The 63,610-nt window shown below is 39.4% G+C and overlaps 6 protein-coding genes, 3 long non-coding RNA genes and 1 other non-coding gene across 10 annotated transcripts; 2 read left to right on the top strand and 8 right to left on the bottom strand.

Annotated features, from left to right (window-relative positions):
- Positions 1 to 4,345: 4,345 nt before the first annotated feature.
- Positions 4,346 to 5,491, bottom strand: LOC121795161. Its single transcript, XR_006049408.1, has 2 exons — positions 5,171 to 5,491; positions 4,346 to 5,090 (listed from the first exon to the last, which is right to left on the bottom strand). It is a non-coding gene; the product is annotated as an uncharacterized LOC121795161 (long non-coding RNA).
- A 7,278-nt stretch (positions 5,492 to 12,769) lies between these two features.
- On the bottom strand, positions 12,770 to 15,281 carry LOC121795160. Its single transcript, XR_006049407.1, has 4 exons — positions 14,960 to 15,281; positions 14,799 to 14,878; positions 13,438 to 13,502; positions 12,770 to 12,941 (listed from the first exon to the last, which is right to left on the bottom strand). It is a non-coding gene; the product is annotated as an uncharacterized LOC121795160 (long non-coding RNA).
- Positions 15,282 to 22,559: 7,278 nt separating this feature from the next.
- LOC121795159 lies at positions 22,560 to 25,072 on the bottom strand. Its single transcript, XR_006049406.1, has 4 exons — positions 24,751 to 25,072; positions 24,590 to 24,669; positions 23,228 to 23,292; positions 22,560 to 22,731 (listed from the first exon to the last, which is right to left on the bottom strand). It is a non-coding gene; the product is annotated as an uncharacterized LOC121795159 (long non-coding RNA).
- A 1,019-nt stretch (positions 25,073 to 26,091) lies between these two features.
- On the top strand, positions 26,092 to 28,449 carry LOC121795113 (protein JINGUBANG-like). Its single transcript, XM_042193559.1, has 2 exons — positions 26,092 to 26,706; positions 27,595 to 28,449. Exons 1-2 carry the CDS (start codon positions 26,140 to 26,142, stop codon positions 28,321 to 28,323), a joined length of 1,296 nt encoding a protein of 431 aa, XP_042049493.1. The 5' UTR covers positions 26,092 to 26,139; the 3' UTR covers positions 28,324 to 28,449.
- Positions 28,450 to 37,179: 8,730 nt separating this feature from the next.
- Positions 37,180 to 38,660, top strand: LOC121795139 (aquaporin TIP2-1-like). Its single transcript, XM_042193594.1, has 3 exons — positions 37,180 to 37,400; positions 37,687 to 37,937; positions 38,108 to 38,660. Exons 1-3 carry the CDS (start codon positions 37,274 to 37,276, stop codon positions 38,474 to 38,476), a joined length of 747 nt encoding a protein of 248 aa, XP_042049528.1. The 5' UTR covers positions 37,180 to 37,273; the 3' UTR covers positions 38,477 to 38,660.
- Positions 38,661 to 38,854: 194 nt separating this feature from the next.
- Positions 38,855 to 40,238, bottom strand: LOC121795145 (photosynthetic NDH subunit of subcomplex B 3, chloroplastic-like). The gene is made up of 6 exons (XM_042193601.1): positions 39,913 to 40,238; positions 39,713 to 39,823; positions 39,571 to 39,627; positions 39,405 to 39,467; positions 39,218 to 39,280; positions 38,855 to 39,078 (listed from the first exon to the last, which is right to left on the bottom strand). The coding sequence occupies exons 1-6, from the start codon at positions 40,129 to 40,131 to the stop codon at positions 38,995 to 38,997; spliced, it is 597 nt and encodes a 198-aa protein (XP_042049535.1). The 5' UTR covers positions 40,132 to 40,238; the 3' UTR covers positions 38,855 to 38,994.
- A 766-nt stretch (positions 40,239 to 41,004) lies between these two features.
- On the bottom strand, positions 41,005 to 41,078 carry TRNAN-GUU. Its single transcript has one exon. It is a non-coding gene; the product is annotated as a tRNA-Asn (tRNA).
- Positions 41,079 to 41,255: 177 nt separating this feature from the next.
- Positions 41,256 to 46,966, bottom strand: LOC121795090 (tRNAse Z TRZ4, mitochondrial-like). The gene is made up of 12 exons (XM_042193531.1): positions 46,492 to 46,966; positions 45,160 to 45,249; positions 44,991 to 45,035; positions 44,851 to 44,905; positions 44,672 to 44,715; positions 44,124 to 44,552; positions 43,767 to 44,035; positions 43,532 to 43,676; positions 43,396 to 43,443; positions 42,922 to 43,286; positions 42,221 to 42,827; positions 41,256 to 41,625 (listed from the first exon to the last, which is right to left on the bottom strand). The coding sequence occupies exons 1-12, from the start codon at positions 46,939 to 46,941 to the stop codon at positions 41,332 to 41,334; spliced, it is 2,841 nt and encodes a 946-aa protein (XP_042049465.1). The 5' UTR covers positions 46,942 to 46,966; the 3' UTR covers positions 41,256 to 41,331.
- Positions 46,967 to 47,685: 719 nt separating this feature from the next.
- LOC121795100 lies at positions 47,686 to 51,534 on the bottom strand. The gene is made up of 14 exons (XM_042193547.1): positions 51,360 to 51,534; positions 50,619 to 50,979; positions 50,449 to 50,537; positions 50,189 to 50,347; positions 49,779 to 50,115; positions 49,490 to 49,608; positions 49,340 to 49,412; positions 49,049 to 49,272; positions 48,881 to 48,937; positions 48,665 to 48,806; positions 48,489 to 48,593; positions 48,246 to 48,416; positions 48,104 to 48,163; positions 47,686 to 48,027 (listed from the first exon to the last, which is right to left on the bottom strand). Exons 1-14 carry the CDS (start codon positions 51,401 to 51,403, stop codon positions 47,920 to 47,922), a joined length of 2,049 nt encoding a protein of 682 aa, XP_042049481.1. The 5' UTR covers positions 51,404 to 51,534; the 3' UTR covers positions 47,686 to 47,919.
- Positions 51,535 to 52,429: 895 nt separating this feature from the next.
- LOC121795118 lies at positions 52,430 to 55,496 on the bottom strand. Its single transcript, XM_042193565.1, has 9 exons — positions 55,324 to 55,496; positions 55,001 to 55,077; positions 54,094 to 54,322; positions 53,835 to 53,989; positions 53,715 to 53,760; positions 53,536 to 53,627; positions 52,942 to 53,038; positions 52,782 to 52,838; positions 52,430 to 52,715 (listed from the first exon to the last, which is right to left on the bottom strand). Exons 1-9 carry the CDS (start codon positions 55,459 to 55,461, stop codon positions 52,563 to 52,565), a joined length of 1,044 nt encoding a protein of 347 aa, XP_042049499.1. The 5' UTR covers positions 55,462 to 55,496; the 3' UTR covers positions 52,430 to 52,562.
- Between the last annotated feature and the right edge of the window lie 8,114 nt (positions 55,497 to 63,610).

The following is a 63,610-nucleotide window of genomic DNA, read 5'->3' as shown; positions in this document are numbered from 1 at the left end:
AGGAAGTCACGTTGAGCCCGGACTTGAGCTACGAAGAGAGACCCCAAACGATATTAGACCGAAAGGTCCAAAATGTGAGAAATAAACCAGTTGCTTACGTGAAAGTACATTGGAGAAACCATGGGCATGAAGAAGCCACGTGTGAGCTCGAGGACAAGATGATGGAGTTATACCCAGAACTCTTCCCATGAGAGTACCAAATTTCGGGACGAAATTCTTTTAAGGGTGGTAGGGTGTGATTCCCCACTTTTCGAACCTTAATTTTCGAACCCTAAGACGATTACATTTACTTTCTTTTATTGTCGAATTAATTGATGAATTGCTACATGTTTGAATTGGTGACCTAATTTGATTTGACCGAGTCAATTTCGTTGATTTTTATGACGTGGCTTAAATTAATTGATGGGGAATAATATATATTGCGGTGAATTATATTCCAAGGAGAGTGAGATTTTACTTAGGAACATAAATAATTACCTTGCTCTTTTTATTATGGAAATTTCGACCACTACCAATTATTGGAGAGGAATTTTATTTCTTGGATTTAATTATTTGCTTTGGGATAATTATCCAAATTAAATCCTAAAGCCTAATTACCTTATTTCCTTCTTGATAAAAATCGGCCCCTACTATTTTCCTTAGGGAGATTTCGAAATCTCCTAATTTGTGGGAGAAGGAAATTATTCATTATTTATTTTGAACCCTTAATTATTTCTTTCCATGATTTAATTGGAATATCCTAGCAAATCTTGCCTTATCTTATTTTATTAAAGATTTGAAATTATTCCTTATTGAGGGGGAATAATACACGCCTATTTCCTACATTTGTGGGAGGATTTTTATTTATTTTTCTGCTCCGTATTATTTTATTCTGCTCCGTGAAGATACCCAAATTAAATTAGAGGCTAATTAAATAGCCCTAAATTTTGAAAATCCTCCTTATTTCTTCCCCCAAATTCACGCCAACTCCTCCCCCACATCTCTCCAATCTTTATTTTAAATATTCTCCAATTATTCTCTAATTAATTGGGACATATTCTTATTCTCAACTCTATAAATAGAGACAAACACCATTCCCTAACCCTAGCCACCCACACCACACGCCCACTCTCACTTTTTCATCTCCTCTCCCACTTGTTCTTCCACTCTACTCAAGATCCTTTTGAATTTCCAAGAGATTATTGAAGAATCGAGACTTTTATTCGTTCCTACCGATTGTTTCATCCAAGAAAGGTAAAAATCAGACCCTATTCCTCATTACTGTCCATCTAAACATTCTTTGACTCCCTCATGCATGTAGAGAGCGTAGGGAATTCAAATCCAAGGGTTAATCGGTGGGAATTTGCTTTTATATGTGTGATTGCGTTTTGAATGAAATTGTTTGATGATTTAATGAATCTATGGTGAATGATATGTGATGTTACGAAAGCATGCGTATAAGGACTCTTTTGAGCATGTTTGTGTGTTAAAACCATGAAAAGGTTGATTTTGAATAAATAGGGATAAACCCTAATTCGAATCTTTTTAAAGGCCTGAAAAACTGTGAGTTCGGACAGTATATTCCGACATGTATTTAACCGACCAAATGAACTCCGATTTGATCGATTTTTTTTCCTGAGTGAACTTCATGGTATCTTCTATGTTGTGTGTGAATTTCAACTCATTTGGTTAAAATATGAAATTTTGGTGAATTTTTAAAGTTGACTGTGCAATTCTGTCATAAAATGCTTTCTCGACCAGTAGGTTACGTTGTTGATTTGACTGACCAAAATGGGGTATTTTGACATGAAATTTAAACTGGAAGTTATTTGATGAGTCTACAGTATCTTGGTAAAGTTTTAGCCCCAACGGAAGTCGGGTGAATTTATAAAGAATTTTATAAAATAGTTGCGCAGTGCTGCCAAATTTCTACCTTTACAAAAACACTTATATTATTAAGTTATGAATGACATACATGAATTATATATGTGATGGAGTGATGTGATATGCAAAGAGGGATGCTATGATGTGAATTCCATATGTTGATGGGGAAAAAGGGAAAGTTAGGGACATGCATAAATTTTAAGTCCATGTTGGTGACTGATTAGGAATACCTTATCTAAAGGTGAAAATTCGTGCGCTAAGCGTGATATCAAAGGGAAAGCGATACTTGAAATCTAAATGGTCGAGGTGGGCTCTCTTTTAAATAAGGACTATGTCCTAATGTTTTATCGATGGAAATAACTATGATTATCATGCCTTGATTTGTTTTTACGTGCCTATCTGATGTGGCTTTTGCCACTATTATATAAATCGAATTTGGGTCCTCGTAGGGCTGCAAACCCTACTTGGATTAGTGTACACCTATGGTAGACTGTGTGCTAGCGTACGGGCCGGCCGGTCTAGTGACCTGGTTTGCGGCCGCATTTCTTGTCATGTATTGGCAGATATGGTTGACGTCTATGGGAAAATGACTGCGCAGTCGCTATATTTTTGAACAATGGAAAATCTTTTGGGTGCCTCGGGCCTTTCTAAAGTAAAACCCCGATGGTTACTTACGGATGGCATGTTAACATATACTTTTATTTAAAATGTTTTCGGCATGAGCCACTGAGTATTATTTATATAGTACTCAGCCCTGCATATGTTTTCCCTATGTGCAGGTTGAGCGGCGACGAGCGGTTGGTGGTGTTGAGCAGGAATTAATAATAAACTATGGTCGTTTTGAAACTCCGAGTGTCGTTGTGTCTTCACACCTGACGTCACTCTTCTCTTGGATGCTTCCGCTGTGATGTTTTCTTTACATATACTTTTTATTAAATTCTAAAACTGTTTTTGTCACGACCGCCCTTTAGGGTTAATAAATGCGGGCGATCGTGATTAAGAGAATTTAATAAAAAGACCAAAAGATTAGGGTTTTCATCACAAGTCTGACCATCCAATTAAATAACCAAGAGTTTAATATTATCCAACGAAATTTCAAGTAATCAATATCCAACAATTTAAGTCTGTAAGCCCAATAAATAATAAGTGCAATCAGTATCACAGCGGAAACGACCAAGAGAAAGAGTGACGTCATGTGTGAAGACACAACGACACTCAAGGTTCGAAACAACAATATTATCTTTAAGTTTCATTTGCTCAACACCACCACATCCTCGTCGCTGCTCAACCTGCACATAAGGAAAACACATGCAGGGCTGAGTATTTTAAGAATACCCAGTGGCTAATGCCGAAAACATTTTCAATAAAGAGAAATTTATCATGCCATTCACAAGTAACCATCGGGGTTTAGCTTTAGAAATACCCGAGGCACTTAAAATCATTTCCCATTGCAACATTCGACTGATCAGTCATTTTCCCATAGTCGTTCGCCATATCTGCCAATACATGACTTGGAATGTGGCCACAAACCAAGCCACTAGACCGGCCAGCCCGTAGCTAGCACACGATCTACCATAGGTGTACACTAGTCCAGGTAGGGTTTGCTGCCCCACGTGGACCCGAATTCGATTTATATAACAATGGCACATAGCCACATCAGATAGGCACGTAAAATACAAATCACGGCATGATAAAATCATTTTAAACCACCCTTATCTCTCCACTGTCATACGTAAGAGAGTTTAGTAAAATAAAAACCCAGTGTAGGGTAGAAAAGAAGCCCACCTCGAGTGCTTATTCCAAAACTATTTTCTTTCCTTTGCGATCACGATTCCCTTGCGAGATATCACCTTTAGAATTAAAATAACACATAAATCAACACACTTTCAAATTAATTAAATAAAATGCATGCACCATAGTTTAAATCTTTTATCTCCTTTTTCTCGATTTTTCGATCGTTCGACGGCCGCTTACGCTCCCAAATTTCCACCGTTAACTCCCCGTATATTTTTAATGATTTAGACTTAAATCCTAATATTTAATTAAGCACATGAATTCATTATCGAAAATATTTCCCTTGCAAAACTATCTATTTCGAACATAGGATAAAAATCATTAAACTTCCACATTATCCGGAAATTATTTAAATAATTCCCCATAATTAATTTATCGGCCCAAAACTTAATTCATTCCCACCTTATGTCTTTAATTTAATTAATCGATACCCCCACTAAAGAAGGCCCAAACTTTAAGTTGATCATCCAGAATAATTTATTAAGCTCGATTCAATTAAAAACAAAAGGCCCCAAAACCAATTAATTAAAAGTCCACGGCTTAACTATTTCCTCCACTTTATCTTCAATTAAAAAAAATCTAAGCCCAACCATTAAATTTATTCATCGCCCAAGGATTTAAATTAATCTGGCCCGAGTAACTCTTATTCCCAGCCCAACTATAAATTCTCGGCCCACTTAGAATATGATTAGAATGGCCCAACAACTAATGCACTTTACTCCTTAGCCCAATTAATAAACACCATTTTTTTTGTTAAGAGGCCCAATTTCAAAGAAAGAAAAACTAAATGAGCCCAACTACACTCCATCATCTACACTCTCTCTCTTCCTCTACCTATTCTCTTTCTCTCTCCACGCCTTCTTCCTTCTTCTTTCTCTCTCGGCGAATCGGAGAAGTTCCTCCACCTGCCGTCGCTGCTGTTCCGTCGTTCGATCCAGCCGGGAGGAGCGCTACTGTCGCTGCCCGCCGTCGCGCCGCCGCCGCGAGGAGCTGCTGCCGCCGTCTCTGCCGGGAGCTGCTGCCGTCGTCGTACAGCCGCCGTCGACTCGCGGCTCCAGCCGCTGCGCCGTTGGTTGCTCCCGCGCCTGCCGGCAGCCGAAACCCCCCCCGAAACAGTGCCGTTTCCATCCGAACAGCCCTCACGACATCCCAGAAACAACCCGTTCAGCCCCGCAAGTTAAGTTTCTCAGATTCGATTCCAGTTCATTAAAGTTCGCTCCTTTTATATTTTTTTCCAGTTTTCTTTTGATTACTAGTTTAAGAAGTAGATTCACCGATTTATGAAGTAAATTTACAGATTTGATGTAAAGATGCAGCAGTTTCAAAACGAATTTGGTTGGGGAGGGTGTATACCTTGAACAATCAGTGACTGGATGAAGTTTCAGAATTTGCAAGGCTTTGGAGAGGATGATTCTTGATCCTCTTGTTCGGTCCTAAAAAAATGCCATGAATTGAATGAGTTGGTTTTGGAAGTCAGAATCGTGTAAAGAGGTGGATGAGTTTGCAAGATTACCTTGAATTGCAGTTGTGAAGAAGAAGGCTTGCTGCAGAGATGGGAAGAAAGGAACGAAGAGTGAATCTGTATTATAGAGGAGTGGTAGATTTGGTGGAGAGGTTGGAGAGATTTGGGGAGAGGTGTGGGACGGTTTTTCGTGGGTTATGGGGGATAATTTCAAATCCCTTATTTTTATTTTAGCGTGATTTTAGTTAGGAATTTGATTTGTTTTTGGTATTTTATTGGCAGCTTACGGAGGAGGAATAATCTTTTACGGAGCAGGAAAATCTATGTACAATCTTTAATTAAATCTTTTATTAGAGATATTTTATTTTAGTTGGTTTATATTAATTTACAGCCCATTGTATTTTATTTTTAAAAAGTACAGTCCATAATTTATTTATCACGGACTAGATTTTTATATCAATTATTTAATTTATCGGATCCAACACGGAATTGAGTCCAATAAATATTCCTCACGGACAGGAATTGATTAAAATCGCATAATCAATTATTTCACAAATCCCCAATTATCAACAATTAATTGCCAACAATCAATTCACGGACTTCGCAGATTTAATACCATTAAAACAAGTAATTTAGGTTCACAAATTAGGTTTAGAAAAACGGGACGTTACATCCTATCAACCTTAGCAAAAAATTTCGTCCCGAAATTTGTTACCCTCAAGTAAAGAGTTCGGGATACAATTCCCTCATTTTATCCTCATTCTCCCACGTGGCTTCTTCATGCCCATGGTTCTCCCATAGTACTTTCACACAAGCAACATTTTTATTTCTCACAATTTGGATCCTTCGGTCCAGAATAGATTGGGGTCTCTCTTCATAGCTTAAGTCCGGATTCAACGCGACTTCCTCAAAACGGATCACGTGCTTCGGGTCGAACACGTATTTTCGTAACTGCGACACATGGAAAACGTTGTGAACATTTCCAAGGTTTGGTGGTAGCGCCAAACGGTATGCAACGGGGCCCACTCCTTCAAGGATTTCATAAGGCCCAATAAATCGCGGCTTCAGTTTGCCCTTGACGCCGAATCGTGTTATCCCTTTTGATGGGGATACCTTCAGGAAAACCTTGTCGCCAGCTTGAAATTGTAAATCGGTGCGCCGGACGTCCGCGTATGATTTTTGTCTATCTTGAGCTTCTTTTATCCTTTCCCGAATTTGCCGCACGATTCCCACCATCTCTTCAACTGCATCAGGTCCAAGTATTCTTCTTTCTCCAACTTCGTCCCAGTAGAGCGGTGATCTACACTTTCTTCCGTATAATGCCTCGTATGGCGCCATGTTTATCGTTGCCTGGAAGCTATTGTTGTAGGCGAACTCGATCAATGGTAGTGCTGCCTCCCAACTTCTTCCTCGGTCGAGTACCACGGCTCTCAACATATCTTCGAGAGTTTGGATCGTTCTCTCGGACTGTCCATCGGTTTGAGGGTGAAATGCTGTGCTGAAGTTCAATTTGGTTCCAAGCTCCTTCTGTAGGCTTATCCAAAATCTTGAGGTGAATTTCGGGTCACGGTCGGACGTGATAGTTACTGGGACTCCATGCAATCGAACTATCTCCCTTATGTAAATTTGAGCCAGTTTATTGGACCCATAACTTATAAGAATCGGTATGAAATGCGCACTCTTGGTAAGTCGGTCTATAATTACCCAGATGGCGGTGTTCCCTCTCAGAGTCCTTGGCAAGCCGGTCACGAAATCCATGGCGATGTGCTCCCATTTCCACTCGGGAATCTCCAGTGGTTGTAGCTTCCCATACGGTCGTTGATGTAGAATCTTCACTTGCTGGCAGACTAAACATCTCTCGACGAATGACGCTATGTCCCTCTTCATACCATTCCACCAAAAGAACTTCCTCAAATCTTGATACATTTTCGTACTTCCTGGGTGAGCGGTGTAAGGTGTCTCATGAGCTTCACTCATCACCTCGTTTTTGAGCCCCTCGTTATCCGGCATGCATAATCTTCCTTCGAAAGTAAGGGCGTTGTCACCTTCTTCACTAAAGTTTCCAGACTCGCCAGTTCGCACTTCAATACGAATTTCTTCCAATTTCGCATCCATCCGTTGCGCTTCAATAATCCTCGACCTTAGGTCCGGTTCAACAGTTAGGGTGGCGATTCGTGCATCCACTGTTTCAGGTGCCCTCACTACTTCCAAACGCATCTTGCTGAATTCGCGAATCAAGCTTTCTTCTTTGGTGATAAAAGTAGCCAGCTGGGAATGGTCCTTCCGGCTCAATGCATCTGCTACTACATTGGCTTTGCCGGGGTGATAATTGATGCCACAATCGTAGTCTTTCACCAACTCGAGCCATCTTCGTTGCCGCATGTTCAAATCCTTCTGCTCGAAGAAGTACTTCAAGCTTTTGTGATCCGTGAAGATCTCACATCGGACTCCGTAGAGATGATGTCTCCAAATCTTTAAAGCGTGCACTACCGCTGCTAGCTCCAAATCGTGGGTTGGATAGTTCAACTCGTGTGGCCTCAACTGTCGTGACGCGTAAGCAATCACCTTGTTGTTTTGCATCAATACGCATCCAAGTCCCACCTTCGATGCGTCAGTGTACACCACGTAGTTCACTCCAGGCTCTGGCACCGCTAGAATCGGTGCACTAGTTAGCTTTTCCTTCAACAGCTGGAAACTTGCTTCACACTCTGGGGTCCAGTTGACTTTTACCCCCTTCTTGAGTTGTTGGGTCATGGGTCTCGCTATCTTCGAGAATCCCTCTATGAACCTTCGGTAGTATCCTGCTAGGCCTAGGAAACTCCGAATCTCGTTTGGTGTCGAGGGTGCTTTCCATTGCTGTACCGCCTCAACCTTGGCGGGGTCCACTCGGATTCCCTCTGCGGACACAATGTGACCAAGGAAGTTCACTTCCTTGAGCCAAAATTCGCACTTGCTAAATTTAGCATACATCTTCTCACTCCTCAACGTCTCTAAAGCGATTCGCAGGTGCTCCTCGTGTTCCTTCTCATTCCTCGAGTAGACGAGTACATCATCTATGAATACCAAAATGAATTTGTCCAAGTATGGGTGAAATACTCGGTTCATCAAATCCATGAACACTGCAGGTGCATTCGTTAATCCAAACGGCATCACCACAAACTCATAGTGACCGTATCTCGTGCGAAAAGCAGTCTTCGGTATGTCTTCTCGTCGAACTCTCAACTGATGGTATCCGGACCTTAGATCCATCTTTGAGAACACACCGGCCCCTCGAAGTTGATCAAACAGGTCATCTATTCGCGGCAGTGGATACTTGTTCTTGAGAGTCATCTTGTTCAATTCTCTGTAATCGATACACATTCTCATCGATCCATCTTTCTTCTTGACAAAAAGCACAGGCGCGCCCCACGGTGAAACACTGGGTCTAATAAAACCCAAGTCCATGAGCTCTTGTAGTTGTATCTTGAGTTCTTCCAACTCTTTTGGCGCCATTCGATATGGGGCCTTAGATACTGGTGCCGACCCTGGCTCTAGGTCGATTGTGAACTCCAATTGTCTATCTGGCGGTGGACCAGGTAACGCTTCAGGAAAAACGTCGGGAAATTCTCGTACCACCGCGACATCCTCCACTTTCTCTTCCTCCTTCTCATCTCCTTGTAGGTAGACCAGATAGGCAGATCGCCCTTTTCTCAACATCTTTGTGGCTTGAAGTGCGGAGATGATAGACGTTTTTCTGTTCATCGTGATCCCGTGGCACACGATTGGATCCTTTCCAGGGGCTTGTAACGATATTTGCCTCTCCTTACATCGAATCGTAGCAAAATTTGTAGTCAACCAGTCCATTCCCAAGATTACGTCGACATCCTTCATGGCCATAACTTGTAAATCGTGCGTGACTAGCCTAAGTCCTCCCATAACAATTTCTACGTTCGAGCAAAACCGTGAAATCTCTATTACCCCTCCTACTGGTGAGGTCACCATCATCTTATGTTCAGAAGTAGTAACTGGCAAACTTAATGTGTCCACACATAGTTCTGATATGAAAGAATGCGATGCGCCCGTATCAAATAACACAACAATAGGTGTATCGAGGAGTTTGCCCATACCTGCCAAATTCCCGTTCCCGTGACTCCCTTGTTCATTCTTGGGTTGTTTATAACTCAGCGCATACGCTCTAGCCTGTGAGGGAAGTCTTGGACGGTGAGGTTGTTGTTGTCGCGGAGGTTGATCACGATTCATCCTTGGTAGTGCTGGTGGTGTCCTCGATTGCGGACGGAACCCCTGACTGTTCTGCCTTGAACCCATGCCCACGTTCTTGCTTGGACACTCCCTGGAGAGGTGGCCATTTCCACCACAGTTGAAGCACTTGGTGGCATTCAGCATTCTGCACTCTCCGTGATGGTACTTGGAGCACACATTACATTGTGGGGGTCTAGGTCGAAAGTCGCTCCTCTGGCTAGTGAAATTCTGTCTACCTCCATACTGCGGTCGGCTTTGAGCCGGCTGGTACCTCTTGTTTTCATAGTGGGTCCTGTTCCCATCCCACTTTCTCTTCTCCCGGGAATGGTGTGAGGGAGGTAGAGCCAGCGTAGCATTCTCCGTCACTCTCTCCTTGGGCATAGCTGCCTCCACGTCCAGTGCCAGGGATAATGCTTCCGCATATGTAAGTCTCCCACGGCTAGCTAATGACATTCTTATCTCATGTCTCAACCCCTCACGGAACTTATCGGCCAGTTTCTCGTCTGTGTCAACCTGATCCGGCGCATACTGGGTCATATCGCAGAGTGTTCGATCATACTCAGTCACTGTCATGCGTCCCTGGGTTAAGTTGTAAAACTCAGCCGCCTTCGCCTTTCTGTAGCTCTTTGGCACGTACTTGTTGTAGATCGCTTCCTTGAAATTCTCCCATGTCATCCTACCCACTTGATCTCTTGGCGTAGTCTTCATCTTAGTGTCCCACCAAAAGTCAGCTGACCCGGTTAACTGGTAAGTCACACAAGCCATCCGTTCAGCATCATTACACATCAGGATCGTGAAAATACGCTCCAGAGCGCGTATCCAACTTTCAGCCTTTTCCGGCTCTCCCATCCCATCGAAGACGGGTGGTTTCTGTTTCAAGAACAATTTCACGATTTCTCGGTCCACTTGAGGCGGATGCGGTGGTGAAGGTGGTGGTGGGGTTGTTTGCGCTACACTCTCTTCTACCGTCGCCGGAGGTGTAGGCACTCGGTTCGCATTCCTTACGTTGCGTCGTGGCGGCATTCTGATTCATTACCAAACAAACGGGTTATTATCATACTTACTCAAATCTATCAATAGTCATGTTGTATAGTTGGGACGATCATGTGATATTTCGCAAGTAGGGATCAAGGGACAATTGTACAACAAGACAAATGATAATTGGGTCATGGATAGAATAGGACCGTTAGATCATGACGTGACAAAATATTCGCACAATAGGATAGCAAAAGACATTTGCATAGCAGAATAATGAGGAACAATTTGCATCATGACTAGCAAAGATGATCGCACAACAGAATTGCGAAAGACGTTTGTACGATAGACTAGAGAGAAACAATTGCATCATGAATTAGCATAAGATATTCGCACAACGGAAAAACAAAAGACGTTTGCACGATAGAATAATGAGAACAATTGTTTTAGAGATTAACAAAAGATGTTTGCACAATGGGATAACAAAGGACATTTGCACAACGGAACAACAAAGGTCGATTACATAATAGGATATCAAGAACAATTGCACAATAGGATATCAAAAGATAATGGCCCAACAAGGTAGCAAAAGTAGAAATTTCCATAATAAAACGTTGCCTCCAAGAGGTCTTAGTATCAATCAAAACTAAAGAATGAAGAGCCAAAAACGTGAAATAAAATGAATAATAGTCTAGCAAAAACGATATGTTATCAAAACAAGAGAGGAACGAAACAATCTATCACATGACTATTGTTTCCTAAATCTCTCCTTCCTCCTTCTCCTCTTCAGTCGCACCACTAATCTCCATATCCGAACTTTCCTCTTTCTCGAGGCGCTCCTCCTCTTCTTCCCCGTCCTCTTCTTCATCGTCCTCTTCCTCAACGCGTACTGGTGAAGGGATCGTCGCGATTAGCTCCTCGACCTCCCTTTCTATCCTTGAAGGGGCCGAGGTACGCATCCCAAGCCTGGTCCTTTTTGGCACGCGCGAGACATGCGGCTCACTATCAGATCGAAACTTTCTTGCGTGTGCTTGCTCCGGCGAATGAATCTGCGGTGGTGAAGATCGTGGTGGTCCGTCAGCTGCCCTTATTAAGGCCGGAAACAGTACCTCTAGAAGGCCGGGTAGATCCCCTCGTGGTGTGTATTCGGGCAAATTATACCACGTAAATGATTCCGCCGCCTGAGCGACCCATATGCTCCAAGATGGCGGTAGGGTATGAATAAGCTTTGTGATCCCAGCATAGTGAGTTGCTCCACCGAACGCATAGGCGTCCATCCATAAGTCCCAAAATTTAGAGACGTAACCCATAAGATCACTATTTCCGTCCCATTCGTGTTCTCGGTACCTCTCAACGGGGAGGTTCCTATTTCTGGCATACCGATTTCGCATTTGGGCAAAGTATGATCCGGCCATCTACATAGAAGGAAACCTCAACATCAAATCAAAGAATAGGAAGGAATATGGAAGATATATGGCTCAAATGATGCTGAGAGTAATAAGGTGATGCATATGGATGTGTATACGAGATAGGGGTATGATGATTGTATCATTTCAAGAATAAACTCTTGAGCTCAAGGAAAAAGGATCGCTCATTTCGTTTGATTTTGTATATCATATCACAGTACCTCGACTTTTGTTTCCATAGGCTACTTGCCTCGTATTTCGTACTTCTACGTTTATTTTCATCACGAAGTTATCTAGTACGTATTCTATAGGTACATTTGGTTACACGCAAGTAATTCATCGCCATAGGCATTGCCTCCCATATTCTATATCTCTATGCCAATCAAAATTAACATGTATCATACGCGACGTTTCATAACTCCCAAAACCATATCAATCCCAGCATATATTGATAAAATAATAGTTGCTCAAATAATCACGGAAGTTCAATCAACCCTCACATTCTTTTCCTCATCCCAAAATATACAAATTCTCATGCTTAACAATATTCATCATATTATGCTTCACAATCAAATAAGGGCAATCTTATATCTCATTCCACATTTTTTTGAAGTATGTAAAATTTTCAAGATCACAATATCGACTTCAATCTCCAAAATCATTTTCTTTTTGCCATATTCGACATTCAATAGTCCAATCCCATAGTCAACAAAATACTTTTACCTCTTTCTTCGCGGTTGGGCGTGACGAGTTGTGGTGTTGAGCCATCGACGTTTATACCTTAGTCAATTAGTACAAGTATAGATTTGACACAAAAAGACTCTTGGGTCCAGAGCGGAAAGAAACTGAGGCTCTGATACCAAACTGTCACGACCGCCCTTTAGGGTTAATAAATGCGGGCGATCGTGATTAAGAGAATTTAATAAAAAGACCAAAAGATTAGGGTTTTCATCACAAGTCTGACCATCCAATTAAATAACCAAGAGTTTAATATTATCCAACGAAATTTCAAGTAATCAATATCCAACAATTTAAGTCTGTAAGCCCAATAAATAATAAGTGCAATCAGTATCACAGCGGAAACGACCAAGAGAAAGAGTGACGTCATGTGTGAAGACACAACGACACTCAAGGTTCGAAACAACAATATTATCTTTAAGTTTCATTTGCTCAACACCACCACATCCTCGTCGCCGCTCAACCTGCACATAAGGAAAACACATGCAGGGCTGAGTATTTTAAGAATACCCAGTGGCTAATGCCGAAAACATTTTCAATAAAGAGAAATTTATCATGCCATTCACAAGTAACCATCGGGGTTTAGCTTTAGAAATACCCGAGGCACTTAAAATCATTTCCCATTGCAACATTCGACTGATCAGTCATTTTCCCATAGTCGTTCGCCATATCTGCCAATACATGACTTGGAATGTGGCCACAAACCAAGCCACTAGACCGGCCAGCCCGTAGCTAGCACACGATCTACCATAGGTGTACACTAGTCCAGGTAGGGTTTGCGGCCCCACGTTGACCCGAATTCGATTTATATAACAATGGCACATAGCCACATCAGATAGGCACGTAAAATACAAATCACGGCATGATAAAATCATTTTAAACCACCCTTATCTCTCCACTGTCATACGTAAGAGAGTTTAGTAAAATAAAAACCCAGTGTAGGGTAGAAAAGAAGCCCACCTCGAGTGCTTATTCCAAAACTATTTTCTTTCCTTTGCGATCACGATTCCCTTGCGAGATATCACCTTTAGAATTAAAATAACACATAAATCAACACACTTTCAAATTAATTAAATAAAATGCATGCACCATAGTTTAAATCTTTTATCTCCTTTTTCTCGATTTTTCGATCGTTCGACGGCCGCTTACGCTCCCAAATTTCCACCGTTAACTCCCCGTATATTTTTAATGATTTAGACTTAAATCCTAATATTTAATTAAGCACATGAATTCATTATCGAAAATATTTCCCTTGCAAAACTATCTATTTCGAACATAGGATAAAAATCATTAAACTTCCACATTATCCGGAAATTATTTAAATAATTCCCCATAATTAATTTATCGGCCCAAAACTTAATTCATTCCCACCTTATGTCTTTAATTTAATTAATCGATACCCCCACTAAAGAAGGCCCAAACTTTAAGTTGATCATCCAGAATAATTTATTAAGCTCGATTCAATTAAAAACAAAAGGCCCCAAAACCAATTAATTAAAAGTCCACGGCTTAACTATTTCCTCCACTTTATCTTCAATTAAAAAAAATCTAAGCCCAACCATTAAATTTATTCATCGCCCAAGGATTTAAATTAATCTGGCCCGAGTAACTCTTATTCCCAGCCCAACTATAAATTCTCGGCCCACTTAGAATATGATTAGAATGGCCCAACAACTAATGCACTTTACTCCTTAGCCCAATTAATAAACACCATTTTTTTTGTTAAGAGGCCCAATTTCAAAGAAAGAAAAACTAAATGAGCCCAACTACACTCCATCATCTACACTCTCTCTCTTCCTCTACCTATTCTCTTTCTCTCTCCACGCCTTCTTCCTTCTTCTTTCTCTCTCGGCGAATCGGAGAAGTTCCTCCACCTGCCGTCGCTGCTGTTCCGTCGTTCGATCCAGCCGGGAGGAGCGCTACTGTCGCTGCCCGCCGTCGCGCCGCCGCCGCGAGGAGCTGCTGCCGCCGTCTCTGCCGGGAGCTGCTGCCGTCGTCGTACAGCCGCCGTCGACTCGCGGCTCCAGCCGCTGCGCCGTTGGTTGCTCCCGCGCCTGCCGGCAGCCGAAACCCCCCCGAAACAGTGCCGTTTCCCTCCGAACAGCCCTCACGACATCCCGGAAACAACCCGTTCAGCCCCGCAAGTTAAGTTTCTCAGATTCGATTCCAGTTCATTAAAGTTCGCTCCTTTTATATTTTTTTCCAGTTTTCTTTTGAATACTAGTTTAAGAAGTAGATTCACCGATTTATGAAGTAAATTTACAGATTTGATGTAAAGATGCAGCAGTTTCAAAACGAATTTGGTTGGGGAGGGTGTATACCTTGAACAATCAGTGACTGGATGAAGTTTCAGAATTTGCAAGGCTTTGGAGAGGATGATTCTTGATCCTCTTGTTCGGTCCTAAAAAAAATGCCATGAATTGAATGAGTTGGTTTTGGAAGTCAGAATCGTGTAAAGAGGTGGATGAGTTTGCAAGATTACCTTGAATTGCAGTTGTGAAGAAGAAGGCTTGCTGCAGAGATGGGAAGAAAGGAACGAAGAGTGAATCTGTATTATAGAGGAGTGGTAGATTTGGTGGAGAGGTTGGAGAGATTTGGGGAGAGGTGTGGGACGGTTTTTACGTGGGTTATGGGGGATAATTTCAAATCCCTTATTTTTATTTTAGCGTGATTTTAGTTAGGAATTTGATTTGTTTTTGGTATTTTATTGGCAGCTTACGGAGGAGGAATAATCTTTTACGGAGCAGGAAAATCTATGTACAATCTTTAATTAAATCTTTTATTAGAGATATTTTATTTTAGTTGGTTTATATTAATTTACAGCCCATTGTATTTTATTTTTAAAAAGTACAGTCCATAATTTATTTATCACGGACTAGATTTTTATATCAATTATTTAATTTATCGGATCCAACACGGAATTGAGTCCAATAAATATTCCTCACGGACAGGAATTGATTAAAATCGCATAATCAATTATTTCACAAATCCCCAATTATCAACAATTAATTGCCAACAATCAATTCACGGACTTCGCAGATTTAATACCATTAAAACAAGTAATTTAGGTTCACAAATTAGGTTTAGAAAAACGGGACGTTACATCCTATCAACCTTAGCAAAAAATTTCGTCCCGAAATTTGTTACCCTCAAGTAAAGAGTTCGGGATACAATTCCCTCATTTTATCCTCATTCTCCCACGTGGCTTCTTCATGCCCATGGTTCTCCCATAGTACTTTCACACAAGCAACATTTTTATTTCTCACAATTTGGATCCTTCGGTCCAGAATAGATTGGGGTCTCTCTTCATAGCTTAAGTCCGGATTCAACGCGACTTCCTCAAAACGGATCACGTGCTTCGGGTCGAACACGTATTTTCGTAACTGCGACACATGGAAAACGTTGTGAACATTTCCAAGGTTTGGTGGTAGCGCCAAACGGTATGCAACGGGGCCCACTCCTTCAAGGATTTCATAAGGCCCAATAAATCGCGGCTTCAGTTTGCCCTTGACGCCGAATCGTGTTATCCCTTTTGATGGGGATACCTTCAGGAAAACCTTGTCGCCAGCTTGAAATTGTAAATCGGTGCGCCGGACGTCCGCGTATGATTTTTGTCTATCTTGAGCTTCTTTTATCCTTTCCCGAATTTGCCGCACGATTCCCACCATCTCTTCAACTGCATCAGGTCCAAGTATTCTTCTTTCTCCAACTTCGTCCCAGTAGAGCGGTGATCTACACTTTCTTCCGTATAATGCCTCGTATGGCGCCATGTTTATCGTTGCCTGGAAGCTATTGTTGTAGGCGAACTCGATCAATGGTAGTGCTGCCTCCCAACTTCTTCCTCGGTCGAGTACCACGGCTCTCAACATATCTTCGAGAGTTTGGATCGTTCTCTCGGACTGTCCATCGGTTTGAGGGTGAAATGCTGTGCTGAAGTTCAATTTGGTTCCAAGCTCCTTCTGTAGGCTTATCCAAAATCTTGAGGTGAATTTCGGGTCACGGTCGGACGTGATAGTTACTGGGACTCCATGCAATCGAACTATCTCCCTTATGTAAATTTGAGCCAGTTTATTGGACCCATAACTTATAAGAATCGGTATGAAATGCGCACTCTTGGTAAGTCGGTCTATAATTACCCAGATGGCGGTGTTCCCTCTCAGAGTCCTTGGCAAGCCGGTCACGAAATCCATGGCGATGTGCTCCCATTTCCACTCGGGAATCTCCAGTGGTTGTAGCTTCCCATACGGTCGTTGATGTAGAATCTTCACTTGCTGGCAGACTAAACATCTCTCGACGAATGACGCTATGTCCCTCTTCATACCATTCCACCAAAAGAACTTCCTCAAATCTTGATACATTTTCGTACTTCCTGGGTGAGCGGTGTAAGGTGTCTCATGAGCTTCACTCATCACCTCGTTTTTGAGCCCCTCGTTATCCGGCATGCATAATCTTCCTTCGAAAGTAAGGGCGTTGTCACCTTCTTCACTAAAGTTCCCAGACTCGCCAGTTCGCACTTCAATACGAATTTCTTCCAATTTCGCATCCATCCGTTGCGCTTCAATAATCCTCGACCTTAGGTCCGGTTCAACAGTTAGGGTGGCGATTCGTGCATCCACTGTTTCAGGTGCCCTCACTACTTCCAAACGCATCTTGCTGAATTCGCGAATCAAGCTTTCTTCTTTGGTGATAAAAGTAGCCAGCTGGGAATGGTCCTTCCGGCTCAATGCATCTGCTACTACATTGGCTTTGCCGGGGTGATAATTGATGCCACAATCGTAGTCTTTCACCAACTCGAGCCATCTTCGTTGCCGCATGTTCAAATCCTTCTGCTCGAAGAAGTACTTCAAGCTTTTGTGATCCGTGAAGATCTCACATCGGACTCCGTAGAGATGATGTCTCCAAATCTTTAAAGCGTGCACTACCGCTGCTAGCTCCAAATCGTGGGTTGGATAGTTCAACTCGTGTGGCCTCAACTGTCGTGACGCGTAAGCAATCACCTTGTTGTTTTGCATCAATACGCATCCAAGTCCCACCTTCGATGCGTCAGTGTACACCACGTAGTTCACTCCAGGCTCTGGCACCGCTAGAATCGGTGCACTAGTTAGCTTTTCCTTCAACAGCTGGAAACTTGCTTCACACTCTGGGGTCCAGTTGACTTTTACCCCCTTCTTGAGTTGTTGGGTCATGGGTCTCGCTATCTTCGAGAATCCCTCTATGAACCTTCGGTAGTATCCTGCTAGGCCTAGGAAACTCCGAATCTCGTTTGGTGTCGAGGGTGCTTTCCATTGCTGTACCGCCTCAACCTTGGCGGGGTCCACTCGGATTCCCTCTGCGGACACAATGTGACCAAGGAAGTTCACTTCCTTGAGCCAAAATTCGCACTTGCTAAATTTAGCATACATCTTCTCACTCCTCAACGTCTCTAAAGCGATTCGCAGGTGCTCCTCGTGTTCCTTCTCATTCCTCGAGTAGACGAGTACATCATCTATGAATACCAAAATGAATTTGTCCAAGTATGGGTGAAATACTCGGTTCATCAAATCCATGAACACTGCAGGTGCATTCGTTAATCCAAACGGCATCACCACAAACTCATAGTGACCGTATCTCGTGCGAAAAGCAGTCTTCGGTATGTCTTCTCGTCGAACTCTCAACTGATGGTATCCGGACCTTAGATCCATCTTTGAGAACACACCGGCCCCTCGAAGTTGATCAAACAGGTCATCTATTCGCGGCAGTGGATACTTGTTCTTGAGAGTCATCTTGTTCAATTCTCTGTAATCGATACACATTCTCATCGATCCATCTTTCTTCTTGACAAAAAGCACAGGCGCGCCCCACGGTGAAACACTGGGTCTAATAAAACCCAAGTCCATGAGCTCTTGTAGTTGTATCTTGAGTTCTTCCAACTCTTTTGGCGCCATTCGATATGGGGCCTTAGATACTGGTGCCGACCCTGGCTCTAGGTCGATTGTGAACTCCAATTGTCTATCTGGCGGTGGACCAGGTAACGCTTCAGGAAAAACGTCGGGAAATTCTCGTACCACCGCGACATCCTCCACTTTCTCTTCCTCCTTCTCATCTCCTTGTAGGTAGACCAGATAGGCAGATCGCCCTTTTCTCAACATCTTTGTGGCTTGAAGTGCGGAGATGATAGACGTTTTTCTGTTCATCGTGATCCCGTGGCACACGATTGGATCCTTTCCAGGGGCTTGTAACGATATTTGCCTCTCCTTACATCGAATCGTAGCAAAATTTGTAGTCAACCAGTCCATTCCCAAGATTACGTCGACATCCTTCATGGCCATAACTTGTAAATCGTGCGTGACTAGCCTAAGTCCTCCCATAACAATTTCTACGTTCGAGCAAAACCGTGAAATCTCTATTACCCCTCCTACTGGTGAGGTCACCATCATCTTATGTTCAGAAGTAGTAACTGGCAAACTTAATGTGTCCACACATAGTTCTGATATGAAAGAATGCGATGCGCCCGTATCAAATAACACAACAATAGGTGTATCGAGGAGTTTGCCCATACCTGCCAAATTCCCGTTCCCGTGACTCCCTTGTTCATTCTTGGGTTGTTTATAACTCAGCGCATACGCTCTAGCATGTGAGGGAAGTCTTGGACGGTGAGGTTGTTGTTGTCGCGGAGGTTGATCACGATTCATCCTTGGTAGTGCTGGTGGTGTCCTCGATTGCGGACGGAACCCCTGACTGTTCTGCCTTGAACCCATGCCCACGTTCTTGCTTGGACACTCCCTGGAGAGGTGGCCATTTCCACCACAGTTGAAGCACTTGGTGGCATTCAGCATTCTGCACTCTCCGTGATGGTACTTGGAGCACACATTACATTGTGGGGGTCTAGGTCGAAAGTCGCTCCTCTGGCTAGTGAAATTCTGTCTACCTCCATACTGCGGTCGGCTTTGAGCCGGCTGGTACCTCTTGTTTTCATAGTGGGTCCTGTTCCCATCCCACTTTCTCTTCTCCCGGGAATGGTGTGAGGGAGGTAGAGCCAGCGTAGCATTCTCCGTCACTCTCTCCTTGGGCATAGCTGCCTCCACGTCCAGTGCCAGGGATAATGCTTCCGCATATGTAAGTCTCCCACGGCTAGCTAATGACATTCTTATCTCATGTCTCAACCCCTCACGGAACTTATCGGCCAGTTTCTCGTCTGTGTCAACCTGATCCGGCGCATACTGGGTCATATCGCAGAGTGTTCGATCATACTCAGTCACTGTCATGCGTCCCTGGGTTAAGTTGTAAAACTCAGCCGCCTTCGCCTTTCTGTAGCTCTTTGGCACGTACTTGTTGTAGATCGCTTCCTTGAAATTCTCCCATGTCATCCTACCCACTTGATCTCTTGGCGTAGTCTTCATCTTAGTGTCCCACCAAAAGTCAGCTGACCCGGTTAACTGGTAAGTCACACAAGCCATCCGTTCAGCATCATTACACATCAGGATCGTGAAAATACGCTCCAGAGCGCGTATCCAACTTTCAGCCTTTTCCGGCTCTCCCATCCCATCGAAGACGGGTGGTTTCTGTTTCAAGAACAATTTCACGATTTCTCGGTCCACTTGAGGCGGATGCGGTGGTGAAGGTGGTGGTGGGGTTGTTTGCGCTACACTCTCTTCTACCGTCGCCGGAGGTGTAGGCACTCGGTTCGCATTCCTTACGTTGCGTCGTGGCGGCATTCTGATTCATTACCAAACAAACGGGTTATTATCATACTTACTCAAATCTATCAATAGTCATGTTGTATAGTTGGGACGATCATGTGATATTTCGCAAGTAGGGATCAAGGGACAATTGTACAACAAGACAAATGATAATTGGGTCATGGATAGAATAGGACCGTTAGATCATGACGTGACAAAATATTCGCACAATAGGATAGCAAAAGACATTTGCATAGCAGAATAATGAGGAACAATTTGCATCATGACTAGCAAAGATGATCGCACAACAGAATTGCGAAAGACGTTTGTACGATAGACTAGAGAGAAACAATTGCATCATGAATTAGCATAAGATATTCGCACAACGGAAAAACAAAAGACGTTTGCACGATAGAATAATGAGAACAATTGTTTTAGAGATTAACAAAAGATGTTTGCACAATGGGATAACAAAGGACATTTGCACAACGGAACAACAAAGGTCGATTACACAATAGGATATCAAGAACAATTGCACAATAGGATATCAAAAGATAATGGCCCAACAAGGTAGCAAAAGTAGAAATTTCCATAATAAAACGTTGCCTCCAAGAGGTCTTAGTATCAATCAAAACTAAAGAATGAAGAGCCAAAAACGTGAAATAAAATGAATAATAGTCTAGCAAAAACGATATGTTATCAAAACAAGAGAGGAACGAAACAATCTATCACATGACTATTGTTTCCTAAATCTCTCCTTCCTCCTTCTCCTCTTCAGTCGCACCACTAATCTCCATATCCGAACTTTCCTCTTTCTCGAGGCGCTCCTCCTCTTCTTCCCCGTCCTCTTCTTCATCGTCCTCTTCCTCAACGCGTACTGGTGAAGGGATCGTCGCGATTAGCTCCTCGACCTCCCTTTCTATCCTTGAAGGGGCCGAGGTACGCATCCCAAGCCTGGTCCTTTTTGGCACGCGCGAGACATGCGGCTCACTATCAGATCGAAACTTTCTTGCGTGTGCTTGCTCCGGCGAATGAATCTGCGGTGGTGAAGATCGTGGTGGTCCGTCAGCTGCCCTTATTAAGGCCGGAAACAGTACCTCTAGAAGGCCGGGTAGATCCCCTCGTGGTGTGTATTCGGGCAAATTATACCACGTAAATGATTCCGCCGCCTGAGCGACCCATATGCTCCAAGATGGCGGTAGGGTATGAATAAGCTTTGTGATCCCAGCATAGTGAGTTGCTCCACCGAACGCATAGGCGTCCATCCATAAGTCCCAAAATTTAGAGACGTAACCCATAAGATCACTATTTCCGTCCCATTCGTGTTCTCGGTACCTCTCAACGGGGAGGTTCCTATTTCTGGCATACCGATTTCGCATTTGGGCAAAGTATGATCCGGTCATCTACATAGAAGGAAACCTCAACATCAAATCAAAGAATAGGAAGGAATATGGAAGATATATGGCTCAAATGATGCTGAGAGTAATAAGGTGATGCATATGGATGTGTATACGAGATAGGGGTATGATGATTGTATCATTTCAAGAATAAACTCTTGAGCTCAAGGAAAAAGGATCGCTCATTTCGTTTGATTTTGTATATCATATCACAGTACCTCGACTTTTGTTTCCATAGGCTACTTGCCTCGTATTTCGTACTTCTACGTTTATTTTCATCACGAAGTTATCTAGTACGTATTCTATAGGTACATTTGGTTACACGCAAGTAATTCATCGCCATAGGCATTGCCTCCCATATTCTATATCTCTATGCCAATCAAAATTAACATGTATCATACGCGACGTTTCATAACTCCCAAAACCATATCAATCCCAGCATATATTGATAAAATAATAGTTGCTCAAATAATCACGGAAGTTCAATCAACCCTCACATTCTTTTCCTCATCCCAAAATATACAAATTCTCATGCTTAACAATATTCATCATATTATGCTTCACAATCAAATAAGGGCAATCTTATATCTCATTCCACATTTTTTTGAAGTATGTAAAATTTTCAAGATCACAATATCGACTTCAATCTCCAAAATCATTTTCTTTTTGCCATATTCGACATTCAATAGTCCAATCCCATAGTCAACAAAATACTTTTACCTCTTTCTTCGCGGTTGGGCGTGACGAGTTGTGGTGTTGAGCCATCGACGTTTATACCTTAGTCAATTAGTACAAGTATAGATTTGACACAAAAAGACTCTTGGGTCCAGAGCGGAAAGAAACTGAGGCTCTGATACCAAACTGTCACGACCGCCCTTTAGGGTTAATAAATGCGGGCGATCGTGATTAAGAGAATTTAATAAAAAGACCAAAAGATTAGGGTTTTCATCACAAGTCTGACCATCCAATTAAATAACCAAGAGTTTAATATTATCCAACGAAATTTCAAGTAATCAATATCCAACAATTTAAGTCTGTAAGCCCAATAAATAATAAGTGCAATCAGTATCACAGCGGAAACGACCAAGAGAAAGAGTGACGTCATGTGTGAAGACACAACGACACTCAAGGTTCGAAACAACAATATTATCTTTAAGTTTCATTTGCTCAACACCACCACATCCTCGTCGCCGCTCAACCTGCACATAAGGAAAACACATGCAGGGCTGAGTATTTTAAGAATACCCAGTGGCTAATGCCGAAAACATTTTCAATAAAGAGAAATTTATCATGCCATTCACAAGTAACCATCGGGGTTTAGCTTTAGAAATACCCGAGGCACTTAAAATCATTTCCCATTGCAACATTCGACTGATCAGTCATTTTCCCATAGTCGTTCGCCATATCTGCCAATACATGACTTGGAATGTGGCCACAAACCAAGCCACTAGACCGGCCAGCCCGTAGCTAGCACACGATCTACCATAGGTGTACACTAGTCCAGGTAGGGTTTGCGGCCCCACGTGGACCCGAATTCGATTTATATAACAATGGCACATAGCCACATCAGATAGGCACGTAAAATACAAATCACGGCATGATAAAATCATTTTAAACCACCCTTATCTCTCCACTGTCATACGTAAGAGAGTTTAGTAAAATAAAAACCCAGTGTAGGGTAGAAAAGAAGCCCACCTCGAGTGCTTATTCCAAAACTATTTTCTTTCCTTTGCGATCACGATTCCCTTGCGAGATATCACCTTTAGAATTAAAATAACACATAAATCAACACACTTTCAAATTAATTAAATAAAATGCATGCACCATAGTTTAAATCTTTTATCTCCTTTTTCTCGATTTTTCGATCGTTCGACGGCCGCTTACGCTCCCAAATTTCCACCGTTAACTCCCCGTATATTTTTAATGATTTAGACTTAAATCCTAATATTTAATTAAGCACATGAATTCATTATCGAAAATATTTCCCTTGCAAAACTATCTATTTCGAACATAGGATAAAAATCATTAAACTTCCACATTATCCGGAAATTATTTAAATAATTCCCCATAATTAATTTATCGGCCCAAAACTTAATTCATTCCCACCTTATGTCTTTAATTTAATTAATCGATACCCCCACTAAAGAAGGCCCAAACTTTAAGTTGATCATCCAGAATAATTTATTAAGCTCGATTCAATTAAAAACAAAAGGCCCCAAAACCAATTAATTAAAAGTCCACGGCTTAACTATTTCCTCCACTTTATCTTCAATTAAAAAAAATCTAAGCCCAACCATTAAATTTATTCATCGCCCAAGGATTTAAATTAATCTGGCCCGAGTAACTCTTATTCCCAGCCCAACTATAAATTCTCGGCCCACTTAGAATATGATTAGAATGGCCCAACAACTAATGCACTTTACTCCTTAGCCCAATTAATAAACACCATTTTTTTTGTTAAGAGGCCCAATTTCAAAGAAAGAAAAACTAAATGAGCCCAACTACACTCCATCATCTACACTCTCTCTCTTCCTCTACCTATTCTCTTTCTCTCTCCACGCCTTCTTCCTTCTTCTTTCTCTCTCGGCGAATCGGAGAAGTTCCTCCACCTGCCGTCGCTGCTGTTCCGTCGTTCGATCCAGCCGGGAGGAGCGCTACTGTCGCTGCCCGCCGTCGCGCCGCCGCCGCGAGGAGCTGCTGCCGCCGTCTCTGCCGGGAGCTGCTGCCGTCGTCGTACAGCCGCCGTCGACTCGCGGCTCCAGCCGCTGCGCCGTTGGTTGCTCCCGCGCCTGCCGGCAGCCGAAACCCCCCCCGAAACAGTGCCGTTTCCCTCCGAACAGCCCTCACGACATCCCGGAAACAACCCGTTCAGCCCCGCAAGTTAAGTTTCTCAGATTCGATTCCAGTTCATTAAAGTTCGCTCCTTTTATATTTTTTTCCAGTTTTCTTTTGAATACTAGTTTAAGAAGTAGATTCACCGATTTATGAAGTAAATTTACAGATTTGATGTAAAGATGCAGCAGTTTCAAAACGAATTTGGTTGGGGAGGGTGTATACCTTGAACAATCAGTGACTGGATGAAGTTTCAGAATTTGCAAGGCTTTGGAGAGGATGATTCTTGATCCTCTTGTTCGGTCCTAAAAAAAATGCCATGAATTGAATGAGTTGGTTTTGGAAGTCAGAATCGTGTAAAGAGGTGGATGAGTTTGCAAGATTACCTTGAATTGCAGTTGTGAAGAAGAAGGCTTGCTGCAGAGATGGGAAGAAAGGAACGAAGAGTGAATCTGTATTATAGAGGAGTGGTAGATTTGGTGGAGAGGTTGGAGAGATTTGGGGAGAGGTGTGGGACGGTTTTTACGTGGGTTATGGGGGATAATTTCAAATCCCTTATTTTTATTTTAGCGTGATTTTAGTTAGGAATTTGATTTGTTTTTGGTATTTTATTGGCAGCTTACGGAGGAGGAATAATCTTTTACGGAGCAGGAAAATCTATGTACAATCTTTAATTAAATCTTTTATTAGAGATATTTTATTTTAGTTGGTTTATATTAATTTACAGCCCATTGTATTTTATTTTTAAAAAGTACAGTCCATAATTTATTTATCACGGACTAGATTTTTATATCAATTATTTAATTTATCGGATCCAACACGGAATTGAGTCCAATAAATATTCCTCACGGACAGGAATTGATTAAAATCGCATAATCAATTATTTCACAAATCCCCAATTATCAACAATTAATTGCCAACAATCAATTCACGGACTTCGCAGATTTAATACCATTAAAACAAGTAATTTAGGTTCACAAATTAGGTTTAGAAAAACGGGGCGTTACAGTTTTATTTGGGATATTTGCAAACTCGTTACTCTTTTTGAATAAATGTTAAACCCTTAGTCATTTACTTGTTGAACATAAATACTTTTGGTCGTTTTATTTATTAAACTTAAATTCTTGGTCAAACTCTTGTTGAAAACTCTAGTCTTCTATGTCTGTCATTTAAGTCATTTTAATCACGATCGCCCGCATTTATTAACCCTAGAGGGCGGTCGTGACAAATAGACTTTGACATCGCATAATTCACCGCCGATAACATTGATGCGTGATTTCTCAGCTTCCATATCACATGCAATTTCACAAGAAAATTTATTTTTGTATAATTGAGAACAAACCAAAGTTCACATTTTTTCCCACTAATTTTTAAAAGTTGCGGGACAGATTAGAAAATGTTCAAACTTCATGATTTTTACAGCAATATGCCCCGAATTCAAACGTTGTTGCCATGCTGACGAACACACCTCATGCGAACGTGTTGTGAACAAGCCCGGCTTATTCTATCACACGGCGGCACCAGTTGTGGGTGCCCAATCTCATCATAAAAAACAAACAAGTAACGAATAGTATTATCTGTCTATAGTCTATGTCCATATATCATTAATTCCGGTGTTTTTGTTCAATTCCATTGCCATTAATTATACACAATTGATCTTACCTATTAGTCTCCAAAAATGTAAATGTCTCAAACAATTATTCAACCACCTTATTCCCCCACCCTTCTTAACTCCCCCCTATACCCTCACCCCTCTCTCCCCCCAAATCTAATAGATGGAAACCGCTTCCTCCCTCGACGACGGCCCGCCCAATCCCTCCTTCGACCTCCGAGGCCGAACCCTAAAATTCCCGCGCAGCGCCTCCTCCAAAGAAGCGCCGCGCTCAGACCTCCCCGCCGTCTCCCTCCCTCCCCGCCTCAGCTTCGCCACCGCCGCCTCCCTCCCCCTCCACCACTCCCAGCCCTCCACCCCCCGCCTCTCCTCCAAGCTCGACCCCGACGCCGCCTCCTCCACCTGCCGCTGCGTCTCCTCCGTGCTGAAAAAGGACGGCCAGATCCTCTGCATCGCCTACGCCAACGGCCTCGTCTACACCGGTTCCCAGTCCAACGCCGTCGGCGTGTGGAAGATGCCGGAGTTCACCGAGTGCGGCCAGCTCAAGACGAGAGCGTGCATGGTCGTCGCGCTGCAGGTCTCGAACGATAGGGTCTACGCCGCCTACGCGGACTGCAAAATTAGGGTTTGGAGACGCACGTGGGAAGGGGTCGTCAAGCACGTGCGGATCGCGACCGTCCCTGCGGCCGGGAGTTTTCTACGGGGATATATCGCCGGACATGATAAGACGGTATTTACTACTTATTTTATTTATGTGTAAAATAAATAAATCGCGTGGTCGGACCATGTCAGGCCAACACACGCACACAAATTATTTTACTTCTTGAATTGGCTTTTAATTATTTCTGGTGAAGTAGCTATAACCATTACTGAATGAATCTGACAAAAATATTTAAAGATGGACTTTTTTTTTCTAGGAATTAAATTCTTTGTAAAATGTTTAGCCTTTTATTGTTCAGGTCGTCAGGAACACCATTAATACATATACCTAATATATATCGATAGCATTCAATTAAATGGAGCATATATATTTGAAGACATGTGAAAATGACACACACATACAAATTAAAGAATTATGCAAAAGAAAATAAATATTCTAGTTGTCGTTAGATCATTACTTCTTGTCCCATTTTATGTAGAATTCAAATAATGTGTAGAATATTAATAAACAAAATATACTGTTATAAACACGTTGCTTTGAATAAAATTATGCATTTGGTGGGAGTTTATTGAATAAAATGTTTTCCAAAATCCTGTCGTTAATTTCTTGAGTACTGTTTTTGATTATATCGTTTTATTGCTTAGCATTTATGCAAAAAAAAAAATCACTGTAATTAAATAGTTAGTTGGCTTCATAGATACTGTATTAATTGTTTTTGCATATCTTTATCTTCAATATTAAATTATTGTCAAATTCAATTTTTACAACTTGCACAGAAGCACTAATTACCTCTTAAATTGAAGGCATACATTTTTTGGGTGAGAAAAGTCGTATTTCAATTATGACATATGATTTATTAGCTTTATTTCATATAGTAGTAATAAATTTTCTTCAATTCCTCAATTGTGTAGCTCTAATTATTAACCGCATCTACTAAATTAATTTTGCTATCGACAGTCGAAACATCTAGCGCCAATTTCGTCGCTAGCAATCAACACCGCCGACGACATTTTGTACTCGGCGTCCCTAGACAAAACCGTCAAAGTGTGGCGAATCACCGACTTCAGGTGCATCGAGACGATCCTGGCCCACCCCGAGCCGGTCAACGCCATCGCCCTCGCGGACGACGGCGTCCTCTACACGGCCTCGGACGACGCCACTGTGAGGGTGTGGCGGCGCAACTTCTGCAGTGGGGCCCGGTCCCACTCCCTCACGGTGACGCTCCCGACCAAGCACTCCCCTGTCAAGGCCCTGACGCTCACGGCCGACGGGGGCGTGCTCTACGCCGGGTGCACGGACGGCTACGTGCACTACTGGCTCAAAGGGTGGTTCTCGGGCCAGCTCCAGTACGGCGGGGCACTCCCGGGGCACACGCATGCCGTCCTGTGCCTGGCCGGCGCAGGCGCCTATGTGGTCACCGGGTCCGCGGACTCGACAAGCCGGGTTTGGGTCCGGGAGGTCGACGGGTTCCACTCGTTCATCGCGGTGCTGAAGGGGCACCGTGGGCCCGTCAGGTGTGTGACCGCCTTCCCTGATCGTCTGGCGTCAGACGATGCAGGGGAGGAGGGATGCACTGTGTGCACGGGGAGCCTTGACGGCGTGCTTAAGGTGTGGCGGGTTAGGAATGCCGCCACACAAATTCATGATTCGGCGCCAAATGCTCGTGATTATTTTGAGTTGACTTGAGCTTGACTTTTGTTCGACTTTGTATTGAGCATATTTAATTTGAAATTAATTATGGTATATTTGTATTTTTTTTCGTATTTAGTGTGTATAAATTATAATACCATTAGCATGGCCGGTTGTGCTTCCTGTTTTCCCTCTATTCATAAAATGCATTACAATTTCAAGTGAAATGAAACACAAATCTCACACTAATAAATCGAATATCCCAACTCAACTGGACATAATTGTAACACCCCTACCCGACGTCTGCAGGCCGAATAGGTGATGTCACAATTCTGGTACCATAAAGTATGGCAATTAAAATTTTTCATTTACTGAACCAGTCAAAACCAAATATTTAAATTATTATTTAATATTTACAATTACAACGGAAATAACTTAATATAAAATTTAGTGCCAACATGCCACAACTAACAATATGAAATATCTATCTCTAATAGAGCTCAGTGACCCACCAAGGATGCAGCGCTGAGACAGACATGAACAAACTTCGACGAGTACTCTCCAATGCCAACTAACCTGTAGCCCATTCAGCACTTTAGCCAAAATTCTCTTCAAGTAATAATCATACAACTTAAAATTCTAACAATTCATATCCTTATTTTATTTACCAATTATTACCACCTCTATCATATTATTATCATTTTATTAATTTCTAACATAATTTAGGCAACATCTCCCCTATAACCATCACATGCCCAGAAACCAACAATGAGTAATATCAATCCCAGAACATATCAACAGTCATCATCTTCCATCTCATGGAATTTAACAGATTTATAATCATACATCACTTTGTAAACCAATATTGTAGAATACAAAGTAAAATGCACATCACCAATTATTATTCACACATTAACACGTATATAGATCACCAACATTTTCACATAATCAAACACACACACATATATATATATAGACAAATATTTTGAATTATCTTTAAATAATTAGTATTTTACTTATCCATTACCTGATCATATCAATATACTTGTACTAACAGTCAAATCAATCATCCACGGCGTCAAATTTCCAAACTATGTCAACAAAAGTGTATAGTAATACGATTCTTCGCATAAGCCATAAATATTGTCTGCAAGTTCTTAGGTTTTCAATATTTATATCATAAATCATCATAATCATGTAACAGAATTCATTTAATGTATAAAATATTAGCTTATCAAATTTTAACAGAAGTTTCATATAAATTCATATATTATCACACACGTATTGTCACATATATCATCACTTATATTTGATCAATTTAGCCGTTAAATCAAAATAACAAAATCTTAAACTCTTAACACAAGTATATGAACTGAATAGAATCACATAACAAAAATCCAATTACTTAGTCCAGATATCAACACATCATATCAAGTTACCATATATATTCCATATATTCACGCATTATTATACGTTTTGATCACATATGCTAGTTCGCACAATATCATGCATAGAAACACATATACCAATCATTGATATTCTCACATATCAAAACACATACTGCATTTTTATCCACATACCAACACACCTACCCATCACTTACATCATTGCATACCATAACAAGCATAGCCCCTTTCATGTGCTTAGTGACAAACTAGGATACGCGGACCAGATCAGAAACAGAATCAGATACAGACGCGGTCATGGTCCTTGAGAGGACGCCGCACATACCACCCATTAGGGTGCATATAGATAATCTCGGGAATAGACCACCCATAGGGTGCATATCAGACAGATCAGATTTCAGACAGATATCAGATGATCTTCGCTTCAGTTATCCAGAAGACGAGAGATCATAGATAATGCAGCGCTGTTGTCCTATGGCATGCCAATTGTACCCACAGAATACACTCAAGCACGGGGCATAAACAGCGTCAAGTACAATTTTCAAAATAACACATCAACACAGACAATCATATATCATCACAGATAGATCAGACATAGTCACAAGTAATCATATTTGTATACCTCTCATCAACATATATCACTTATCACATTCACCTTAACGCCCATGTCAATATTTATCTAACCATTTTTTTTACAATCACCATCATACTCTTCCTTTTCCATATTTCATTATCAACCCATTCAACAACTCATTATACCCTCATAGTCAACTTCATAATTCATCGAGTTCACAAGTTACATATTCGCATTACTATGTTTTAGATGGATAAAATTGGGCCTTAGAATGGCCATTATAAATCAAATGGGCTTGTTTAAGACCAATCATGACCTTGAACAATTATTGGCAAACACCCCTACTCTCTCAATTAAACATAGCAAAAGTGGTTGAATAAACAAAAGTACCAAGCATTTTGGGTGGGGATTGGTTAAAGATAGTTTATTCACTTATTGAGCATGTCAGTACTCAAAATTTTCCACTCTTGTGATTCTATTGTTTATGCTCAATATTGAGCTCCTTAGGTGGCGTTCGGTTGCCATGACTAATATCATGAGACTATCCATCTAGGATTAAGTTGTGGGATTATTTTAGTTGGAGGGGGGAGACTATGACTAATTATCATGAGACTATCCATCTAGGATTAAGTTAAATGGTTCAATCTTATGAACCAAACATGATACATATTTAATCATGAGATTTAATCTTGCCAACCGAACACTCATTTAATATATATACACAAGTCTATGCATGTGCAAGCTGTTTTGTCATTTGCGATCAACTTTGGCTCTCTCTCGCTAACATATATACAAGGAAACCAACCATGAAATAGCTACCATCCAACATTTTTATCCAATAATCAGTAGTTGAAGAGAAAATAAATAAATAAATCACCAACTTAATTGTTCCATAATTAGCTGTATATTTTTTCAATAAAGATCGCAATCACAATTTATTTAAACCCCAGTGAACTCTTGGTATTAGGCCATCCACCATAGGCGCCCAGCGACCGCCCAGCCGAGCGCCGGCGCTGGGCGGTTCGCTGGGCGATCTATTGCAGCCGCCCAGCGGGCGATTGGAGAGAGAAACCGCGCAGCGCTGGGCGGTCGCGTGGCGCTGGACGGTCCGTTCGGCGCTATTGCAGCGCCCGGATCGCCCAGCGCACCGCCTAGCGCGAAAAAATAAATTTTTTTTTCGAAACACTATATATACGCGCTTTGTTCGTCATTTTCATTCGCACCACTTGTTTTTATTATTGTATTTTTTTAAAAATTGTCACTCCTTTTTATTATTGTATTTTTTTTAAAATATATGTATTTTTTTTATTATTGTATTTTTTTTTAATTAATGTACTTTTTAAATTATTGTACTTTTTTAAATTTTAATAGTATTATTAAACTTTTCCCGTATATGTCTCGTAAATTAAATTTCACATATTGTGTGATTGTTAATTATTTCATTTTGTATATATTTGTTAATAGTGATGTGGATATTAGTGGCTAGGCTATGGCTGGGCTATTGCTGGGCTATTTGCTTGTTTTGATGATGTGGCAGGAGGATTTTTAGTGCTGCTGATGTGGCAGTGGCTGGGCTATGGCTGGGCTATTCCTATTGTGGATGGCCTTACTATTAATTTGGAAGTATGAAAATGTGAAACCGTACATACGTAGTAAATTAATTATGTGGTTGAAACTTTGTAGTATTAAAATAAAACCGACCTAAGTTGGACCCAATGAAAATCATTGTCACAATTTATTTTTTTACACCGACCATTTTGACATCGTGCATAGTCAGGGCCGTCCAACAATCATTATTCTTCTTTTTCTTTCGAAAAGAATCCTTTTCTTTGATAATTATGCTTTTCATTTGCCTCCTATCATTTGATCGCATCCAAAGTAGATGTCTATTTTATTTTTTTCCTCGAGGGCTGGGATTGGAAAGCGATATATCGTCTTTATATATTCATGACATTCCATGGATTACTTTCTTAAAAGAAAAAAAAAACATATATTTCACCCTTTACAGTGGAATAGAATAGTGTTTACAAAATTAGTATTGCTACATTGCGAGTGGAAAAAGTTTCCATATGCAAATATTGTAAGTGATAAAGTTGTAGTCATGATGGTACAAATTATAAATAAATTAATGTATTGAGATGATATATATAGCGAGATAGCTAGTAATTATAAACGAAAAAGAATTAAAACTGAAACTGACTATATTTTGAAATGAATTGATGCAGTATAAGATTTGAAGCGATTTTTATTGTTATACTGTTTTCATCTAAATTAATTATAGTTATTTACCTTCAATCCATTAATTTACCTGTAGTATTTTGAAGTTGTTCATTTCTAAAAGGTATATTTTTCTTAAATTTATACTTCTTCGCTTAATCTCATCTTTCTATTTTTGCTTGTCCATTAAAATTAGTCTTATACTAAAAATGAAATATTATTTCCCATATGTTACTCGCTTTTTATCTTCTTTTTCATATATTATCACGTTCGTATTAAAACTTGTGTTATCCATAGGTGAGTATTATTTTTTATGGACGAATGGAGTATTTACTTTTAAAAAAAATACTCTCTCTGTTTTTAAAAATAACAACTATTTTTATTTTGGGTCGTTCTTTAAAAATAGAAACTTTAGAATCTTTCTATTTTAGGACATGGACCCCACGATCCACTAATTCTACTTTCACTACTTTCACTTAGTTTATCAATAGTGCATTAAAATCCGTACCGTTTTAAATGTTTCTATTTTTGAATACTGATGGAGTAGATAAATAAACAATATTCTTAACGCTACGTCGTCCCCAAATCAGGTTAAAATAGGTCTAAGTACATAATCATTTTAGATAACTGTAAATTGAATTGATTCGAATCTTGAAAGATTTTGCACCAATAATTGAAATTAAGAGTTAACACACAAAACTACACAAAGAAGATGCTGGTACATATATTTACACACACAATATGAAAATCCACTCCCACCTATTGAAATGTAGGAGCCCCCACCACTTTTTCCACACAAATAAATTTAGAATCACAATATGAAAATCCACTCCCACCTATTGAAACCACTTTAAATTTAGAGGGCATATATTCCTAAATAGAGATAATTTGCTTGTTAAATCCCCACATTTCGATATTTCTATAAATTAGATACTACTACAACTATTTTCGAACGTTTTAATAACGTCTTAGTCTTTCATTTGCAATAAGTTTGTTATTATGTTTATTATTATTATTATTATTATTATTTATCTCTAATAAATTATTTTTGAACTGTAAGGCTTGACGAACATTTAAATCTCAACTCGAAATTCATTCCAAAATAAAAGAGATGAATTTAAGACAATTCAAAATATTGTGATATTAATAATTAAAATGCTTTAAAAGTTGAATCCAATTTGTAACGAAGTACTAAAATATTAGGATTAGTTAGCAATTACTATCACTTCTATATATGCGAAGAATACATTTTTACATGTATATGAGTATATGACAACACCCATTGTGTCATGATAATAAGTGGAGTATTAATTAGTTCTTGAGCACAATCATTGCTAATTAAATAAGATCGTTATTTATTATGTATGCCAATTGAAAAGTCTCTTTGTTTAGGAAATTGAACGATTATAAAGTTATCCGAAAAAAACCAAAAATACTTATAAATTCGAATTCATACATTTTCTCCGGATAATAGTAGCATTTCTTTATTCGAACCAAACACCTTAATCAAATCAAGATTCCTCTTATCTAACCATGTCTTACCTGATCTATAGTTTAAGTACATTATTAAAATAATTTAAATCCCGTAATCCACTTATATATTAATATCATAGTCCTCCATAATCCTATCCACAAAAATTTCTATTCTAATAAAAAAAAGTGGAAAAGGAAACCTAGCAAAAAGGTAAGGTATTGATTAGTTGGTCGGCGCACTGTGTGGCCCAATTACTGGAGGTTTTGGCCCCATCCCTCTTCCGGGGTAGTAATTAAATCAACATAAAAATATAAAAATGAAGATTGGAACTAACGGGTTGCAGCGCAGTTGCTAGCGTGGAGCTGTGGTCATCTTGAGATCATGATTCAAACTCTATCACCCGTTAAGAGACTTTCGGCCTTAATCTGTAAATCCGGTCGAACAGGATTAGTCGAATTCCGCCAAAGACAGATTTCGATACACATTTGGTGAAAAAATGAAGATAAACGATGAAAGACAACCTAGCTTGTAAGACTATTCTATTCTAATTAATATATTCGGAGTTTGAATCGTTATAAAGATTGATGAAGTACTAGTATTAGTCCTCCTTAGGACGAAAGAGTACTACAAAATAAAAGCTATAAACAAAAGAAAAACTACAAATAAACACAAGACGAGTAAACGACTTGCACTCAGTCTGATGTTATCTATAAAAAAAAGAAAAGTATTACACAAGCTCAAAGTCAGATGGAAAAGTACTAAACAATATTCACCAAATACACGATGAAGTACACACCAATACACCCAGGGGCGGATCTACTTGGTAAGAGGGTAGGGCTTAAGCCCTTACCCAATTTTTTTTTTTTTTTTTATTTTCTATTTATAAATTTTTAAAATTTTTAGAAAATCATGTTAAGCCCTTATTAAAGTGGTGCTATTATAGAATAAATTATCTTGAAATGATTGATAGAAAGGGCTGAAATTAATGAAAGATCAAAGAAGTAAAAATTTGCAAATCAATGGCGGATGACTCTGTGAAGAAGAAGATGAAATTTATTACTCCACCACCTAATAAGTTAAATAATAATATAGAGACTAGAGTCAAAGTGACCCCACCACCTAATAGTAATAGTGGCACTAGCACCGGCTTGCTAAGATGGATAATCGATTTTCTGAAGCTAGCACCAACTTGCTAAGATGCATATCATGTCTTGATCCAAGAAATTCTTTCTCTCGATTCAATGATGATCAAGTAATCCGTCTTGCTACATTATATCAAGAGGACTTCTCTGCAAGCGATCGTTTACGCCTTCCACATCAACTTAGTAATTTTATTGCTAATGTACGATGTGATCCTCTATTTGTTTCCTTAAGCAATTTGGGAGATGTTGCTACAGAAATGGTAAAAAGTGGTAAGCATTTGGTTTTTCCATTGGTTTATCGGATTATTGAGTTGGCACTGGTTTTACCCGTTGCTACTGCATCTGTTGAGAGAGCATTTTCTGCAATAAAGACTATCAAGACTGACTTGCGAAATCGAATAGGAGATGAGTGGATGAATGACAGTTTAGTTGTGTATATTGAGAAGGACTTGTTTTCAACGATTGATAACAAACAAATTCTGCAACGTTTTCAATCGATGAAAACACGTAGAATTCAGTTGCCACCGCTTTAGATGTAAAAACACAACTATGAAATGATCCTTTGTTCTTTTGATTAGATATGTGTTGGACTATTTTGCATTGAACATATATGATTTTACTGTTGAGGTGAATCGGTATTTTGTACTCCCTCCGTCCCAAGGAAGATGACCCATTCCTTGGGCGGCACGGAGTTTTATACAATGTTATTTTGTGTGTTAAGTGGAGAGAGTAAAGTAAGAGAGAGGGAATAAAGTAGAGAGAAAGGTGTTTCCATTTATAGTAATGGGTCATCTTGGATGAGACAAACCAAAAAGGAAAGTAGGTCATCTTTAGTGAGACGGAGGGAGTATTTTATATATATATATATACTATGAAAAAATATACAGTGGAGCCTTTACTGGCAATTTTTTCTGGATCCGCCCCTGAATACACCATATGTGTTGTTGGTTGGATTTTCTTATTGATTTCTAGACTATTGCACATTAGAGTCATTTTAAGAGAGTCTCCCATAGATGGAAGAAAAAGCTCTTCCACAGGGACCACAGCAATTAGTTCTTGGTTCACATGGACATATTATTGAGGTCGAACATTTTCCAGACACTTCCACCGCACCACGTTCTTGACAGCTAAGCCTCTATTCCGTTTTTTGATTGGATCTATTTGGAATTACATTCACCATCTCACATTCTTATCTATTTTTGTATATATCTATTTCAAAACTACTGTATGTTTATATTATAATATTTTGTGTATATCTATTTCAAAACTAGTGTATGTTTATATTATAATATTTTAAATATGAGTTTTTTTAAAATATTTGATGTAGTGTGAGTGAAAAAATTATTCAATTTTAATACTTCTCTGTCCTATATAATATGACTCATTAATATTTTGAATGTTAAAAATGACAAATCATATGGTAAAAATATTATATACTATTGAGCATTTATGTGAGCTCATGTCTATAAATGAAAATATACTCCAAAGCGACTATTTTTTGATGGGGTGATAAAATAATTGCGTGGATTACCAAATTAAAAATTATCTAAGGTTATGTCATGAATTTTTTTGGGGATTATTTTCCTATAAAGTTCTAGATGTGAAATATATGGAGGAGAATGTACATATGTGTATGTGATCCTTAAACCAAGTGATGGAGACAGACAGTTCATATTTGACTTTTTTTATAATAATTAGAAATTGTAACTATTACTATCCTAATTAAATTCAATAAAAAAAATCAATATTTAGCTGTTAAATCATTTGGTGATGGGGCATTAAACTGAATTGGATTACACAATGCAACACAATTTGACCAAGTTACAGTCACTATCAAAACCGTGACGAAATTAAAAGAAATCCATATAACACAGTTTACTTATGAACATTTTATCATTTCACAAAAAAGAAATATATTAGTACTCCTAAATAATAATGGTCACGTAGTGGATATAATTTTCCACGTAGGATGCAGGCCCAGGGCAAATACTAACTCATTATGAAACGAAACTGATTAAAAATAAATAAATATACATCTCAAATTCACACCCCCAAATTATTTAAATCAAACAATATGTGGATTTGGTAGTATATAAATGTGACATAGAAAGTGCCCCTTGTACCTCAAAAACATTCCAACATCTCCTCTCTTCACTCTCTTACACTTCTTCCTCTTCACAAGTGAATAAAGAAAATGCCGGGAATCGCTTTCGGCCGATTCGATGACTCATTCAGCGTCGCCTCAATCAAGGCATACGTCGCCGAGTTCATCTCCACCTTGCTCTTCGTCTTTGCTGGCGTTGGCTCCGCCATCGCTTACAGTAAGTACTATTACACCTACATACTTTCTCTCTACGGCAAAGAGGTTTAAGCCCCTACCAAATAATCATTATTATAATTTTATCATCAAAATATTTGATATTTTTATGTAAATCATTGCACAATTCCTATATAAAAATAAATTGCGGTCCACCCCTTGTAAAAAAATAAATTATACATTAGCCCCAATAAATTAAGCAAATTGATTAAACCCTAAATCATGCATGCATTCATGCAAAATTACTATTCCGATTTGCTGATTTTGTCTCCGTCACGTTGTTTAAACAGACAAGGTGACGGCAGACGCGGCCCTCGACCCGGCTGGGCTGGTGGCGGTGGCGGTTGCCCACGGATTCGCTCTCTTTGTAGCCGTTTCGATTGGAGCCAACATCTCCGGCGGCCACGTCAACCCCGCCGTCACCTTCGGGTTGGCCATCGGCGGCCAGATCACCATCCTCACCGGAATATTCTACTGGATCGCTCAGCTCTTGGGTGCCATTGTCGCTTCTTTCTTGCTCTCCGTCGTCACTGGCGGTTTGGTAAGTCTAATTAAATAATTCAATTATTGACCATAGTAACATCTTATGAATAATGGTGAAATTTCTCTTTTGCCCTTGGCATTGTGCCATACTTTTGGACCCCTAAAATGTTATATAATGAGCTACTAGGACGGGTCAACAATTTATAAGCTGAATTTAAAATGATGCAGGCGATCCCGACTCATGGGTTGGCTGTTGGAGTTGGAGCCGTCCAGGGAGTCGTGATGGAGATAATCATCACATTCGCGTTGGTGTACACTGTGTTCGCCACCGCAGTTGATCCCAAGAAGGGCTCACTGGGCACGATTGCACCGATTGCAATTGGGTTCATTGTGGGCGCCAACATTTTGGCTGCTGGGCCTTTCTCCGGTGGATCCATGAACCCAGCCCGGTCCTTCGGCCCAGCTGTGGCGAGCGGTGACTACGACGGGATCTGGGTGTACTGGGTTGGGCCGCTCATCGGTGGTGGCCTGGCCGGGGCGATCTACAGCAACGTGTTCATGCACCACGAGCATGCACCGCTTTCGAGTGATTTCTAAGTGTGTAAAATTTGTTGGATGATTAATGATTTCCGGTTTGTTTGAGGACTAAAAGGCAAAATCCCTTTGTAATAAAGGGAAGTGGGAATCATTTTCCTTTTCCTTTTTCCTTTTTTAACTTGTTGAATTGGTTTGAATGTCCGTTTTTATTGATGAAATTGAAATGCTAAATTGGTTTGTGGAATGATTTCTTTCTTTGGAGTTGGATTGATGGTCCCCCCCGTTTATATGATGAATGATTTTGGTACTTTTTATATGTTTTTTGTCTATCAATCATGAATACTTTAATTATTGAATTAGTACCCACTGAATCAAAATTTTGAATTGGTCACTCTTGATAACACTAATGAGCTTTTCCAAACTGAAAAAAATAATAAGTAAACCATAAATGTCTCAATATTATTATGTTATGACTTTTAATTTCACCATACTTTTTCCTTTACATCTCTGTGAAAAAAACTACAGATTTTAGAAACCCAGAAATGAAAATAAAAAATATTATAAAAAGGAAAAGATTTTCATATTTGCAAAACATCTTCAGGAAGCTCTTTTGCATAATTCCAGCTGTGAGCTTTCCATTCTGGAAGTTGTTGGATCACAACCTGCAATGAATTATCCATCACAATTATGTTATGGGGTAGTCTTTATTACTAATGATTTATATTTTTTTACTTGGTGTTTTACATCTAAGTAGAATATAATATGAAAAAATGCAAATTGAGAAAGGGTAAAATGACAAACCAGCCCTCTTGAATCTGGTTCACCAACAATCGCCTGACAAGCCAGTCTCCAATTTTTGGGCTTCTGAAATTGCGAATTATTTTTATTTTTTAGTATTTTACTTCTTAGTCATATGAAGTGCTAAAAATACGTTATAGCGCAAGTGTTCAACTTCTTAAAGCTCAACATATCAAGGAAAATGGATTACCTTTTTAAGCTTTTCCTTCTCTTTTTCTGTTCGAGGGTTCAATAATTCCCTTCCTTCAACAACCTACTAACAATTAAAAAAAAACAAAAATAAATAAGGAGGTAGCTAATTAATCTAGAATTAGATACTATTGAAAAATTAGATATATATGTGAAATAGATGTCACCTCAACCATACATGTAGCACAAGTTCCACCTCCCCCGCAGTTTAGCAGAGGCCTAGACTGCAATCGGGATATATCATATTTCAGTCTTGTATTTTATTTCATCACAAATATAAAAAATTAAATAAAATGGTTTATTTCTTACATATGGTCCATACAATTCAAGATTGTTATCAAGCATTATCTCTCTCAATTTCTGCCCTCCACAGGCCTTCCGGTAATGCACATCCGGCGTTCCATCCGGCAGCAAAACCGACTGCGAAAATTAAAATTTCAAATAATTTTTTTTTTATAAAAAATGATTTTGACTTTAATATTTTTTAAAATTAAAAGAGAATTACTGACGTGGACGAATGCGAAGTTGACAACTGGAGGCTCGTCTTCGGGCGGCACGGAGTCGGATTGGTCGGCATCGGTGGCAGTTTGGAGAGCTCTGAGTCTCTTGATTGTGGAGAAGTTGAGATGATTGGGCGGCTTGGATGATGGCAATTTTATGCTGAAATGGTGGGAGTTTGGGAAGAGTGAGGTGGTTGAGTTTTGAGGGTTGAGTTGAAGTAATATCATGTTAAGTGAGTTATGCTTCGAATAAGCTTCGATGGTGTCGAAAAAGATTGGAAAGCAGGGGAGTTTGGGAGAAGAAGATTATGCATGTTTGTTTGTAAGATAAGTTGGTCAATGTATGGTGGTGCTTGTTCATCTTATCACTTTTCAGATATGGTGTGTGGTAATTTCTTCAAAGGTTAATAAGAAAACAAAATTATCTCATTTTGGTAATGGAGAGGTAAAATTACTTCGGCTCGTAGGCACGGATTTGGTTAAGAGTCGTAGCGAAAGCGAGTCTTTACAGAATTGTCGTTATTTGTGGGCTCGGAATTAAGTGGAGGTATGAATCGATTAATGTCAAAGAGTTGATGGATAAGTTGTGACTAGGAGTGAAATGCAACTCGAACCCCGATTTGGTTGGTTTTCTTGAAACGTTGGAGCTTAAGGTGTTTGTCGAGTAAAATGTAAAACTTCTGCTACAAGAAAATTAACCACAATTATTAATTTATGGATAAAATATAAATAATACTCCCTCCGTCCACAAAAAATATTTCATTTGTAGACGACACGGGTTAAAATGAGAAATTAGTAAAGTAAAAGAGATGAGGATAAAAAGTGAGTAAAGGAATAGAGATAAGAGAAAAAAGTAGGTAAAGTATAAGAGAAGAGAAAAAGTGCGAAAAGTATTAGAGAGAAACATTCCATTTTAAGAAATGAGACTATTTTTTGTGGATATCCCAAAATAGCAAAACGAGACTATTTTTCATGGACAGAGTGAATAGTACTAACTTATAATTATTTAAGTTAATGGTAATTGGTAAATCATAAATAATTTTAATAATTAAAATCAATAAAAATTGAAAAAATATATCCAAAAAAGCCAACAAAAAAAAACGCTAGAAGGAGGGCTTGAACCTCCGACCTTGTGGTTAACAGCCACACGCTCTAACCAACTGAGCTATTCCAGCTTGTGGCTAATAATTGGTTCATTATAATTATATGGCTAAAACAGATAAGTTTATGTATGTTAAAATTTTAGCCATGACAATTTAATTTTCCAACTAATAAACTCTTCATATTCGCTTTTGTTCCAAATCAATGTATTTACATCTTCCAAAAGTGAGAAAAAGGTAGATATATCAAAGTGAAATGAAAAAATAGTGGCTTCATTAAATGAGAAAAAAATATATCAAAGGTTAGCAACAAACGCAGTATCTAAGCTTACACATCCTCAGATTCATCAACAATCATTTCATCTTTAAACAAAACTTTGAGATATGGCAGCACTCTTGGCAGCGCATGAACATCTGCTAAGTTGACGCTCATCATGTCGAACGCGATGCACGTTTTATGCATATGTGTTTCGTCGAACACCGGGATCTTGGGGTATCTCTGGCTGAAATGAGTCAGTATGATCCTATACGCGCCTGCAGAGTCCCCCATTTCAACTGCCTCCATCGTCGTGCTGTGGTTCCGAGCCACAGCCTCGTCCATCATCGCATCTTCGAAGGTCGCCTGCAAACAGGAGCCGATAAAATTGTCAACCGGAGAGTCCGAGATAATAAGAGCATTCTGAAATAAGCATACTTCGGTGCATCCAGATGCACGTTATATCAGTCTCAACTAAATTTTAATTAGACAAGTGTGCACTGTACATCCAGATGCAAGGTACACATGTCTTAACTACATTCTAATTGCACAATACATCTGGATGCACGGTGCATCTTCCTTCCTTAAACTCTGACTGGAGACTAGTATGCACTGTACATCCGGCCACACAGTGCATCTTCCTCGCTTAAATCCTGACTAGAGACTAGTGTGCACCGTAAATCCGGCCGCACGGTGCATCTGACTAACCTAAGTTCCAGTTAGCCATCCGGCCGCACGGTGCATCTGACTAACCTAAGTTCCAGTTAGCCACAAGTGTGCGCCATACATCCGGCCGCACGGTGCATCTGACTAACCTAAGTTCCAAAGTGTGCACCATGCATCCGGCCGCACGGTGCATCTGCCTTCACTAAATTCACTGTATAGACTAGCGAGCACTGTACATTCGGATGTACATAAGTATTTGCCATGTAGAAGTAATAGTAGTAGTGTCATCACTTGCCTCGTGAATGAGCACAGTGGCGCCGTGGGCAGCCCTGACAAGTTCCGTGCAGGGTCTGGTGTCGCCTGAGTAGACGACTTTCCAACCGGGAATGGTTTTACCAACGCTGTTGATCCTGCTCGCAGCTTGCAGCACGACGCCATAAGCTTGGAGGCAATGAATGACGGGGAAGCTCACCAGCGCTTCTAATCCGGCTTCTCCGAGAACCTTCTTCAGCGACTTGAGAATTTGAGCAGCAGGACTTGGTGGCTTTGTCAAGTAGCTCCGCATGGGACTGCCTCGAGCAAACAAAGAAGACTCGACGTTCATGCTTGTGTGATTCATAGGATTTCCTTCTTTCAAATCAAAAGCCTCCAATGCAGCTTCGGTTGTATGATTGCAGTCGAGAAACTGCATGTCCAGATCCTCGAGCCTCTGATAGGCGTCAAGAAACCTCTTGAGCTGCCTCGGGCCAACGACGAGGGTGGGCTCGTGTGGCGATCCCTTCACCAGATCACGTCGTAGGGCAAGGATTCTTGCAAGGCCCGTGTGGTGATCAGCATGGATGTGCGAAATCCAGATGCATTTCAGACCTCTTATAGCTTCGTCTGCACCTTGGACTCCGAATCTGCAACATATCAACAACACGAGGTAAGAGAAAGACGGTCCGGGAAGAAAAACTCGAACAACTCGAATGCAGAAAAAGGGTGCACACTGTTTACCTTCTTTTTAGCTGTCCCAAGCTTCCTTCACCACAGTCTAAGAGTATACTTCCTTTGGAGAATAAATTGATGAAAATAGAACTAACGTTTCGATACTTTGAGGGTTGCGAAGAACCGGTACCGAGAAGAACAATCTCCATGTCTTCTCTGGTTATATCTTCAAGACAACTAGGGACAGCATCTTCGAGCAACCATGGTTCTTCGGTCATACTCGCGCAATCTGACAATAAACGAGCCGCATTCTCAGAGGCGTCTCTAGCCTCTGGAATTTCTGTCAGTAGCTCTTGAATGATCTCAGAATGAGATGATAGATTCGGTATACTTGATCTGTCGAGCCCCAGATTGGCGTAGGGACGCAGATGAAACTATCATCAATGAGCATAAATGAGCTACAATTGCTTTTACTTTATAAGGCAAAAAACAACATGTACCCGATGCAAGAATAAAAGGATGTCGTAGTAGAGATTTGCATACCTTGAGAAGATTCTCAGCCGAAATCTGTTGGTTTTCCAACAAGAGACCCTGGGATAGAACCGAGATCACGATTAAAAAGCAGAGAATCGTCTAAATAAGAAACAATCGCATGATTTGAAAATATTGTAACGCATACCTCATGTGATGCCTGCGCCTCGGATGGTAAACCCATGTTCGGCAGTGTCCAGAAACCCGGAGACGGGAAAAACTGAGGGCTCAAATAGTTCAGACGAGCTGCGAGTCTAGCACTTGCTTTCAAAATCGGCACCTGTATATTTTTCCTGCAGCTCCAACAGGTCAAGCATGAATAAGTAGTCGAAGCAACGAAAATCCAGAAAGTTGGGAAAGATAAAATTTTTAGAGAAACCAACATTTGATGTCCTGCCATTATATGCTCAGCTGCTCCGAATTTCAACATCCACATTCGATAATCATCTGTCCGAGTGATGCTCAGGGGAGTCAGATGAATTACGCAATTCACAATCTTGGAACCTTCATTTACCTCATTCGCTGTATCTACATAATACGGGGCAAGGCATTGTATGGTCAGCAGATCCCGGAAATGCAACAATGTTGGGCAGTCAACCAGCAGGACAATAGGACCCGGAACAGACGGACCCATTACGTCACTTGGGCGTACCTGAATATCACACCACATGGGAAACGAGGCTGAAATACGAGTTTGGAAGCCAAAAACTAAAAACATAAAAGCTTTAAGAAATATCTACCATGATATCTTGACTATCCGACTTTACAGGATTCCCAAGTTGCAGCTCGCGGTATTTTGGGCCGGGTCTTAATCCGAGAGCAGCAGCCTTTTTAGGGTCAAATTTGCCCTTAATCTCTGGTAATTCACAAATATAAATAACAGAAAGATCACCCGGCTTCGTCGCATTTAAAGTAGGTTCAGGAGAACTTGGTTTGTGAGAATTTTTGCCTTGAGACACTTCTTCCTTATCTGGTCTCAAGAGAACTGCAGATATTCTGACCACTTCGTCATCAATTAGAACAAAGGGATTATCCAAGCTTTGCAGCACCATACTCGGTGATCCAGGCGATGGCCCAAAGCTACGCGTATGAACCATGGCAGCATTGGGGATGAACGATTTCATAGCATCAAGCAAATACTTTAAATCGGAGGGGCCCCACATATTGACCTTCAGCGCAGAGACCAATTACAGTTAATTTTCCACAATCGGGATTTAACTAAGTTTTTTACTAGCATAAGTTACACAAAATACAGATACACATCATCATAATAGTAAATAATACTTACAGACATTCCTTCGTCTCCCATGCCCGCAAGAGTCAATAAGAGACCTGTAGTGAACAAGTAAATGTTGTAGCTTCAAGTAACATATTTTAATACTATGATTCTATCACGGAAAGTAGTTGACGTAGAATCACATGTATCTGTAAAATCATTCGCCACATAAAACAAAATACGGTAGTTACCTGGAAGTCCACCAGCAGTTTCTGAGCAGACACGTGAGAGAAATATGTGATCAATCTGCAGAAAACACATAAAGAAGTATAACAATCTGCAGAATTGCTAAAAAGAGAACAAGCTACATGGATGTGTATTAAAAAGATACCTTCGACAATTTGATCTTATGCTCAGTGCAGAAGCGTTGAAGTCCCTGGAAAGAAGTATAAGGAAATTATGTCCAGAAAACAGTTCGTTATCCAAAAAAAAACAGTTCGACTAAATTTATTATCTCAGGGCAGCCAACTAAAAACCTAAACAAGATCGAGTTAGCTCACTTCTCCAGCATTAAATATAAATCTTTGCTTGTCAAAAAACAGCAAGACTGCTGGGGATGTGTCTTGTGTATCCATTCCAGTTCCAAGGATCTGCAAGATAAATGGACAAATTGAGCGATACAAAAGCATACTAATATTTATTAAAAAAAGTGAACAATTTAGACCATACTCTTAAATATAATAGCACCAAAAAAGGAAAAGGGAACACATGAATAAAAACATATGGCTGAAGTATAATTGAAAGAAATTGGACTTTCATGATGTGGCATCTCGACAGAGGTTTAAATGACGAGAACAATAAATTGTCCTTTTCTGCGACTAGCTCATCCAAGCATAACTCATTTTGCTCTCTTGTGGACCTTCAGTTTGTACAAAAGGAACTTCACATGTAAACTGGGGCACCTTCCTCCCAAGTGCAAAAACTGGGAAAACATTTTCGAATCTCTTTCATATATGTGCCTTAGAGAATCTCTCCCACATCATAGCTACCTGTTCTTTTCGAATGCAAATTTCCCACTTATAGATTGACAGAACCCTTATCTCAAAGAGTGTAACATTCGGTGCTCATTGAAATCTCCACACTGGGACTGTGGAATGACATTTATATATACATTTTTCCTAACTATCGCTTACTTAATGATTCTCATGCATGTATTTAAGCATTCCATAGCATCGAAAGAGCTAAAAGCAACAAAATCTTAGCACATACAACAAAATATCCTATTTTATCTTATTGAGTCCTCGATTTGTCCCAGTTTCCCCGATCAATTTTCATATTGCTACAGCCTCAAACCTCCACAGACGTATCCATGATGGAACACCCAAAACCAAAAGTTAGAGTCTCAACATCTCAGAAAGATTTAAAAACCACGGCCAAACTATCCCAATATACGGCTACACGCTCAAATAGGCCAACGGCAAGATACTATGTCTTTCCACTATAGGCACTGCCATTTTAACAATCCATAGCAGAAAAAAGGGCATTAGATGTCCAAGAAACATCTCGAACTCTAGTGTTGGAACGAACAACAAAATCCTAATATAGCAATCTTAAATAGCCTGGCTATGCATTAAACTTTAAACTACATTCAAGATCCTAAAGAATACCTAATTCAAATTAATCATCGTTGAAACACAAGAAACAAGTTTGAGTCCTCCAATTTTCACACTCCAATAAAGTGATTACAAAATACAAGAAAAAACATCAAGTCCATGAACAGAAAAATCAATCTGAACAAAACAATCAACATTTCATACAAACAACATACAAAAACACCACAGAAAGAAACAAAAAAATCAAAACAAACAAACAAACAAATTATTTGGCTTTACCTGCACATAAGCAATGGTATTAGCAGGATTGAGCGTCCGAACTTTGAGCTGCAGCTTTTTCGGCCTATCGCTCTCATCCCTTCCTTCAGCCCTCTTTTTATTAAACCCCGCGCTTCCCTCTCTCTCCTCCATCGCCAAGACACCGCCTTTTTCACTACCACTATCCATTTTCTTAACACTCTCTCTCAAACTAGTTTTGTTCCTGCTAAATGGGCCCGAATTTCTGTTTTCATTTTTTGAACTATGCTGTTTCTTTGAATAGGAGGAGAAGGTATGGAAAAGGGGCGGGGATTTGCGATTTCTGAGGTGGGTTTTGAGTGAAAAGGGGAAAGAGGCGGAAAAGGAGAGATTTTGAGGGAGGTGAAAAGAGGCGGCGGCGGCGGAGAGAGGGTGGCGATAGCGGTGGTTGGCGGAAGAGAGGAGGAGGCGGAGGTTTGTAGTTTGAGGCATCTTCTTATTTATTGGTTTTGTATTTAATTTTTGAAGGGTTTAAGGGGAAAAATACAAATAGACTCCAAAAATCTCGAAACCCTTTTTTTCCTAATTTCAATAGCCGTTTTGGATTGAATAACTTTTTTTTCCTTTTTCTTTTTTTTCACACCATAATGTGTTATCATTTTTTTTGGCATAAAATTATGACAAAAAGAAAAACTTTGCCTAGGAAAAAGAGCCTTTACTACTTTCATAATTACTTAAAATTGTCACTTCAGCATGCCACCCTTGCAAATAAGGTAACGACTTTGGGCACGACCAGATCCCATAGTAGTAAATTGACCTTATGAATTGAGGGTTCGTGCGGTGCTTGGGAATGGGCATTGTGTATTTTGACTCAATTCCAAGAGAAGATTAGGTTTTTTTGACGGTCTTCATGGATTGGTCACACCCTTTCACCCCTTCCTAAAACCGCCATGGGCACGATGACTGGTATACGAATCCTTCTTGGTCCTCTCGTACTAGGGTAAGGTCCTCTCAAATGTCTAACACTCCCGCCAAATATGGACCAAGATAAAAGGAAGGAAAAATCTGAACGTATCAATAGATTTATCGAAACAACGAAAAATGAAACAAAAGATGAAACTCAAAGCCTAGGAAACACACGTACACACAACTAGTCGGATCTCTCTATTATAATAGCGTTCAACATCTCTTATTACGTCTACAGATGATCGCCACGTGTAAAATGAATTTACGAGATGCTGCAACGGCTTGCACGCTCGGAGAGAGCAGAACCCGAAGAATGTGTATTCAAGTTGGTAGAATGGAAGAGAGAGGTTACAAGTAGCCCTATACACTTTTTTGGAGAAACAAAGCCTCAATGTGCCTCAAAATACTTTCACATTGGCCCTATGTGTATATATATACAACAAATGATAGCTTTTCATTTCACAAAAGCAAACAAGATATACCATGTGGTGCTGTGTGTCTCCGTCACGCTTTAGTGCTCGTCTCGTCAACTTTAACGCGCTGGACTTTCCTCTTCGTCCGCTTCAGTTGCTTCACCAAGTCAAGCCGCTCATCCGAGTAAGGAGACGGAATCTAGTCCATGGAAAGGCCATGTAAGCAACAGAAATGAGGTGCATTACAAGAGAAGAATGATTTATGTGCGATTTACCAAGCAAGGAACGTATCTCTTGATCGCAGCAAACATGGCCGCGTGCCCCACTGCAGAAACCTGATAACGAAAGCTTCCAAACTCAGAGAGAGGCGGAGTGAGCGAGACTAAAAGAACGAGAGAGAGCGATGATCATGCTTACGGGAAGTAGCATTAGTATTGTTACTGGGATAAGAGTGGCAAGATCGGAAAGAGTCTGATTCATCTTCCGCCTCTCTCTTTTAGTGGCCTTACGCCCGCATAGTTTCTTCACTGCAAATCTCAGAGCCTCTGACACATCTACGAAGAGCAGCTGAGTGCCCATCCATACATCCTACGCACGATTAAACTCAGCAATGTAGTAACACTGAACGCAAGAAGAAACAAAGGTGATCGTTCGGCTTACAACGCTTGCAGTCACGAGCTTCATCACGGACTTCCTGAGAAAATTCTGTTTATTAGGCTTCGTCATACCACAATCGACCGACGTTTCAGTTTGATCACCGGGAACCTGCCATCGATAACAATTTGATTTTAGAGACAGTTAACGACGTATACAAGTGTTCCATCAACTGATCTTACTTGTTTCGGTGGCGATGCTTGTTTGTGCCTTTCTCTGTCTGTCTGCAATGCATCCATTATCAGTGATGGATTCTTCGTGCTCTTGAAAAGGAGAGACGGTGCAGAGTCGGATCCATTTCTTTCGCCTATCTTTAACAGGTCGCTGCTCAAGAACGTGGACAGAGGCGACGTTACAAACTAAAATCTTGAAAAACTGTGAAAGGCGACACAGCCTACCTAGTTCCGTCGTAAGCAGCCCAGTAGTCCTCCAGACATGCTGTTAGCAGGCCTTGACTAAGGAGAGAAATCAACTATGAGTCTCGATAAATACAACGAGGGACGATTGAAAAATACAACGAGGGACGACTGAAAAAAAAGACTATCGTAGTGGGAATTGCAAATCACCTCTGAAGCAAGAATTCCAACAGACGAGAATCCAAGTTTTGCTGCGTTGAACTGGTGTAGTGAGCAAACCCCGAGATTACATCGTAGCATATGGTGAAAACTGTGTATAAGATCATTTCCTTTTCTGCCTGAATCGGGTGGCTCTTCGATCTCCTCCCTTCTTGGAAAAACTGGGAGTCGTAGGCAGCAAATAAGTCAAGCCACCTAATCTCATCGATGATCACCTGCCAAACAAGTATATTTGAGCCCTGATTTACAGCATGGCTTGAAACTAGTGCATGAAGAACTCACCTCCATCAATAGCTGATAGACCGACAGTGTCGAGAATTCTGGATATATAGCGAGGACACCGCACTCTAAGTAACTGCGAAAGCAAAAATTCCTCTACTTCAGTGTATTTGATCAAAAACGAGACGAACATTTAGAGATGAACTATATAACCTTATAAAATCTTTAACTTGTTCATCGGTATCCTCGATGTTGTGCCTCGACAAGAACAACCGAGATTCTCTTCCTAGATACGAAAATAGTGCTAGAGTAGCCAAAGTTTTCTCTTCAACCTATCAAGAAAGCCTTACTACTATTTAGAGCACAATTTCTATAATTTGAACATAATTTATGATAAACTTAAACAAAGATGTCATTTTATCCATCTCTTCCAACATAACAACGATTCTTGATCGAAAGCAATTCAGTTGTAAGGGTAACTTGGCTGGGAACAGGGGAATACCTTGTTAGAAAGACCGTGTCTGCCCTCGATAACACTCTCTCTTTCGAGTGCTGCAGAAAGTTTTCTATGAACCAATCCAATCCAAAATTCTATGTCTTCACTATTCTTACTCGGGAGGACTCTGCTTCCGAAATGAGACAGGAAATCCTCCTCGAATCCAGCCTCAGTTGCCAAGCTGTGCAGTTTCTCAAGAGACACGAGATCGCTTGCCATGGTCATAAGCTCTATCAGCGTTTGGTTGATTGAGTTTGACAACGAGGAGCACGAAATCCGGCCAGAACCCAACTTTCCAACAGTGGCACAGCACGTGATGGCCATGATCGTTCCTGCAATACCACTGAGTAATTCGCGTATCAGATTTTAACCTTGACTATTCACAACAGATCAGTTTTTAAGAACTCTGTTGCAACCTTCCCGCGTATTCTGCTGACCATTTCTTGAACAAAGGCATAAAGCATCCAGCAATGCGCGGCAGTTCCACCACTCGGAACCATTTTACCAATTTTGGATCCCTCGCGTCTAACTGACTCTCTATACGCCCTTGAAGTAAGTCTATACTCAGAGACAGTCTGACAAACATAAAAGAAACTGATTTTGTTAGTCATCTTTACAAAGTAAGGTGCATATATTGATTAATGGATAGGCACACGAAAACTCCTCCTCGACTTACATCTCATTCACCGGGGAATTGTTGGAGCGATTGTGAGAGAGAAACAGTTCGACTTCCATAGCTGCTTTCAGCAATGCATAAGCTGCAGCCTGGATAAGCAAGCTGTAAAATTAATCTAATCCAACTACTTCCACAGATCAAAAGGCGAATAATTTTACTAGAGACGACACCTGATAAGCAACATGTTTATGCCAGGCGTGCACATCCACTCCATTCCACGCCATTGCAAGCGGTGGACCGGTTCCAGCCACTTCAAGACTCTGCATTGCAAGGGAAAAGCTTCTAGCAGATTCATGCAACACCCGAACAAGATACTCAACGCGGTTGAACTCCACTTGTCTACACTGAGACTCGAGCACGGATAAATCATCCTCGAAACTAGAGCCACACGGGGATGCCACCGGAGATACTGCGCCGGGGGGAATCCATTTCGACAAAAATGGTTGTGAAGAACCATTCTTCACACTAATCTTTGATGCAAAATGTGAATTAAACTTGAGATTTAAACTACCCTCCAAAAAAGCAGTTTTTCTGCAGCATTCAAATGGGAAAAAAGGAATGAACTTTATACATCAACCAATCCCCCACAAGATTACTAAACAAACTGAAACACCACCCTTCCAAAAATCAAGAATCACATAAGCATAAATGTTCAATCAAAATTGTTAACCTAAAAATTACAAACTCACCCCTAAATCAACCCTCTACAATTCTTGATTTCTATTAATAGCATAGGATTAGAAAAAGAAAAATCTAATCTTGGCACAACATAGTCAACCGATCTCCATTGCCAAATCTTGACTTAGTACTAAATATATACACATAACCATTTCCAGTGTGTGTGTGTGTGTGTATGTGTGAGAGAGAGAGAGAGAGAGAGAGAGAGAGAGAGAGAGAGAGAGAGATCTTACGGATTGAAGAAGGTGGAGGATCGAAGGGAATAGGTGAATGCCATGAAAATGCAGAAAGGGGGAAGAAAGCAAAGGGGGTTGGTCAAATGTGATACTGAAATGAAGCAAGAAATGATTTTTATTTGAAAAAAAAAGTAAAATTGAAATAGATGGAAGGAAGTAGATGAAGAACAAAAGTCATAGTAATGTTCTCCCGCCAGCACGGCAGTCAAGTTAGAGTTGATCAACAACCATCGTTTTCAATTTTAACTGTTGCACTAAATTTTGCTGCTGTCTTAGCACACATTATTAATTCCTTTTACATCTTATTGATACATATCCATGCTTGTCCAAAAAAAGACAAAATCTCAAATTGTAAATAGCTATATAAGTTAAATTTGTAATTTGACAATGTAAATTTAATAATTTCTCGTAATGACATTGTTCGACGTCTTCCTCTTCAAAATATTCTGCGGATGGGGACGTTTTAGGCCGGTCTTAAGGAAAAATTAATATGTTGTTGAATTATGACAATTTTTGATAGTGATATAACAATGAAATTAGGAACTCATGAAGCCCAGTTTTGAAGAATAGAGTTTTTGCTATAAATAGATTTGAAAATAAAACTGATAATTTAAATTTTTTATTTTACTTATTAATAGGATAGCTCAGGTAGGCACCCTAAGTTTGACTTTCATCTTATTTTGATTTATTTTTAATAAATTCTTCATAGAGCGGATTTCAATCATGAATTATCGTTGATCCTCGATTTTGAAGGTTTAAAAGGATAAAAAAAATAGGATATAAATTTTTTATTTTACTTATTAATAGGATAGCTCAGGTAGGCACCCAAAGTTTGACTGTCATCTTATTTTGATTTATTCTCAATAAATTCTTCTTAAGGCGGATTTCAATCACGAACTATTGTTGATCCTCGATTTTGAAGATTTAAAAGGATAAAAAAACAGGAAAAGCTTTCCTAAATCGCAAAAATAATAAAATTAAATTGCATTGGATAATTCTTTATGGGATCAGAATTTGGACTTCATTTAAAAATTAGTCCTAACTTTTGTACCCAATAATCATGGCGATAAACAAACACAAATATCTATAAAAAAATGTGAATAGAATCTCAAGACATACCCTTTTTTCAAGGTGAAAGTAAAATAGAGATACAAAAAAATTACATAGATCATATGTTAGGGTTAGTTAATCAAGAATTAGTCATCTCATTTGTCCAAAAGATCCAAATGTAGTCGTGAATTCACATCCCGGGTTTAGGGTTCCAGGTTTAGGATTTGGTAAATGCGGATGCTGAATCACTACTAAAACGGAAGAATCCTTCATGTTGGTACTTCTCTTACATGCCACACTAGGCTGCACATCACATTAAAAAATCAGAAAATCATCAAAATTTAATTAATTTGTTTGACATTTACTTACCACTCCAATTTGCCATTCGTGACATCTGAATTCTTTAAACGTCTCTGCATCCATTTCCTGCACATATTTAAACCATATTTTGTTACTTCTCTTTTTTCTATATGCATATGCATGATCAAAGATTCAAAATTAACCAAAAGGTTATATAATCAAGACTCACAATTCTGTAAATTGGAGGTATTACTGTCTCTACTTTAGACCTCAAAATGGGCATCACTGAGAAACGAGGTACCAATTGTTGAGACCTAAATATCCATCTGCATAAAAAACACATCAAATTACATATATACCACGTCCACTATTAATCTTCTCAATTGAAATCGGCACACGTCAGTGTAATATGAGTATCACTTTACATACTCCATTGTCCACAAAACAGTTGTCATATTTTTCCATATTATTCTATCCACAAAAATTAGTCATAATTCATTTTTGATAACTTGACCCAACACTCTTCCTCTATTTCCTATTTATTCACCTTTAACTATAAATCTCCAATCGTTTTTTCACTCAATCATTACCAATTTTGCATAAAACTCTTGTTGTCCACTACTAGTTTATGAACAGAGTATTCGCTTTACAATTAAATGTGAGTGGGAATGTCTCATTGGAATGAATTAGTGAAATATGAAGTCTACTTACTAAAATTATACGTGTAATCTCAGACATTCTAAAATGATAAAATGAGATATTTAACAGCAGTTGGAGGGAGTAGTTAATAAACATATCATCCGAATTATGAAGAAGTAGTTACCCTATGTACAAGAAGATGAACAACTGCGCCCACTCTCTCACCAGCAACCTAATCCAATAAGTCTCCAAAGAATTGTCCAAACTAATAAACATCTGCAAAACCATAATATAATGCACCATAATCACAAAAAAAAAATGCTTAATTGTCACCAAAATAAGTTTAGGAACTCAAAAACATACCGCAAATTCTGCTACAGCCACAACATGCATTGCACCTTGAAACTTCCTGACAAAAGTTACAAAACTTTTCAACATAAATTCTCCAAATTAGGTCTTAAATCAAGAAAGCTTATTTCATACTTGAACATGGTGTACTTTGTGTAGACAGCATCATACATTGCCTGGACCTCCTCGTGGTCTATGAAGCTGAGCTGGTCGCGCAGGACACTTATGTTCTGCGCGACATGGCTGAATATGACGCAGAACACGACCAAGTAGTTAAACAACAAGAGCACCTAGACGAAGAAGACAACAACAACAACAAGACAGTACTCAACAACAATTTGAACTAATTTGAAGACTATCAATGTGTGACATTGCAAGACAAGGGAAGACTCACAGAGAAGTATGGTACATAGCCTCTGTAGCCAATGAGAGTCAAGTAGAAGACAGTGCCGAGGGCGACCAGGGTTCGCCTCTCGGAGAGGGAGAGACGGTGGCAGGTGATGCAGTAGCCGTGGGAGATGAGGAAGAAGGACATGAAGGCTGAGGTTTGGAATAGCACTCCCATTATATATACACCAAATGACATCCACAATGAGCACACATTTGTGTAAAAACATGTGTACCTGCCATCAGGATTTTAGTCGGTGTCAGATCCAGAACATAATTTTAAGGTGTGCGGATCCATTGGGTAAAAAAGGTTCTGTTGTACTTTACCAAGAGGTAAAATTGTAATTTCATGATGTAAAATTTTTAGAAAATATTAACGACATAGTTTGAAGTCTTCTTGTTATAAAAAGATTACGCAAATTGGGGTGCCCATGACTTTTTCCGGTGGGCCTATGGTAAAATTGGGCCCATCTAGCAGTCGGGAGTGGCCACCCCCTCATTTTAGGCGGTGACAGATCCATTACATAATTTTATGTGGACGGGTCTATTAGGTGAAAAGGATTTCTTGTTTTTTACTTTAATAAGGGGTGAGTTGTAATTTTATGGTGTAAATTTAAAAAAAAAATACCCCAAACAAACTAACCCTCTATTCTATTTCAAAAAACAATATATACATATCACGTCTTCTTCTTAAAAAAAAATCATGCAGATCGCGGGCAACGATGGCGTTTAACGGAAATTAGGCCATCCTAGTGGCCCAGAGTCTCGCGGACGGCCTAAATCGCCTCGAATAGCTACCTTATTCAATGAAGATTGCTTTCATCGTATAATCTCAAGAGGGACTAATTAATAATAATAATAATAATAATAATAATAATAATAATAATGTGAAATTAATCAATAAAAAAGCTTACCAAAAGAGGAAAGATAATCCAAGTTGCAAAGATTTAATCCAGGGAACAGAGGCTAGCATCCATTGTAATTTATTTGGCTGTTCCAGAAAATAACAACATAAATTTAATTTTAAAAAAATTGTAAACATTTTAAGAATTATAAATAAAATTAATTTAAATACTTGTTAAAAAAATAAAAAAACATGATTTTAATAAAAAAAAACATGGTTAGATGATCAAACCATAACTCTAGTAACCAAAACACGTATCTGCGATGATACACGATTATTATATTTCATCGGATGTAGCATCTACGAGACACGAAAATCTGATCGGAAAGGTACCTGAAAGCGGCGGTTAATGTAGGTGTTGAAGGTCCAAGACGCGGCGGAGAGAAGCCAGAGGGTCATGAACGTGAAGTAGAGCGGCGGCAGCGGCTTGTAGAAGGAATCTACGCCGTCGGCGGCGGCAGAGGTCTCCATCGGAACTAAATTATTGAAGAATTTTGAGGGAGAGAGGGCAGTTTTTCAGTTTGAGTTGTGTTGAGTAGTTCAGCCTATATTTGTAGCCACGACATTCTTGTGCGCACGTGTCTTTAAATTTATTTTCTCTCTGACTCATTCTATTTTAAATTATTTATGTAATTAATTCTCGAACGTGGTGTCAAATGTCGAATTTGCCTCTTTTTAATGCATTTTTATGCATATACGAAGATAAATAAGTGTGTTTATTTGTATACAATTAATTTGAAAGAATTTGAGATGGATATGTATTACTTTATCTGATCATATTTGCTAATATAAACTATGGCAAATTGCTGAGAAAACATAATTTTAATCAATATTTTTTTAATTTTGATATTCTTTGTGATTGTCTCATAATTTTAGATTTGGAAAAATTATGTAAATGTGGCAGACGGAAAATACTAGTATGTTAACAAAACATCGTCCACTTAAACGATTTCATTTAATACATATAGTCAGAAACGTTTTTAACTTTTACACATGTGTGTCACGTCAAATTAAAACACGTAGCACACCAAAAAAATTGTCATGGGATAATTGAGAAGAATATTATTGTTCTGATTAAGTTCGCGAGATTGACACGAGATTGACCAAATTTTATGTTTTCCTGCAATTATCCCTGGAAATTACCTTCATTTGTTTTGGTGCATTGCTGTTTTAATAAACAATTATCATTTTTTTTTGAACTAGTGAAAAATCACAAAAGGATTATGCATTTATTAATTTTTAAAACGTCCATTTACGAAAAAACGAATATTTCAAATGTGCGAAAGATCGAAGGACATACATGTAAACAACCGTTTTATAAAGCTATTATATTTATATTCTTTATGAAAAAAATATTTAAAAAAATGCAAAGTTCATGGGGTGGGTTTTAGGAAATGCAGTTGTTGACGCTGCACGATAATTACATTTCTCCCAACTGATCCAACAAAAACTTTCTGAAAAAAAAAGCAAATTTGTCAACCGAATTAATACAATAATACTGTCTTAATTTTTGTTTATTTTATCTTTACATGGAAAAGTTCTCAGAACAAAAAATGTTCAGTAACAACCATACGACGTTGTACTTGGTGTATCGATTATTTAGACAAATTTGTTAGAATGAGACATGAGATTTTGACATCAAGACACAAATCTGTAATATAGTAAAACCCTCAAAATGGGAAGAAGTATTCAATATGTATAACTACCACCTAATTTAGGGCAACTGAGAATGACTTTGAAAAAGTTTAAAATTGAATATTAGTTAGATGGAGTTTAGGCTTTACAAATTGTCTCAAGGAGAAAACACATATATATTAGGTGAACAAACTCATTTCCAAATTACTTAATAATCCTGTTTATCAATTCCACTGCAGCGTATTCATAATAAAAATCATTTGGTAATATTTATTAAATTATTTGTTGAAGTATATAGCGGGTTATTAATTTTGCTAATATGCTATTAGCCTATTACTGTATGTTAATTGTAGTACAAGATGTGGATTTAAATACTACAGCATATGTTTTTATATGTAAAATCTGAGAGATAACAATTTAGATGCAAGTTATAGTCGATAATTAAGTACTAGTATAATTTAGATAAGACTTAAAGATAAGTATTATAATGATTTTTATATAATATTGATATAATTCGGTCCCATAAGCTTTTTTATCGAGATATATACTCTCTCTTTACTAGTGATATATAATGAGAACTAGTATTAACACTCGTGCTATGCAGCGGACATAAATATTTCAAATTATAAATACAAAATAAATGAATATATAAAACCACAAACCATGTATTACTATATCTTTCACCCAACTATTACATTAGTGCGCACAAAAACAAAATGCATATACAAAATGCACAAATACACACAAAGTGACAAATGACAAAAAACACTACACAAATATCTAAATTTAATAGACGTTTTGTTTTATGAGAGATATATAACAAAGACACATTCAATAAAAACACGTGTAAGATGGGGAGAATCATCTGCTGTGTTATAATATAACGTAGCGGGGGTTGCTATGGTTAAACGTAACCACTATCATATGAAAAGCAATAGGATGGTAGAATTTTAAACACGAAGTACTCTAATTCTATTTCTCTCATTGTTTTTTCCCTATTTCTTTCCTTAATTAAATATCCGGTGGGCCAATGCAACTTTTTTATATGGAATAGCCTTAGTACCAATAAACTTGTAGAGCTTAATAGAAATAAAAAAAATGAAAACAAATTAGAGAAGGTATTGCTTCTTATTGAATGGTTGTAGAGTTTGATCTACATAGTAATTATATATAATAGATAAAATAAAATCAACTCAATTAAAATTATATATACTAAATTTAACTGTAGATATATTTCCATAAATATTAAAAATAAATAATAAATTTTACTATTTTATATTGTATATGATAGTTTTAATATACTAAGGGTTATAAAAAATATGTAATAAATTAATGTTAAATTTATTTATTTCATTACAAATAATTTAATTTTTAAAATACATACTCCATAGTAAACATAATTCAAAAATCAAAAGTCAAAATTAGAACCTACTAATTTAAGACATAATCGAGCAAAACACCCAAATTGAAACTTTTAAATATTAAATATATATTTAAATTTCAATATAATACCCAAGTAGTACATTAATACCCAAAATAAAGCCCAAAAATTATGGAATACATAAATTAATAAACCTGCATCCTAAAAGTAGCGTCCCTAAAAGCCTACTAAATTGATTACATAGTTTTATAAGAAGTACTAAAAGCCTACTAAATATTAAACAAAAATTTCAAACAATATACAATAAATTAATAATATTCTAAAACCCTAATGCAACATGCGACACCTCCATCTCTCTCAAGTTTCTCTCTCCCTCCCTCCTTCCTCCTCCTTAACCGGCGGCGGAAATCATCTCCCCAGCCAGAGCACCGCTCCTTCTTCCTCGCCGGCTCTCTTTCCACACAGCCTCGCCGCTCGTCCCGCCTGTCGCGCTGCCTTACCCGCCACGCCGTCGCGCATTCCTCCCTCGCGGCGCTGCTGCCTTACTTGCCATGGTCGCGGCCTTTCTCTCCTTCTCGCGGTTCCACCTCTTGGCCACCGGCTTGTGGACTCCTCCACGCCACCCAACCGCCGTCGCCGGTCACCAACCCCTCTCTCTCGTAACTCTAGGTATCGAGCTTGCCGGCGTGCGAGTCCAGCCGCCACCGCTGTCGGCTCTCCTTCTCTTTATTCTGCTTCCGTCGCCGTCGACCCTCCTGCACCACCGCCGCCGCAGTAACCCATCCAGCACAGCAGCAGCGTCGCCGCTTCCCTTCATCTCCGGCATCTCTCTCGTCGCCTCACCCGCCGGTTGTCGCCGGATTCCAAGCATAACCAAACCTGCTATACTGCAATCACAAAATTAGTCCACAAAATGCAGATTCTAGTCCATCTATTTAAAAGTGTTTCAAATCTTCTTCAATAAGTTTGGATTTGGTTTGACTATTTGAGAAGCCACTATTGCTCCATAGGAGCTGCCTTTTTTCTATTCAATGGTTGTCATTTCGCAAAATGACCAAAATGACAAACAAAATAGCTTCATAATTTCCCGCAAAAAAAGGCAAATAAGTCTTTTCATTAAACTGACATTTTAGATTATGATAGATTGATGTGCTGCGGTCCTTCGCGTGAGCACTTTGTACGTGATAGGTGACGTGGAATATTATCATAATTTTTTCTATCTTATTTGAGTATTTTATTAATATTATCATAATTCCTCTAATCCACACTTCGAATCTTACGCCTACTTTTATCAATTTTCGAACCATTTAAAAAACTTAATCTTTCTGCAAAATCTCATCATCTTTCCTATCCTTTCCACCATTTCCCGATTTCCCCCTTTTGTTTGTAAATTCTAGTATTTTTTGTAGGTTATTCTAAAACAATTTATACTTCATCACTACTGGTTTAGATTAAACTGACGGAATGCTATCTGTTATGAATCATCGTATTCGTAGATATGACTGTGAAATCTGATATTGGTATTGAAGAGAAAGAGAGGATTTGAGCGAGTTCATATTCATTAACCATGGATAATTTATATGCAAGGATCTACTGTTTTAGTTTTAGAAATAAATGGAATTATCTATTGGGATTCATGAAATTTTAGGCATAATTTGTAGAAACTCATTTGGCTAGAAACTTAAATTGCAGAAACAGAGAAGATCAGAAACCTAACGTTTAAAACTAGAACATACTACTAGTATTAAGTCTGTGCAGGGTTGAAGCAATTTGACGAGGAAGAACAAAATTACATGTGAGAGACAAGAAAATGAAAATCATTGGAAGAATGAAGGTCTGGTGCAAAGTTTCATTTGAAGAGAGAGAATTATTACTAGACGTGGTAATTGAAATGGGTAAAATAAGAGAAAATAATAGTAGCAGCAGAATATTAAGGGGAAAAAAGGCTAAATTCCACGAATGGACGTCACGGGAAATGATATCCGCCATTTGTACCCGGAAAAAAAACATTTCCAGTGATGGGAAAGACCAAGAGGCTCTCGCGTGTTTGACTTGGATACACGCGTGAGTCTCTCGCGTGTTTGCGGATACACGCTAGAGGCTCTCGCTTGTTTAATCTGCTACCCCAGAAATCGGATTGAATTTTCGACGCGAATGAGAAATTGAACCTAATTTGGCAGAGCAGAGGTCGTCGATGGGGCTGAATTGTGCTCGAACTCAATTTCTGTTGGTAAAAATCAAAGTTTAGGGACAGAGGCAAAGCCAAACACGCGAGATTAAACAAGCGAAAGCCTGTCGCGTGTATCCGCAAACACGCGAGAGGCTTACGCGTGTATCCAAGTCAAACACGTGAGAGGCTCTCGCGTCTTTCCCATCACTGGAAATGTTTTTTTTCCGGGTACAAATGGACGGATATCATCTCCCATGACGTCCATTCGTGGAATTTAGCCGGGGAAAAAAGAATGAAAATATGAAATAATTGACCGCGTCACTTGTCGCCTACGAATCGCTCACCCAACGCCCGCAGCATATCAATTCTCGATATATAATAATTCAACGTACAAAACCAGATACTTTTAAGATATTCATTAGTAGCACACAATGCAAATTTATATTTAAAAAAATAAGAAATAAAATAAAATAAACTAATATTATAAGGCCCAATATTAAACTATTTAAAAAGTTAAGATAAAAAAATATTATAAAAATAGCATAAGGCCCAACAATATTGGGCCAAAATATATTTCTTTATTGAACATGGCCCAATTGTTGGAAACCCATAAATCCATAGCCAAAATATACTACTCCGTATGCTTTAAATCTAGAAAACAACCCAAAAATTTGCATAATGTTATATACCTAAGATTTCCTTAAATATCAAAAAATTGTGAGAAGTGGCTGACGTAGTCAATTGAAGCTTGATGTAAAGTTATTAAATTCATTCTGTACGATGTCGTGTGGATCATGCAATATGATATGTGTGTGAATCTACAACCAATAATGCAGCAGACACACTTTAAATGAGAAATTCATAACTATTACTTTCAATAATAGGACTGGACCCCTACAAAGCATCTCTCTCTCACTCACACACGCATTAGGATTCGGATTCGGATTCGGATTCGGATTCGGATTCGATTGTGTCATGGTGGCCTCGCCGGAACGTCCCACATTAGCCTTGCTAATTGTAACCGTTCCAACTACAATATTAAGTCGATTGTGTCGACTGCAAATGCCTGAATTTGTCGATCGATCCATCTCTATTGAACTGTTGCAAGATGATTTTATAATTTTATTAAGACTAAAAAGATTAAATTTCTTTGATTGGTGATGGCTAGCCAATGATACATACACCTAGTGTACGGATGGTATTGTGGTCATACTCATTTGTTACATAGCATGATACAAAAATACAAAATGAAACAGAATATGGCTGGCAAAAGTGATGTACTTGCTTATGATTTGTTTTGTGATATATCAAGAAAATTATATTTGGAGGAGTGTTTGAGAAGATAGTGCACACATTTATTCATTTAGAATAATCGAATACTATAATGAATTAATATTGATGGTATGTTTTGTTTGTTTCGTTTTATAAAATAAATAAATTGAACTAATTTTTATATAATCAGTAGAAACTAACAAAGTTTTAAAGTGAATAGAACAAAATTAAACATATAGAATAAAATGATTGATTCTAATATAAATAAACGAGCATCATATTCACACATGAGGCTCACATAAAGTATGGAGTACAACATTTTATATACATAAAGGAGAGGGAGAAACGGTGGCATTTGATCCTTATGTTTCTCTATTAGAAATAGAAGGTCGCAACCAATGTGGTTGGCGTGCTAGTTGAGCATCTCATCCCTTAAGCATGAAGTTAGGGGTTCGATTCTTGTCCATGTGAATATAGTAAACCATTTGGTTAGTCCCCTACCGTTTAGTACACTTATCGTTGGAACGAGGATTGTTCCTCTAGCTTTCGGCAGCAGGGATACATTGGGAAGACGCTTCCTCTCTAATCAATAAGCCAGAGGTTCGAGTCATCACGCAGTTAGATGGAAAAAATAGAAGTTACGCCATTTAGTGTCCCGGAAGGAATTAACCATTTGCATACTTAGTATTTAAGTAGTTTCATTTGTAACAATGGTAAGTACATATATTATGGAGTATAAAGTTCGATTATAAGATATGATTGACACTTGAGCTGTATTTGATGTTACGTTTACCTTCCAAATGTAATTTAGATGGGAAACCTGCCAAAATCCACTATATCTACTCTCTCTCTATATATATATCGTCTCTTAATCTTTGTCCTCGGCATACTAATCATGAGTGATATTTACCAATCTTATCAAACATCCAACTATCATTACAAACATTTCTTGTATTTTTTATAATTAATTTTTATTATCAAATACATAATCATAACATCTTGAAATAAATCCGGTAAATTGCGTGAAGAAAATAGTACTACTCCTCTTCTTCATAATAGATCTAAAATATTTTTATTGATATTTTCACATATTTTTATAAAGAGAAAACGTTCAAACCATTAAAGTGCCGACCCAAACATCTAGGTGCAAGCAATGCAATACCTACGATATAAAAATCAAAACCAAAATAAATTCATTGTCAAATAACAATAGAGACACTAAAATCAAAACTAAAGTAAAGGCATCCACATGAGCCCTCCTAAAGCGCGCAACGTCATCAGTTTTATCCTCCTACCCCCCACCTGTAATGGGGCGCCCTAAGACGTGCCTCAAGACGCGCCCTATATGTTTTATTACTATTGTTTTAATTAATTTAAATGTTTTCAAATATATAATGCAAACTAATTTAAAAACACAACGAGTAACTAAAAACCGGCGAATATTGCATTAATTACACAAAAGTTACACGATTCAAGTTGGCAAATCTACGCAATTCCCAACTTCCGGCGCAACTCATCCACCAACCCTCAGAGATATTCAGCTTTGGAGGGGTCCGTACACTTCTTGAGGGCCTTGTGCGTCTGCAACAACATCTTCGCCATCGAGACTGTTGCCAACGACTCATATGCGGCGGCCGTCGGGCTCGGGCTCGGGCTCGGGATCGGGACCGGGATCGGCGATGGCGCGGCGGCGGTCGAGGATGATGTCGCCTCCGCCTTCCCCTTGGCCTTCGCAGCCTTGACGCCTATGGGACGCAGGGAGGACATCGGTGTGGCGGAACTCTCTTCCTCCATGTACGTCCGGTTGAGGTCCACCGGACGAGTTCCGTTTTCGCTGCTCGTGTAACCACCAGTTTCGGTGGTCTTCGTCCTCTTTGTCACCCCGGTGTGTAGAATCCCCCCTTGGAACTTCTGTTTATCCCTCAAGAGCGCCCAGATGGCCTCGTGCTTGAAGTCGTCGTACTGGGACTGGTACGACAACATCGCTTTAGCGTGCACGTCGCTCAAGCTCTCGCCGCTCCCCTACTCCCTCGCGCACTTCTCGTACTCCGATGCGAACAAGTTGACTTGCTTCTTCACCTGATCCCAGTGCTTTCGGAGCTGCTCCCGTTGGTGCTTGTACGCGCTCGGCGGCTTCGCCACATTGTCGCTCGGCGATGCGC

The sequence above is a fragment of the Salvia splendens genome, chromosome 3 (genome assembly GCF_004379255.2).
Source record: "Salvia splendens isolate huo1 chromosome 3, SspV2, whole genome shotgun sequence".
In the NCBI taxonomy this organism is placed as follows: Eukaryota; Viridiplantae; Streptophyta; class Magnoliopsida; order Lamiales; family Lamiaceae; genus Salvia; species Salvia splendens.
Note: the sequence above shows the minus strand (reverse complement) of the source record. Positions and strands in the feature narration are given on the sequence as shown.

What these genes read in the sequence shown, in the direction of transcription:
- LOC121795113 (XM_042193559.1), top strand. Translation starts at nt 26,140, where the DNA reads ATGGAAACCGCTTCCTCCCTCGACGACGGCCCGCCCAATCCCTCCTTC. An exon ending in TCGCCGGACATGATAAGACG is followed by an intron (nt 26,707 to 27,594) that starts GTATTTACTACT and finishes TGCTATCGACAG; the next exon opens with TCGAAACATCTAGCGCCAAT.
- LOC121795139 (XM_042193594.1), top strand. Translation starts at nt 37,274, where the DNA reads ATGCCGGGAATCGCTTTCGGCCGATTCGATGACTCATTCAGCGTCGCC. An exon ending in TGGCTCCGCCATCGCTTACA is followed by an intron (nt 37,401 to 37,686) that starts GTAAGTACTATT and finishes TTGTTTAAACAG; the next exon opens with ACAAGGTGACGGCAGACGCG. An exon ending in CCGTCGTCACTGGCGGTTTG is followed by an intron (nt 37,938 to 38,107) that starts GTAAGTCTAATT and finishes AAAATGATGCAG; the next exon opens with GCGATCCCGACTCATGGGTT.
- LOC121795145 (XM_042193601.1), bottom strand. Translation starts at nt 40,131, where the DNA reads ATGATATTACTTCAACTCAACCCTCAAAACTCAACCACCTCACTCTTC. An exon ending in TTGAATTGTATGGACCATAT is followed by an intron (nt 39,628 to 39,712) that starts GTAAGAAATAAA and finishes TCCCGATTGCAG; the next exon opens with TCTAGGCCTCTGCTAAACTG. An exon ending in AGAAGGAAAAGCTTAAAAAG is followed by an intron (nt 39,281 to 39,404) that starts GTAATCCATTTT and finishes TCGCAATTTCAG; the next exon opens with AAGCCCAAAAATTGGAGACT.
- LOC121795090 (XM_042193531.1), bottom strand. Translation starts at nt 46,941, where the DNA reads ATGCCTCAAACTACAAACCTCCGCCTCCTCCTCTCTTCCGCCAACCAC. An exon ending in CGGATAGTCAAGATATCATG is followed by an intron (nt 44,036 to 44,123) that starts GTAGATATTTCT and finishes TGTGATATTCAG; the next exon opens with GTACGCCCAAGTGACGTAAT. An exon ending in ATAATGGCAGGACATCAAAT is followed by an intron (nt 43,677 to 43,766) that starts GTTGGTTTCTCT and finishes TTGGAGCTGCAG; the next exon opens with GAAAAATATACAGGTGCCGA.
- LOC121795100 (XM_042193547.1), bottom strand. Translation starts at nt 51,403, where the DNA reads ATGGCATTCACCTATTCCCTTCGATCCTCCACCTTCTTCAATCC. An exon ending in TCAGCAGAATACGCGGGAAG is followed by an intron (nt 50,116 to 50,188) that starts GTTGCAACAGAG and finishes CGAATTACTCAG; the next exon opens with TGGTATTGCAGGAACGATCA. An exon ending in CAATACTAATGCTACTTCCC is followed by an intron (nt 48,164 to 48,245) that starts GTAAGCATGATC and finishes TTTCGTTATCAG; the next exon opens with GTTTCTGCAGTGGGGCACGC.
- LOC121795118 (XM_042193565.1), bottom strand. Translation starts at nt 55,461, where the DNA reads ATGGAGACCTCTGCCGCCGCCGACGGCGTAGATTCCTTCTACAAGCCG. An exon ending in GGATTATCTTTCCTCTTTTG is followed by an intron (nt 54,323 to 55,000) that starts GTAAGCTTTTTT and finishes TCCTGATGGCAG; the next exon opens with GTACACATGTTTTTACACAA. An exon ending in TGGCTGTAGCAGAATTTGCG is followed by an intron (nt 53,628 to 53,714) that starts GTATGTTTTTGA and finishes ATGGTTTTGCAG; the next exon opens with ATGTTTATTAGTTTGGACAA.